Genomic DNA, 55155 nt, shown 5'->3' with positions numbered 1-55155 from the left:
GCCAAAGAACACATTACGTCGGATAATAGAAGCAGATATGAAAAGGATGAATTACAACTGGAAGGAGCTGGAAAGGATTGCCCAGGACAGGGTTGGATGGAGAATGCTGGTGAGCGACCTATGCTCCTTCACGAGGAGTAACAGGTGTAAGTAAGTAAGTAAGTAAGTTGATTTCCAAAAAATCAATGTTCGAAGATCCTTAACCCACTATTTATTTAATTATTCAAGCTAATAAAATTCGGAACCGAAATATAGAATTAGTTACACCAAGTATGACCATAGAATTCTGAGGAAAAGCGTGTACATTTGAACAGGAAGATAAAAGGATAAACAAAAAAAATAAACGAAATCTTCAAAGACTAATGATATACACTAAGAGATACAATCGATAATACAAATAAGAAAGATTTTCAATTAAGTGATTCCCTTTGAATTTTATTAAAATTCGGTAAGTGGTTTTCAGTGTGTCTGTAGTCAACTTCGTGCCTAGAAGTCTTTGCTTATCAGATCTTATGAACAAATTACACTTATTATTTCTACGACAGTTTACCAACTACTAACTCAAAAATCTTTACAATCCAAAGTTTCAGAAAGAGACCTGCTGACCATGTGATCACAACTGTTACTTATATTCATATCTTCATCATTTTATAGTAGTACGTTAGAATAATGCAATATTAAAAGTGCTTAGTTTTAACTGTTGCAATAAATAAGAAGTAATATAAATACATATAAAACAACGGAGAATGGACTAGATTGCCGTAGATTCTAATCTTAGTTTACTATATTTTCAAAATTAGCCTATAATAAAACAGGTTAAGCTGTAGTTAAATCATTGTCAAATCGATACAAAATTGTATTTAATTTTTTGTTCTCGCATTGAAAATCCTGATTGTCTCTTTGTAATTAAATATATCAAACAAAAATTTACCGAAATATGCATTCAAATAAACTACTAAGAATATCATAACAGAATAAATGAAATTTGATTCAATTTTCGAATAATAAAGTGTGTAAACATCTATCACTTCATTGACAAACCAAAAACTAAGCAAACTATACTACCTTATTGATTCAGACAATTTAAACAAACATTTTTAGTTGTCTGTTTCACATTTCATTTCTAAAGAGGTAAAGTCGATGATTTTCAAATTCATAAATGTTCAATTGTCAACATAATACGCCACGAATTACAAACAAAAATGTATAATCAGTAAGCTACAATAATCAAAGTTGTTACATAAAGTAGAATTTACTTGGTTGTTGTAGTTATATGTAGTTTTAGAAAGAATATAATCATCCAGCTCAGAGAACAAAACTCCATCAAGAACATATTATTATTTAAAATAGTATTCACTTTATTAATTGTTTTTACAGTCAATTTCTATATATACCCATTAGAAGTGTCTGCTGAAGATTTTCCCTCAACATACTTTAATACCATATTACTTTTTTTTCATTTCTAAGATTGGACAATAATCTATGAATATGATTCCCTGATATCTGAGGGATCAATTCTGGAGCTACATGTTAATGGTTTAAACTATTTCAGTTTATTAATATTAATTGTGAATGATATGTTATAAGATCTTATGCGAATAATAGTGATTCATTAAGTATTTGAATGATTTCTGTCCGAACAGAAAGGTTGTAAGTGTTGTAGGTTTACTAGGTATTTTTAATGTTTGTTTATTAAGTTAGTTTTATGTTATTCCTTCACATGCTATCTGTTTCAAATCAAATAATTTTATGACATTACTGTTACTAAGACATCAGAAGAAATAATAATTGAAGGTAAATTACATACACTGAGTACACGTTTATGTACTTGACTCTGAGGAAAACGTTTAGTTATGCAAATATTACTAATACGAATCGGATGCTCAAGCAGAAGAAGGATGAACGATATAAAAAAAGTATGAAATTTAAGAAGTATAATTTTCAGCAATCATAAAGGTATTGATAACTAAATCAAACCCCACTTTGCATTAAGTTGAACAGTTCGAAAACTGACCAAAATTATAAAACAAAAAGAACTGTGTATATCGTTTTCAAGAAATCGTTCCATGTGTTCGATAGCTTGAGGAACCATCGGAGCCAATTTAAGAACTTTAAACAAGCGAGAAACCTTAATTTGCTGATCCCTAATTTTCAGTTGTTTTACAATCGACTCCATCCCAAACTGTTTGTTATTACTAATCATAAAATCATTTTTTAAATATTTGTAGATCATATATGTTCGGTCCACAAGTAGTTTCTTTCTAAACATCTTGGATATACATTATATTTCGTGATGAAAATTACTTTAGAACATTATGTAACTGTTACTTTTAGAGTTTATAAAAGCCTATTAAAAATTATGTACTAAATATAATAGCATTAACAACCTATATATCTTGTTACTAACAGCTGGACGTTTTAAGCTTCATATTTAAAACTATGGTAACAATTCGAAATAGCCAAACTTATTATCTTATATTTAGCTGAAAGAAAAGCTACACAATATGATGATTTTATCGTATCTTGCAATCAATTTCGTTCATATTTTGTTTAAATTTGTAAAGAGAACCAACTGCGTGAAATGCTATTTGTCCATTTTGTCAATTAAAAACCATCCGCAGACACTTCATTACAAATTTTTTTAGTTAATTTTCATTGTAAAAGTAGTCATGTACGGATTCAATTAAATGCAAGAAAATGACTTCAATTTTTCAATTCCCGAATCTATACTACACAAGACCTTTCAATATAAATCTGAGAGTACTTAGGAAAAAAAAGCACTAGATTTCAAATGTTAAAATACACACTCAAATTAATCATATTATATGTTAGATAATAATCAACCATAAATATTTAACATGATCAATGCAGATAACCATAAATTTTTTTTCTTTTTATAAAGGAGCGGTATATTGAAAGGTCGGTTGAAACAAAAAAAGAGAGGAAAAGTTCAAACAAATACCGACTGAAGTAACAAATTATTTACTGCTCAAAAGATTAAATAAGTATTATTATCTATATAAGTGTTTTATTTATTAATATATTAAAAGCGTATTCCCGGTAACATACATCTAGTAATCTGTATATAGTCTTGTTGTTTATTCTTTCTAAATTTTAAGTCATAAAGTTCAATGTAGATGTGAAATAGTTATGATTGAAATAAATGAATCTTAGCCATGAAACAATAATTATAATAGTTGTTGTTGTAATCAGTATGAACATATATTTATTTGTTGATAGATCTATTTTATTCTACAGTCTATTTTTATTTGTATACAAAATTTAAGTGAAAAAAACCCCCATTAATATACAAAAAAAACAGCTCAATTATGAAGAGGGGAGAGGGTTATGATGAATTTTATTGTAGTTTTCGATATTTTATAAGTTCAATTTGATTAAATTGGTAATTGTAGTATTGAAAACGTTTGTCAGAATAAATCCTTATTGTCTTTTAACATCACTATGCGGTTTAAAAGAACGTTGACCAAAATAATAAATATTGAAAAAAAAAATTCATTTAAAGACATACTGTTTTACGGAGGCTTCTTCCCCTTTATTCTATTTATATGAATTTTTCGAATCATGGAATACATATACAATTTAATTTTTATTATTACGAATACATCAAGATCATTTTATTCCAAGACTACTATGAATAGGGGAATCATTGAAAATAATAAAGGACTGAATAGATAGTTCATTCAAGTATGAACGATTGTAGTAATGTACCAATTCAATGTTATGTGAAATTAAATTAATGAACATTTTTCTCTTTCACAGTAAAAGAAAACAATACAATGAAATCATAGAGTCAATTTTCAAACCATTTAGTTTTTTCATACACATAGTTCCCTTTATTATCTTAAAGAGAGCAAGAACAAAAATTGGTGCAGAATAATATGAATCCATTTTATTTCGTTAGGTTCTCATCAGCTGCTTACAACCTAAAGTGTTTAAAATTCAACATTATTACAGATATTGACATACTTATACATAAGAGGGTGATTAAGGATGAATAAATGTATCATGATGTAGCGAAGATTCCGATAGAGTTAATGAGGTCATAAAATGTTTGTCTCGAATAAATAAATTTTGAGAGGGAAATTCCCGGAATATTGAAATAGTGATTAGAACTCATGAAAATAGACTAATGGTAATAAAGAAAAATATGAATCAAAATCAGTCAGTCATGTATGATGTAATTTAAACTTAAGAAGGAGTTGAAATAATGACGCAATAAATAAATAGAAATGAATGAATAAAAAAAGGGTTTTTATAATGTAAATTTTGGATTTCAACTGTATCATTTTTGTATTGAAAAAGATAAGCTTACCCTTTGTTTTTTTGAAAACAAAAAATATATTTCCCATAGTTTTCATGTCTCATTCGTTGCATTCACTTTCCTTAAGACAATAGTCAATTTTTTTTTCATTGAATTATATCTAAGAATGTGAGTTGTTTTTCACTATCCTTTATAAGTTTGACAACTGTATTCTGATTATCTACTTCTCTTTATTCTATAATACAATTTAGTTGACTTTTTATTAATGAATTCAATTGTTTATTGCTTAATTTGTATTAAGAGATTTTTAATAACAAATTTTTAAATTACATCAAATTACAAAACAACATTTGATAAAATTGTCATTGAATTATGTTTCTATTCTGTGTATTCATCATATTGGATTATTGAAATGTTCTGACGGTTGATGATGATTTTTGTTGATACTTTAAACTGTTTAATTATGAGACAATTTTTGTTTTAGAGGATCAATGTATATAAACTAGTTGTTATTGTGTTTACTTTTCAAAGAAAACAAAAAAAGTAATTTGTAGTGAAGAAAAAGGAAATTAACATACTGATAATTAATTTGTTTACTTTCTGTTTTCTGCATGGAGTAAATCATCGTTGTATTGTTATAGATATATGTTAATAAGAATGATTATGCATAAACAATGTATGTTGTCAAAATTTATAGAATAATAATTCAACAATCTGCGTGTGTATAGATGATTGAAGTAATCAAATCATAATAAGTTTTGGCAAATTCTGTTTAAATTAAGATTTAATGGTCGTGATGATAATAAAGTCCGGTAACCAGATCAATGTTTTCTCAGAAACTAAATATTCTAGCGATGAATCTTTTTCATCAGTTGCGCTAAGCTAATATTCAGGATATATTTTCATCCACATCTTGTTTGATGAATTGTAAACAATTGCTTTGAAAAGTTATTCAAACCCTAATTTATCACATTGACAGTGCATGGAATTAAAATATGCTACAAATATTTTCAGAGAAAAAGTAAAACCGAAAAGTAATACCGAGTAAATTGTAATTTTTAAACTGTGATAGTGATTCTTTAACCAAATTGACAGTGTGTGTCGATCTAATTTTTTTTATGAAATTATATTGTTACTAGTGGACTTCATATTTACCAAGATGCTGAATGATTTCCATAATATACGTTAACTGAGAGAACTATACGCAACATTGTTTGACGTTCAGAGCCTTATATATGAAAATGGAATCATTAAATTGTTAATAATAAATATATTTGTTGTTATATCCCAATGAGTAGAAAAATTGTATTTCTCACGTTCCCTGCCTTAATGTGAGCCACTTCTTCAGAGTAAATAAATAACCGAAATAAATAGCTAAATTATAATTGAGAACGGATGGCTCATGTAGAACCAGGTATATAGGTAGTTCAATGCGTATTTTAGGATGATGATGGCTCATGATGAATATTTAAAGCCTTAACAATAAAACTATTATAAGTTACCATGTCTTAAATATTTTTTATTGCCTTTGTTTATTCTCCTTCATATTTTATTTCATGTTTAACCTAAGCCTATTATCTCAGTTATTTCATTTATTTTAATTATTAACATCCTGAAAAATAAGTTTATATATTTGCAATTGAACAGCTTTGAAAATAAATTCGCTAAAAAGAGAGCACTTTATTGAATCATTCTTTCTCATGGACTCACCTTGATCAGGGATAACTTGATATTGCCATATTCAGACCATATATAATTTTGATTGTACTAAAATATTTAGCATTGTACGGTTTTAACTTATGTGAATTGATTCCGATTATGTTATAGTAAAAATATGTGCGAATAATTTTAAGCTATGAAAATGCAAAGAGAAAGATTGTATAAACATTAATCAATTCATGTCACCATATCAACAAAATGATTGATAACTAATTAGATTACAAGTTTTTCAAGTTAAAAGAAGCAATTTAACATATTTTTTGTGGATGCAAAGTCCCGGTCTTTTGATCGCAAAAGCAAATGCTTCAGCTGCTTCTTAGTTTGACGGTTTCAGACAGATTTGCTAACACGATATATTATTATAAAAGATTGCTCCATATCTACTGTATGGTCCGTTTGCATTCAATTATCTAGAATGGAGCTGTTAACAGTTTCAACTATGCTTCTACTTTATAAGACCGGAAGGTATTCGCAAACACGAACATAAAATATTCTCGAACATTTGACGATATAACGTGCTCCACAAGAGCAACTGAATCGATATATAGGCAGAAAAGGTGGCTAGTCTAGCTAATTAATCCTTCGATCTCGAAGTGTTCATTGGTCATGTTGAATAGTTTTTGCTTTCCTTTAATAATGGTTCTTTGAATAACTCTGTGCAACTTAAACATTAATACTTTGCTGGATACGCCACTTCTAAATTATAGACGTATAAATAGAGATATTTTGGTCATAGTTAGTACTTTCTTTTGCGCTATTTTCGGATAAACGTTTATTTATAAATTTATCAGGATACCTATTTTCTTTTAGAGTATTACACATACTATTTCTTTACCCTTAAATGTATCTGAGCGGCATATGACATTGATTCTGTATTGAAGTGTCTGAATCTAGAGGAATAAAACTAATAAAATTTGAATATTGACTAGTTTAAGTGATTTTCTGTTTAAGGTTTCTTCTTATCTACCACACCTCCTGTTACTTATGTTTATTCTAACAAATAATCTTAGAATTTTACTAAGTAAAAACATATTCATATGTCATCTCAACCTTACCAAATTTATGTTATTTCACAAACAATACGCAATTTACATGGTATAATTCTGAGGAATGTGTTTACCGTAGACCTGACCAATTTTAGATTGTTAATTTATATATACATATACGTAGAACCTTCAGAGAATGTATTGAAAAGAATATTTTTGGTTCATACATCTGTGTTTTGAATAATATCTACTTATAAAAAGATTCGATCTTTCACTATTAATGTATTACCTGATGGATCTAGCTGAAACACATTTATTTTCTGAACGGGATGTTCATAAACATGTGATATCTCGTTTCAATAACGCGTATTTTCGTATTAATAATGACACCAATAATAATAATAAACTTATAACCTGTCACTTTTGTATATTCATTACTAAATACATCTCTATGTTGGATTTGTGGACATTTTTTGTCTGGAGATTTTGTTAACAATACAGTAAGCATTTGATTGGTCAATAGGATTTCTTTTTTTAGTTTATATTCAAAATTCATTCATTTTATCAATTTTCATTTATACTCGTTTTCTATCCGATTTCATGTCATTATCTTTCACTATACATAAAAGAAAAACTTGAGGATATGTTCTCCGTAAAATTCGAAATCGAACCGAATAGCTGTATATTGATTTAAACAAATAACATGTTAGTTAGAACTAATGTATATCAATCTTTCTGTTCAGTTACACGCATTGAACATAGGTTTCCACTCTTTACTTAGTATATAACTAAAATACTCAACTAATGAGTGATTTCTTTTATTATTACTCTCTGTTTATCATCATGTCATATGTTTCGAATTTGAAATCTCAAGCATGTAATTGAAAGACTAGCAACAACAAAAAACATTAACCATAACAATGTACAAGCATGAAGTCGTTTTATTCATTTGGATTATGCTTATTTATTCATTGGATATTGTACACCATACTTTTAGTGAAAGTATTACTGATCAAAGTTATAATCATAAATATAACCGAAAGCATGAATCAATTAATTTGATTAACGGGCTATGGATTAGCAAAAATAATGACAATATTTTGAGTAATAATACTAAACAAATGTTGGGTAGTAAGAAAATTTATTTTGGTAAGTTACTTTTACTATTTCCATTCTTTTTTAAACATGTTATATTCTTGTGTTGATTAATTTTAATGGTTCTACTTGAAACAAAACTTGTTTTTTTCATATCATCGTTGGCATATCAATCTAACAACAGGAGTGGCAATATTTTGAAGATTATACGGTTAACTACTTACAAGTATATTGATTACCTCTGTAAAATTATTCTCTAACACAACATATAAATAATATTCCCCTAGAAGTTAGATTAATTGTAGATATCTCTTTTGATTAATCCTCAACAAAACCACGTACGGCTTTCATTGTTGTTTACTTATAAAGTTATTTTAAAATATCATCAGAAGTGTCGTTCATTATCAAAGACATTAGTTCGATTAGTTCTCAGTAGCTTCTTTGACACAATTTAACTCAAGTATGAAGTAATAGTAATGAACATGTATATCAAATAAGTTTGGGATTGAAGGCCTTTAGTTATAAAATTATATTACTAATGTCACTCATGAATGTATTTTATTAGAGTGTAAAACAAATTCACGGATATTAAAATTGTACTGCATGCTGTCAAACTTATTAATTTGTATTCATGTGATGAGAAGTCACAAATAAGTCCAATCATAAGAAAGCCATGTTAATTATGTGAAAGGTGATGGTACAAGTAACATTTCTTGATTTCATGTGTTTATAATTCGAAATGGATAAATGCGTTAATTGTCATGCGATTAAATAATTTGGTTTCTATCTTCAAACTCTGAACCTGAATAGGTTAAGTATGTATGATTAGATAGATTGCTTGATTTTGTTGGTAAGTTGGTCTCTGATTCTTTCCAATTGAATGATGTGAGATTTTGTAATGTACAACGTGTCTGAACCACATGCTTTTCTGGAACTCATCCCTAGATTATCTAAACATTTTTACGATCAAGTTGAAGAAGTCGAGTAAGGCATGCGCTTTCACTGATGATTTGATTCGTTGATTAACATATCCTACAAAAGTATCATGATCGATCGATTATGACCAAGATATCTTTCAAGCAAATGTTAAGTCATTTAAAGTACCATGACAGTAATAACCAGTGGACATTTGGTTGATCGATTATGAACATTTGCTGACGAACCATAAGCAAAGTACTGATATCTTCAAAAAGGAATGACAGCCTATGATTATAGAATATCATACATTACCATTGTTTTGCTTTCTGAGATGAATAATTTTATATGTTCCTTTAAAGATGATGTCACGCATCAGATAACTTGGAAGACATCTATTAGACTCGACTTAGTTACAAAGGGCAGTTACCTGACAGTGACATTAGATTATTAATGAAGCTTCAAATGGTTAGCAGCGGATCCAGAGGATATATTTAAAGTTCTTAAAACTAAAACAAGACTAAGGGTTATCAGAGGAAACCAAGAGAAGTAAAAGCTTAAAGCGATGTACTTCTGCTCCGGTTGAATAGTGAAAAGTCAGAAATCATTCTCGTCTTTATAGAGGAGCAGGAAAAAATAGCATGATCCAATCGATCATATTTTACGAGTTACAGTTAGTTACTGTATGCCAATGTGTGCCAAGTAAGAAACATATACCTTACTTCAAGTTTCAGTATAATTTGTGGAATAATTTCAAGTAACATTTGTTGAAAAAATCATGAAAAAAATAAACACTATTAGAAGCTCGTCCATTTGTTGCGCCACGCTCTGTGACAACTTTGTAAACTATAACTGTCCATTATATTACGTGACTGCTTAAAAGATGACTCAATCACTGAATATTACAAACACTAAATAATAAGATTATTATTTAGAAGATAAATAATCAGTTTGTTCTGTGCTTTAAAAAAGGTAATACTAATTATAACTACTAGGTTAGTATCTCTTAATCTAACAATAAATACCTTATTCGGGGATAAAGGTTGTTGAAATACGTCAGTAATTTCGTACATCTTTTTCGAAACCGGTTAATCATTTTTACCGAAAATCATTAATGACAATGGTAAATCATAATGAAAAATACTGTCAACTACTTATTGTGAATACATTTTCCGGCTAATGGTATCATATGAACAGGGAAAACGTGTGACAGGTAAACTTTACTTGGTATACATAATCTAGTTAGTGAGTTCTGAAAAATTCTACAGTTTGTTAGATTTATTTTGATAATAATTATTTACCATTTTTTTAATAAACGTATAATACAATGCGTTTGGCGACTGTTATATAGTAGACAGAAACATTGTAACACATTGATCCTTACAAAACGTGACTTATTGATAACCATTGCAAAAAAAACTGTCAAATTTACAGATATTGATGGCAGAAACAGTTGAAAACAAAATATTCGTGTAAGTATAGTAGTCATGGTTATAAAAATTTGTAAATTATGAAATTGTTCACCGATTCCATCACTGTCGCTCAAACCAGTTTAGTTAAATGTTACTATTCATTGTTTGATTTTAAAGTTTTGTTTGTAGATTAGACTTTGTCATTACAGTAATAAAAATGAAAATAATCGTTACGACTATAAATACTCAAATGAATACACCGAAATATATATATATATATATATATATATATTGTTATATCTGACAATCACTTTACTAATTAATTCATTTTTGTATTGGTTGTATGAGTCTTCCCATTGATGTTTAGGACTGCAATTGATTCACTCAAAGTGCCCATTCACGTACACAGGCTGACTAAACTCATTGAGATAATACAATACTTTACGAATGAGTTCATTGTTTAAAGAGTTATCTTATCAATTCTATGATTTTCTTTATTTTTTCTTTTAAAAAAACTCAATAAATTGCATCATGTATGAGTTCAGATGCTAATTAATCATTCAAAACGACAGAAGTAGCGATTTAGATCCTTTCTGAAGTTATATGGAGATCATCAGTATGAGGTTGTTGAGATTGTTGAATTTTTTTTGAGATCATGAATATCTTTATTTATCTCATTGACTACTGTTATATTTCCTCATGAAGTATTTTTCACTAACTTTTCGTCAAATTGTTTGGAAGATTTTTAGCATATTTTCAGCTGTCAAGAATTGATATTTATTGCTTATTTCTAATATAACTATCCAAAACTTTAATGCAACGTCATTTGATACATATATACAGACATTTACTAGGTGCTATATTCTTCAATAGAATTCACGAGTATATAAGATGCTTATTAACATTATTTATTTGTGTATTGTAGAAAGATTTAAAATATACATTACTCCTTGTTCAGCATTTATCCATATGATAAACCTGACCATATTTTCGTAACCATTTAGTTTAGATTGCAGTATCCCAAACTTCGAGCGGTTCAACAGTATTTAAGGTATCATTTAATGGTTAAATTACTAAATTATAAAACTAGTTATTATTGACTTTATTTGAACTGCCAATGATAGCATGAATGAGAACGGTTACTGATCCATAAGCAAAGACGGATGGTGTCTATCAGTGGTATACAGGACGCGCGTTTTGTCCTATTCGGAAATCGTCATTTGGATGTACCTGTGTTCCAGAGTTGATACTCAAGCAATTTTGAGTCAATTCGCACATGATGCACATATGCCAATAACAGACTGATCAGTTACAGTCCTAAACATCATGAGGAAGATTCAAACAAACAATGCAAAATGAATCCAAACTTGACCCCATTTCACAAGCTAGAGCCTATTAGGACTTAGTAGCTAAATGGATGAGGCGATGGCGTTTGAAGCGAACGTTATTGGGTTCAAGTCCCGGAGTGCTCACCAACTCTGGGATTCAGATACATCCAGCTGACGTGTCCCAAAAGGGACGAAACACTCGTCCTTGATTCCACTGCTAGCTAGCGTTTATTACTAAGAGTAATGAAATGGAAATCACTAGTAGATAAAGAATTCATATGGAAGTATTACAGCATTCATAGGTTGATGATCAGACAGCAAGCCCAATGTAATTGATAAATGAATGATTACAAAACATTAACTTCAAATTACGAATTATTGAAAACTTGTTTATTTAACTTTAAAAAGTCATGTAAGTATAAGGGTGACATTCAAGATGAAGTGAGAATAATGTAAAAACGATTATGGTTCCAAAATTCCCCTTTAAGAAAATTTTTAAAACAGTCCTCATTGTAACTTATTCTGCTATAAAGGTAAAAAAGTCCGATTATTTTCTGAAATGAATTATTTTAATCATTATATGTGATTTGAAGGACTGGTAGAAGAAAACAGGATTTTTTTCAATGTCCCACGATTTATTATCTGATAATTCAATCAAATATTCTATGCGATTTAATACACTAGTAACAACTTCAGTCACTTAATCTATATTCATGTATTGAGTTATTTGGTTAGTGGTTTGACTTTTGAAGTATAACTAGCTTTGATTGTTGAAATGAAGTTATTCACTATACTCAATGAAATGACCAGCTTCATCGTGACTATATAGAACTGTTGTTACTACTGTTTTCTAAGAACTCACATCTAATGTTTTTACTTAAAACATCCTAATTACATAAGTAACTTCAGCATTTTAACCTACTTATCCTTCGATTAAAAAGGTTTTAATGTTGTATCAGTGATCGTGTACTTATTTCATTATTAGTTGTATTCATTACATAAAATATCTATCACCAGTATTGGGAAAAACAAATCACTTTACATTTTTACACTTACTTTTTGAGAGTGAACATCAAAATTCTATGGGAATAGATGTGTTATACTTAAAAGTTTCAACTTATCGTTTTTATGAAACAGCAAGATTTCTTTCAAGACAATCGTTCCAGAGTTAATCGGAATTAGTTTTTATTAAAACATAGTCTAGACTGTGAATATATGACATAAGAATGTGAATTTGTTGTACAATAAAGAAGAATATCATTTTAAATGATTAATACTCAGTTTATAATAAATAAACCATAGTTACTGTAACCACCCAAAAAGTAAACAAGTATAAATTGGCTAGTTATTAAACAATCAAATCTTTAATAAGTTATTTATGGCCAATTGGAAAGCTATTATTATTATTATTATTGTCATTATTATTATGAATAAGAAAGTAAATGGAAATGGTTAACTGAGGTCTAGGAATGAATTAAACGTGGTTTTACGTCAGTAAATTAAAATTAAAATACAACTTCATTTTCAAATTAAAAAAAACACCAAGAGCTTGATGCTTGAAAACTAAATTTTGAGTAGATCTGTGATGTTTTGGGTCTGGTTGCTTCTTGATCTATTTGTTGAATTTTAAGAAATTTTCCTAATGTATTTTATTGGTGAGATATCTATAAAATGCATATCGATACATGTTCAGATGTTATATTGATCGGTGAAATGAATACTAATCTCAATAGTGAATATTACTGAAAAAGTTTATATTTCAGTAGTGAAATATAATAAAATGCTAAACAGTAAAATGTGATTGGTTTTGTTTAAATGATGTTGTTTCTCCAAAGCTTATAAAACTGAGTAAAGATACGTTTGAAGACGTGAAGACTATTTATTAAATCAAAGTAATATTTATCATATTTACTATCAGTATTCAATAAGACTAATGATTGTTGTGTATCTCACAGTCATGGTAATGGCTGATCATAACCTGAGGAATAATTCACCGTCTGAATTGATGCATCATTAGTTCACATGTACAAAAGAAAAGCATTTACTTTAATTACAGATAGAAATCTGTTTAATTTTAAAAGCAATGATTAAATGAACATTATTAATGAAAATCTGAGTTTCTAGTTATGCAAACGTATCCTGGAGTGATACTATAATTATCCTTTCTTCAATAACAAATAAAGAATAACCAACGAAATAAAGTTTCTCTTTGACGATGTAGTGTACTAAAGCTGTACAATCGTATCTATAGTGATTTAAAAAATATGAGTCTGTTGAAAAATAAAGGGAAATTAAGTCTTAAATTGTTTGGAGATACCAAAGTGGGGTTGCATAATGACTAAGAGTTTGAAGAAGAATAGGTGGATGATAACAATTTACGGCTCATGAGTATGAGATATATTTGTCCACATAACAGATATGACGGAGAAGTAAACGAACTTGGAGACGATCTGAATTGGATAGTGAATCTAAAAAAATAGATGTAATAACCGGTTAATGATTAAAAACGTAAAACATTATGATGATTATAATAATAATGAAAATGGAAATCACACCGAAAACGGTATTAAAGTAACAGAAGTATAAAAGATTGCACTTATTACTTTAACAAGTAGAGTTCAGGCTTTAAGTGATGAACTGATATAGCTTCCGAAGTGTACGAGTGGTCAACTTGACCTCCCTTCAATCCTGCTTATTTGACTGCATAAAAAATCCTGAAGGATGATTCTCTTAGAATAACGTGCCTAGAGGTGATGAGATGTTCGTGTTTAAGCCACTGATTATAATGATTTCTCCCTAGATAAACCAGGTCAGATATTGCTGAGAGATGTGTATGGAAGGTATTAGCTTTATGCAAATTTGGCGCTACATTTTCACCATAGCTTTTTGATATATGGTTAACTTAGAACAAAACATTCACAAAGAAATATTTTCTGTTTTTCAAAAGAAATAATTGATTCAAACTTTTATCTTTGATAAAAAATATTTTTATTCATGATCTGACACTTAGTCTGTTATTTTAATGATTTATCTAAAAATGTTCAATTCATTGACTAAAACCAGTTAGTTCTTGATCAGATTGTTAGCTGTTGAGAAATGATTTTATAAACATTACTTACCTGTTCAATTGACTCAAAAACATCATTGATCCGAAACTTCTTTTTGGATGATATATTTCAACAATTTGATAATACATCTAATTACGAAATCATTTCTACATTGAACTCCAATATTAAATAAAGATTAGTAACCTTTAAGCTGACTCCATGCAAGATTCTACTCATAGATATTCCTCTATAAAAGAGAATGTTTAATGAAAGAATAAAACGGGAGATCATTTATTGGTTCAATGTGACATTTGTTCATGATAACATTTGATTGTAGTTACTCAGTGTAAAATCTTTTTTTTTACTGTCTTAGTTATATATGATACGTGTTAACTAATCACCAAATACCAGTAAAATCTCTATATAAATGAGTGAACTTAGCTAAAATTGTTAGGTTTTTTTGAAGAGGGAAAACAATTCATTCGGTACTTTATTTCCTTGCTCAAGTCATGCTTGATTTTTTACATGTTTTGAGTTTAGTTTTGAGGTAAGAATAATGATCCAAATTAATAAATGTGGCAATCAATAATGTAAAATGAACTCTGTAAGTAAAAAATCATGTAATAGTTTAGCGTTACATTTTTGGTTTTCTGAAATAGCAGATTGTGAAATATCTTTTTGGTAATAATTGCAATATGTTGAAGTGTTTACTTAGTAGATGGATTCTATTTGATTATATAAGAGTATGATATTCAAAGAAACATTCCTGATAAAATAAACAAATGTGTCTAATTGTTAATCTGATAAGAAGTAAATGCACGAGTCTCCAGTATTACGGTATGTCATCTTAAAGGAAAGTGTTTAATATTACAATTTATTTATGATCTCAAGATTTTTAGCGGACATTAAAAGTTATAAATGTATTTGCGATTGATTGAAGGATAGACACATTGTAGATTATTTCATAATTTGTTATTATCCTGTAAAATATATACGAAAAACAACTTTGCATACTTGGCTTTTAGCCACAAATATTGTCTGAAGGATTGTTAAACCACATGTCTACTGAAATTAATCTTAACAAAGTGAGATTTGAACTTATAATTCAGTGGCTTAAAGTTGATCACTTAAACCATTAAGCTAATACTTTACAATATCTCTAAGCAAGTAAAGTTGTATACTTACATTAATTCTGGGGAAGGGTAATGTGTATTTCAAAATCACTTCACAAATCAGGCAGTAACTTCTGTTACTACAATTAAAAATCAATGTTTCATGTATCTGATGTTTGAATATAAGTATTATTTGTTCTTTTGATTGTTTTATTCTTAAAACTAAAAAAACTTTGGTAATTGTAATGTATGAATGTATTTAATCATATTCGACGCCTTATTTTCAATTTAACAACGTCAATTAGAATCTAAAACAATATCTTTAACAAGGTTTTTTTTCAGGGCAGATAATTGTTTAAATGAAATCCATAATTATGTTGTTCTCACTTACATTTTCAACTGCAAATGTTAAGCATGGCAGATCAATTTCACATAAATTTCACTGTAGTATGTCAGTAAATACAGAGTATGTATTATAGGTATCATTACCAAGGTTTGCCTTGATAATTTCGAATAAATTGAGCATTGAGTAGATTGTTATCAAGACATTAATATATTTGTAATATCTCAATGAGTAGAAAATCAGATTTTTTGACATTTCGTGACTTGATATGAGCCACCTCTTCAGAGAATAAATAACCAAACATTTCTTGTTGTTCCGTTGTATTATTTAAACTTGGATTAATTTTGATTTGGCTATTTTTTCTCTGAAAAGGTGGCTAACACTGAGTCACGAAACGTCGAAAAATTTGATTTTTCTACTCATTGGGATATTACAAATATTTTTATTTATTTAGAGTATAAATTATATTACTCTTATTTCATTTCTTTTGTCACGCAGAAAATCTGGTTTCTAAACCAGATAAAGACTATTTTTACGTAACTTTTCATTTTAAAGTAAGGTTATATTCTAGTGAACAGGAACTCGAGCATGGACAACCGAATGTATTTGAACACAAAATTACGAAACATCGCACTAAAATCTGAGGACCATACAATCAATAGTTAGTTTGCAAAATATCAATCAATTGTCTCAAACATGACTGTTCCTTTTGCAAATATGAGTTCATCGTCTCAGATTTTATTGTTCATGCATTTTCATACCAATGGCTCTTCGTTCACGTTCTTTCCCTCTCGATCTTCCACTAAAATACATTCTTCGTTTGACCATCGTTATATACTACTTATTGGGATATAAGTAACTCACACCACAAAATCACATAAATTCAAACGTTTTAATACTATGAAATAAATTTACATTCAGGCATATTGTATAGTTAATCCAGGTACAATAAAGATTAAAATAATTAGACTAGGTAATCTAAACCGTTTAACATTGATTATAAAAATGTTCACTTTGGGCTCACAATACGAATTGTGAATAGTTTACTTTTAAAAATTTCTCTTAGATAATTTCCGGGCAAATTTAAATTTTATAGTTTAGCAATAAATTATATGGTAAATTATTATTAATATTTATGAAAGACATTTCAATTTATATTAGTGGGATATTATGGGATAAAAATGTTTTCGTCAATTGGTAAAACTGCTTATTGTAATCTATTCGTTTATTTAGCACAAATTTAAAAGACCAAGGAATTCACATCAAGATTTAACTGATACTTCATAACTTAGTTTTCATTGACTTCACAGGTGGTATTACTTTGGTGATAAAGATTTCATTATTGTTATTACTATCATTATTATTATTAGATTTATTCAGTATTATATCTTTGATACAATATAGAATTCTCAGCACAAAATATTTCAGAGTTTCCATCCCTTATTTCTTGATCGATATTGTCGATAAATATTGAGTGATTGCCGGTTAGAAATTAGGATTACAAAAGTCAACATCCGAATAATATTCAATGCATATTGCCAGACAGCTTCAATTGTACATTTATGTAACTCGTACAGTGAAAGGTCGTAAATTTTTCACAAACACACTTGAATAGGTTATTCAATTAATTGACATAATGATTTGTTAAAACAAACAAAGAAACAGATAACTTATTAAAATATCAGGAACAGGTAGGCCAGATATTTTAGCAGGTCGACAAAACACCTAATTTGATCAATATTATACATGTATTTTCACTGAATGTCTAAGAACCATCACATAACCATTACACAACATCCTATAAAGAGATAAATATTAACAGTGAATATGGAAAATGTTCGCACAATATCATGAATAAGTTAAAATTAGAAATGTATGGTTAACCCTGTTTTCATTGGTTGTCTAACCAAAGTCAGTTAAAAATGTGAAAATTGAAACGTTTATATTCTAATACATATAGAACTCATCAATTACCAACTCATAAGATGAGATTTCATTAACTTTACTTGATCTACTCTATTGTCTACAGAACATTACATTTTTTAGTTATGAAAGGTACCTGGCTAAATAAATATATTTTGTTTTGTTTTTTCCTAGTTAAAACACCAACAAATATCACAGTACAAGAACATGCGAAACATATTCGTTTTGACTGTCAAATAAATGAAAGGGTTAATATTTTATCATACAAATGGTAAGTATTAAATCATATTTTATTTCTGTAAAAATTGTGAACGCGATGACAGCATCCGTTTTGGTATATCTTCTAACTGTAAAAATTGTTATAATAATCGTAATCATTATCACTAGCCACTCTAAAACACTGTCAATCCTTCAACGTGCTACAGTTTTATTATGACAGAACAAATAAAGCTAATATCAGTCAATAATTGTAATTATGTGGTACCAGAAATTGAATATAAAGTTGTTTTATTTAGAAACTGGTTCAATATTATTTTCAATATTATGTTTCTTTAAATTCACGTCAATTTTTCAGACAATAGTTGGTTGTACGTTCTTATTACCATTTATATAAACATTATATCGATGGCTGTTATATGTTAGAAGTGAGATAAACATCATAAATGGAATTACGTAATCCTGGCTCTATATTGTAAATTGACGGACGTTGAAAATGAGGATCACCAAATAATAAAAATTTTGTCAAGGAGGGTTTTTTGGAGATCGTAGTAACTTAATAGTTGAGTTAAAGCTGGACCAGCATGGAAAACCTGAAAGTACTGGAAAATCATTTCGTCCTAGTATGGGACTCGTCAGCAGTGCGCATCCATGATCCCGCCTCCGGGATCATTTTTTTCAACATTTCGTTATAATGAATCTGTTAGCTAGAACATACGAATTTCATATAGCTGTTTGTTATGTCGATTTTTTAAAAATGTATATGAATACATTTCAACGAGGTTTCAGATTATCTCATTAATGAATAACTCAACCAATTTAAAAGTCATTACCTTTAGTTATTACAGTTTATAAAAGAAATATGTATTGTGAATTTCTGACTTTCTTTATAGGTTAAAAAATAAAGTAGATATAAATCTACAACCAGATATTCAACATCGTTATCAAATTTTACAAAATGGTAGTTTATATCTTACGCAAATTAATCGTAATGATACTGGGATCTATACATGTCAAGTAGCTTTCAAATATTCAAACAGTCAACATAATTACATGAAACCTTTGGCAACTGAACAGAATGACAATAATCAAAGACAAATTGATTTCATATCTGAATATTTACGCAATCGTGAACATGGATATAATGAAGAACATGAAAAAGTGAAACAGAATTTAGAAGCATCTGCCTGGTTAAATGTTCAATGTATGTTAGTATGGTAATCATTGAAATTTTGAAGTATTATTTGTTGTTTGACTGAAGAAAAATGGAATGGAAAATTGTATCCTTAGATAAATTTTATGAAGTGCAGACAGATAAATATCAGTGACCATTAGATTTAGCAGTATCAATCAAATTATCTTTCAAATAGACAGCAACTAGACAGGTTTAATTCGCTATTCAGTATAAAGCAGCACAAGATTACATCTAAGATCTATTATTATAATTAGATATCTAATTTGTTTGGAATTTAATGCTTGCACGTATATTATTTATTTATTTGAGCACATAAATATTGATACAAAGGGCATCGAAAACATATGCGCCACACAAGTCACTTGATTTGTGTGTGGGCTGTGATACTACTCAGGTGCTCAGACCGAAGTACGTGGTTTTCTTAGGGGGCCACGTCCGGAGCTTTCGACATGAAGGTCTGATCCACAAGGCAGTGCAGCAACGTCATGAGATGCAGTCCCATGGTAGCCGGTGACCAATAATTGGTTCATACATCATTTGTTCTCTCGGAATTCTGGAGCCTATATGCACCATCGTTTCAGAATCAGGGTTTTCCAACTTCCCTAGGTGGATCCTCCATATCCACCAATCCAGATAAAGCACCAGACATTCGCTTTTTGTCTTCTCAATTCCATAAACAACACCCCCACCACGAGAAGGCAGTAAATAGGACTTCTCTAGTAGTAGCTGTATCTGCTTGGCCTAGTGAGAGCATTTCCAGAGGGAGAGTTAACTCTCCTCACCCTCGGTCGTATCATGGCGTTTGAGAGCAAGTATCAGTGAAATGTGTATTATAAGTACAAATAACGTTGTATGAACAACTTTTTGAAGTTTATTATTCAGTTTAAATTTCAAAACGATAATCATTCATTGGCTAATATATGCTAGAAAGTTCTACTTTCATAGTTGTCTGATAAATTGTAGTAATTCATAGTATAAATAATAAATAGAATAGAAGGAATATAATTTTCTTAATCTAATTATTTACCTAATTAAGTTTAATTAGTAAACTATATACATCGACCAGCATAGACAAATTGCTTTGTATTATGAGTTACTAAGAAAAAATATATTTGCAAATTATGATTGCTTTTATTAAAACTAATTACTAATATAATGATTTTGATGTATAAGGTCATTAGTTAGATGGTTAGTAACATATATCAAATTATATCAGTTCCACTGTTGAGAAAAAAATAATAAACTAAAGAAATAATCATCTTCTTTAGAGTCTAGACAGTCTCAACTTCTAAATCTACCATGGAAATCTTAGTAAGAAATTATCACGAATTTATTTAATAATTTGGCTAAAGGTTTAACAAAATGGTTTTCAAGACAGAATGTATACTCAAAGATCTTGATGGAAAAAAGTGATCGAATTGGATAACTAAACTAGAAAATTGACTACACCTGGTTACATACATATGCAGAAAACTATAATAGTTGGGTTTTTTTTCTCATACTCCAAAGGAGTTACGAGTCTAGACTAAATGGTCATTCGTGATTGTAATAGTTTTCCAATCTATAATCACGTAATGAAAATAACCTTGGTGTGTTTATTTTTTCAGCATTAATAGATTAAACAATTCACATAAATGATTCACTTCTAACAACATCCACTAAATGAACTACCGAAAATTTCTTCTAACTTCGTTTGATGTGATTCAATAGAACTTGTAACATCTCTGAATTGGTTCCATGACTTTAAAAATCTTGAAAAAAATAAGATAACTACGCAAAATAGTTAGTTTTTGGGTTTGTATATTATGAATTACTCTCTATTATTTTTATAAATTATGTTAATACAATAATAATAAACCTACATATATTTTTTATACAAATAATATAGTAGTTCAACTATGAAAAGGCAAATATATTATATTTTTAAGAAACAATACAGATTTCTGAAAGATAACAATGTAAATGAATAAATGCCCTCCAGTAAAGCTTTCTATTAAGAACTAAGATTATGAAGGATTATTTCTTTGATATTATTCAAGGTATCCTTTATCATAAACACGTAAAAGTTGGAAAGAATTTGATTTAAAAGAAGCTTAATATTGATTATAATTATTATTAATTATTTATTCTCAATAGTTTAAATCATGAGTCAATTGAGGCTAGACAACCATGAAAAACCTGGAAGCACTGGACGGCTGTCTCGTCCTAGTATGGGACTCCTCAGCAGTGCACATCCATGATCCCGCTCCCCGAGAGATTCAAACCCAGGACCTATCAGCTTCGCGCGCGAGCGCTTAGCCACTAGACCATTGAGCCGGCAGGCATCCAACGGTATTAATGTTTGACTGCAGCCAGTCCATGATATTGTGCCACCTTACACCATTGTCTTCAGCGAGCTGATATCTCACAAAAGACCTGGTTGAACTCCATGGTCACGGCTTCTCACTAGGACTCCAGGAAATGCCTCTTGAAGTCTGTCACTAGGGAGCAGATGATTATTATCAGAAGGGTTTTCCATGGTGTTCTAGCTTCAATTGACTCATGATTTCATCTATTGAAATGACTAAAATCTTCACAAAAACCCCTCTGATAATTACCTAATCATTTATTCAGTATCTTACATAATGTTTGATATCAGTTTATGAGGAAGTCAATGGAAAGCATGATAAAATATTGTGTATTATGTAATGATTATGAATTCGTTGGTGTGTGTTACCTAACAATTGATATTAACCTGTTAATATCGATACCCTAAAAAAATTCAGCTCCTTTTTCTAGTTTATTATTAAATCGGTTTCATCAATTTGTATTTTATATCCGAGTCATGAACGCTAAAAAACGATACTCTAATCAGCGTCAAAATACTGATGTTTCACTGTACTGATATCATTTGGCGCTTACTTGATTCAACATTATACCTATATAAAATGATCAATTTCATTTTCTTATGATATTTCTATAATTAGTTATCTTGGGGCTTACTTACTTACAAACTTACACCTGTTACCACCGAATGGAGCAAAGACCGCTCACCAGCATTCTCAAAACCACTCTGTCCTGGACCTTCCTTTCTAGTTCTATTCAATTATTGTTCATTCTTCTCATGTCTGTCACCGTTTCTCGGTGTAATGTGTTCTTTGGTCCTCCTCTTCTCCTTTGGCTTTGAGGATTCCAAGTCAGGGTTTGCCTAGTAACTCAGTTGATTGCTTTCTTCAATGTGTGTCCTATCTACTTCTGGCGCTTCTTCCTGATTTCTTCCTCTTCTTGAATCTATTATCTTGCGGCAATCTCAGTATTCTCCCAGAGTACACTTCAACGCATGTTGACTATTGTTTGAACAAGTATAGTGGTGGACACTCGCTTAACTATCAGATGCATTATCTTCAGCCTATAAATTATTTTGCTATTCATCACTAACTATTTCCTGTACATTTTTAATACAAGCGTGATTATATCTTTATCTGCCTATCTGTTTATCGTAATAAATGCATAGATATATTAACTAAATCGACCACTTATTCGGCGTTTCATTCCCGAATCAATTCACATGTCATGTATAATGCATACTTTCTACAGTCTTTGTATTTCATACATGTGGTCTAGTGAATCAATTCATGGAAATATATCTATCCCCAAAATTATTTGGTAATCGAATTATTAATATTACTTTATCTTTGGATATACGTAAAATTAACTGGGATTTAAATCTAATGGGATTCAGAGACAAGTACCTGAAGTTCCTGCTGATGATGTCATTCATAAGAACGATGGAAGATCATGATCAAACCATCCAGCTCACAGAACAAAACTCTATCAAAATCATCCACCTGAGCCACAAATTTTTCCCACCATTACAAAGTTCAATTCAAAGACGTTATCACTTAGATAAAATTTAATTATAATTGAGAATAGAATAACTAAAGCATCTTTCTCTAAATGTTTAAATGAGATTTGTTACTTTATTAATTGTGCTTTATTATATTAGTGGCATAAAATTAATGTTTGTCTAATCAAAATTATTGTAATTCTTTCAAAATAAGTTATGAATCAAAATAGTATTTTGATAAATCTGCTTCATTCTGTATCATTTGAGAACTTTCTTGACATAGATGACGAAAATATAAAAAAATTGACTTGGAGTAATTCACTGTATTTGGCCAATTTCCCTAGTATTATGGCTTAAATAAATTTATATTGGCTGCAGTACAAGAAACAATTTACCTACTGTATTCAACGTGCAAATGATACGAATTACTCATATTTGTATGACAATTAAGGAACTATAGTTTGATGTTTTAATTTATGTTGGGCCCCACTCTAATGAAAACATTTTCACTCCTTTCCTCTTGCGATTCTCAAATCTAGCGTCTAATAATATTGATAATTCCGAAAATAATTTTGGTGGTTATTATTGGTTATATAAATGGTTATATATATGGTTGATATAAATCCAATAATTTGTGAGATGACTAACATTTTGATAACAACAAGCTATTGTAGTCATACTATCACTGCTTGGGATTGAAGTTCATGTGTGGTCGTAGCCATAGAAAATTTGTTTCTCCGAAGGCTAGTTCATGTTGTATTTTTGCCCCTGAAATCACTGAAGAATTCATTCAGAAGATTTGAGGGGGAAACGTTTTGCCATTCATGTTAACTAGTTTTATCGTAACCAGAATTTAACTGGTGTATTAACAATCAATTTTAAATTCTGTGATTGTTAAAAATCGAAGAAATTCACAACATACAGGCTTGATTGAGAGATTTAAGATAAGTCTAGGCTGAATCTGATCATTTAACAGACTGATTTTAACTGCAGGTAAACTAAAAAGCAGAAAGAACAAAATTTCTGTTTTGCTTTATTTCAGCACTTTTTAGCTTCAAACCGCCAAAGTACCATCATGAACTGAACTCAAGAGATTTAATTTGGTAATAAACATGCTGTGTTTAAGCCACCGAGATGATATCCAGCAATATATATTTTGAAATTCATTCAGTTCATTATATAGTGAAATATCCTTCACTCTAGTTAGTGAGTAACACACTCACCAAGGACACACTCAAATTAGGATCCCTTTAGAATATCTTTACAAATTGTAATGTTTTAGTGTCAGATTATTTGACACGCATATAGATTTTGGAAACATCATACAACAAATAAACTATTTGAATAAACTCATGACCGTTTCGAATTGTGAACAATATAACTATTCGGCAAATGTAGTGTATTTAGTGACATTAAAACCATTTCAACAGACAGTGTATTCGTTCTCATGCATTTATGATGTACATTGTCGTGATTCATCAACAGAAAGTAATTAGATGTTTACTTGGGATCAATATAACTCTTTTTCAGTTTCGTTTCTTTGAGATAATCAATGAAGTATTTCATTTTATTTATAAAAATGTAAATTGTGTAGAAAGTTACTCAGTTTTACCTTTAAAGTTCTTGAAAAAGTCACTTATTTTCTGAAACATTCAGCATTGAACCAGATTCTTTTTGTGTAATTTGTATACGGTTTTAAGCATTTGGTCCATATTAGTTTTACAATATAATGGGAAACAAATCAATGAATATAACAAAGATCTCTCTCTCATAATCTCAAACAATAAAAACTCTATCATTAAATGTTGGTGAAAATTTGTTATTGTACTTTTCGCACTAATTAAGTTACTGTACTCACTATAACACTTCAATTTAATTCGTTTATCAACATTAATGCTATTAAGCGTAAAATTGTAAATGCTGTGAATATCATAAATATATATATTAAACTTTGTTTATTCATGTTAACGCCTATTTAAGCTGAATATATTGTGTTGATAACAGGGAATTAAATCAAATTTGTAACAATAATTATGAAAGTAAATGTAAAAAAAATGGTAAATTTCATGTAGCCTACTATATCAACATTCAAAAGTCGAAATTCTTTCTCATGATACATAATTAGAGTAAACAATAAACCAAATAAGACATTTTCATCCACATACAGTTTAGTGATTTTAGTCATTATTGTTCCTTTCTATTCTACATGGATATTGGTTAATGTTCTGTTGACTTAGTTCCGATCGAAATTCTCACACTTCTTTAGAAAAAAAATATTGATAATTTATTTTTAGAACAAATTCAGTTTAATCAATTAGAATGTGAAACTTTTTAAACTGACTGAAGATGGTTTATCCAAAAATTACATACTAATATTGTAGTGAAGGAGAACACCGGTGAAGACGACCGAATAATATTTAGCATGACATTACAGAGTTACTTGGTAACATAGAAAAACTATACTATAATACCTAGTTTGCGAAATTTTCAATAATTGTCTCGGACTTCATTGTTCTTGCATTTCTATACTAGTTGCTTTCTATTCCTGTTCTTCCTTTCTTGATTTTTTCAATCTTCTACTGCCAGACATTACATTCCTGACACCCGTTATATGCAACTTGTGTCAACGTAAGTAGCACGCACCACAGTATGTACTATTGAAATATAAGAATCGTGGATATGTATATTACAGTGTTTTAGTCACAAAAAAGTAATAATAAACCGTATGATTGATTTACCAAAAAGAAATTATTGATTTACTGGTTTCATCTTAGTACAAGGCAATGTATGATCAGTTTGACTGATCAAATTGTTTGTATCTACCTTTTGAACTATTACTAGAACCATAAATAAATGGAAATATGAAATCTTAGTGTTCATTCTATTTGACAAATATACTTTTACAGTTGTTTTTTAAAGTTTGTCATTTTGATATTATTATTTAGATAAATAACATTTCATTTTTAAATTACAGACATTCCAAATATTCAACTTAACAACTCTATAAATCCAATATATTTGGGTAGAAATGGTCCAGGACGTATTCCATGTATTGTTGATGCAACACCTTCTATTGATTTAATTGAATGGCGTAAATTAGTAAATTCATCAATAAAAGCATATTCTAATGTAATAATTAATAATTTTCAACAAAATTCTAAAACTATGGGTACAATTTTACCAGTTGAACAACTTTTAAGAGATGAGAATACCAGTTCAGTAAGTATAAATTGAGTTTTTATGACAAACATAATGATAAAAATGTTAATTCCTTTATCTCATTGATCTTAATAATTATCTAATATTTAAAGATCAAACTTCTCCGCAATATGCTATAGTTAAGGAATGATAAAAATGTTTCCCAAATGTATATTTAGGCAATAGCCATATGTGAAGATGTGAAGTAAAAGGTAAAGTACGTACTGAAGGATCCTATAATTGATTTGCCAAATAGTGTGATATGCTTCAGATTACTGAGTTTATGTTAAAATAATATGTGTGTTCTCTTTTGTTTAGCAAAACTTAAACTCATATACGGCGGCTTTCTTAAGCGTATTTGAGACCTTCATTTGTAATAGAGCTTCTTTTTTTATATTTGTTTGGAGGAATAATGGTGTAAACGAACTGTATTTACTCATGAGATATTATGAAAGATTGACAATCTATGTCTATACCAAATTTTGGAAGTCTCAGACCGAAATACTATTCTTGTTGATCAACTCTTCTCTTTGTATATTCTTTTAAAAAATAAAGGATTAACAAAATTCATAGGTTAAAAGTATTTGATGAGTAAAATAATAGATGTTCCGCCTAAGCTGTTAGTCAACTTACACTATTAAAAAGAATCTAGAAATACTGACTATTGAGTAAAATTTTATAGAATATAGTTTTCCGATGATTACAATCTAAATGTATTTTAAAATGAAATTTACTGAAATATCGTATAATTGATAGGGAGAACTATCTACTGTAACAAAACTTATAGCAATCAGTTTAGCTATTATTATTATTATTTATTACTACAGTCTTACATCAATATTTAATTTTTCCAATGACAAGGGATTATGCCAACAAAAATGAAATATTCGTCATTTCGAGGGTTGACAAAAGTTCCTTACTCAGTCACCATTTTAACATTAACTTTCAGATGTTACTGATCAAACTCCATCCTGTACTTCATTAAAGTACATTTATTGTTTATTCAATTGAATAATTTTGAGACAACAATATTTGCTTATTACACAATAGACAAGCTTTATGATTAAATCATCCTAGTGAAAAAACGAAAAATTATTATAATATATGTGGTTAGTCAATCATATTTATCATTTTAGCTTAAACAGTTATGCTTTTTATCAGGCGAAGTTTTGAAATAGCTGTGAACGTACTTTTTATATTACCGTAGTGATTATTCGAAAGGGTTTGTAGCTTGAACTGATTTTATTATATAGCAATTGTCGAATTTATTGGAAAGGAGTACATATTACAATATTATTAAACATATGTTCATTCATGTTTGTTGAATAATGAGCACGTTTTGTTACATAAGTATAAAGTATCTTATTGTCCTATATTACATCACTTGATTGCATAGATCTTTTAAAAAGAAACATTCTTTCTCACAGTTCATTGATATTTATCACGCACCAACGCTTATATTCAGTATTTATTATATTTGTGACACGTATTATCTGAAATTATTCTTAACCTATATGAAATTTTTTCAATAGTTGGGATCATGAGTCAAGTGAAGCTAGCCCACCATGGAAAACCTGGAACTAATCAACCTCATACTAATCAATATATGCTCACTAGTGACTGGCTTCAAGAGGTATATCCTGGAGTTCTAGTAAGAAGCAGTGACCAATGGAGTTCAACCGGGTCTGTTGTGAGCCAGTAACTCACTGAACAAAGTGGTGGATGTGTCGCCCAATTTTGTGGACTAGTTGAAGTTAGACATTAACACCGTTGGATGCTGGCCGGCTCATTGGTCTGGTGGTTAAGCGCTCGCGCGCGAGACTGATAGGTCCTGGGTTTAAATCTCGCGGGGAGCAGGGTCGCGGATAAACACTACTGAGGAGTCCCATACTAGGATGAAACAGCCATCCAGTGCTTCCAGGTTTTTCATGGTTGTCTAGCTTTAATTGATTGATGATCTCAACTATAGAAATAACCCATATAAGTTTCAATGCACAGAAAAAGATTCAATGTTGAATAATGTATAGTTTCTGAATAACTCTTAGTTGAGCATTACATTTAATTTTTTAAAGTAATTAATTTAGTTCACATGTCACGTTTCAATTAATTACGCTGTTAAATATAATGATTTGGTTATGTACATTTTACGGCAAGCATCTATATATAATATCAAACTAAACTAATTCATAGCCTCAGTGTATCATACAATGCTAATAATATTGAACAATTTGAAAAAAACCGTCATTTCATTATTGAAGTGTGTTTATTTATGTAAAAAATATATGTAGCATAACTTTATTACATTTCATTTAGCGGTTTCATTTAAGTGTCAATAAAAGTACAAGTTATTCAAAACAGTATACATGTGATGTCTTATAAATTAGGTACAGAAAAATCATCCGGTGTTGAATGTGAATGCTCAAAGCTATACTTATTGAAAATTTCATTGAAATCAATTTACTTTGTGGATTGGTTGAAGCTAAACATTAACACCGTTGGAGGTTAAGCGCTTGCGCGCGAGACCGATAGGTCCTGGGTTCAAATTCTACGGTCGCAGGACTGTAGATATGCACTGTTGAGGAGTCCTACACTAAGACGAAATGACTCACGAATCTAACTATTAATTATTAGCAGTTCAAAATACTAATTAACTAAAATAGCATATTGACTACAAATAATTTACACAGTACAATTAAGTTTAATTTAAGTAGATAATTACGATTTTCAGTTCTGTTGTAAGTGGAATTAGGTTTATGTAATTCATACAACGAAATTTCGAGATCACATTCATCACTTTCTTATATCAATTCATGAATATTTAAAAAGCAGAAAACAATGGATACTTGTTTCACTGTGATTTGAAACTAGCACATTAACAATTTACATTAATGACTTTAGTCAGTAATAAAATGTCATATTTAAATCAAAATAAAGTCAGAAAAATAAAACTTAATCAAATGAACAAAACCTTTAGAGAATTTAAAAGGTAAACGAATGAATTTTTTCAGTTCGATATTCTTCATAATTTATACTTTTGTAGTCTTTCACTATTTATTGGTATGAATGGGATAATGTAAAAGAAAATGATGGTGGATTTTATCAATGTCGAGCTCGTAATACAATTGGATGGAGTTCATGGTCTCCAAAACTACAAGTAATTGTAAACGGTAAGTATATTTTGTACAACAGACGTTTATCTTAATTGTTGCTAACTCAAATGATAAATAAAAAAACTGATTTCATTTATGATGTTCAAATACATTTTAAAAAATAATAATAACTGTGTGTTTTTATGAAACATATTAAAGTGTTAAGAAGTCAACACATGTGAAGTGAATTATTGACGTTGAGGTTCCACCTTTGAACCTTAGACATGAAGAAATATCTATTTTTCTAGTAATCTGAGCCGCCATCAAATAGTCGTGATGTCTAACCTCAACCAATTCACGAAATTGCGCGATCATATTCCATTGTACTGAGGTAGATATCTGTCTCTACTCGACACGGATTAGTCTTTAATGTCAATCCTTATAAACGTCTATGCTTTTCGACAATTCATAACGTGTGTTCTCTGATATGAAAATAAATCAGTGTCAAAACGTTATTAAATAATAAATTTGAATTTAGATTTTCATAAAAAACGATCTATATTTGCAAAATTCTCATTGAATAAACTTGGTTATTACTCCGATGTTCCTCTTGTTAAGTTATATTGAGCGTCTTCAAGGAAATAATTAAAAATCGAATTTATCGATTATAAAAAGGGTTCACAGAAATTTTTTTTATTAAACGACTGTCTATTGCCATTTGTACACTTGATGATCAACTTTCGGGAAGCCACTTCTTCAAATTCTGAGCAATGCTTCTATAACATATCAGCCTCTGTGACAACTTCTAGCAAGAAGAGTCTCATAGACATCTTTTGCAGCTTTACAATGACAGACCTTCGACAGCCAACATTGAAAAGCTAAATATTATTTGACAGATATAATTAAGACAGGTAAGTAAGCATGACTTAAATAAATAACAAAGAAGGACGGATATTTCAAGTATATTATACTCGTACTGACTCAAGATCAAATTTAGTATATACACGTAGAAGTTAGCCGTTACTCGTAAAAGCAGTTAAATTCCAATAAATCACAAATATGTAAACTGGGTTTTTTAAATTTTGAATTTTTATTGTTTTACAGAACTACCTCGATTTATAAGGAAGCCAAAATCAGTTGAGTTCGTAAAGAGTAATATGCCGTTAATATTACCATGTGAAGCCTACGGACAACCTAAACCAATAATTCAATGGTTTTATGTACGTTAACAATGTTTTAATTTTTTGCTGATATCCAGAAAAGATGTAATCTTGAACATTTAACCCAGGGAATATTATTTTTATATCACATGAGCATCACATTAATTTATTAGTAATATTTGTCATGATTATATAAAAACAATCAATGAATAACTTTATGTATCATAACTGATCGAAAATATAAATTAGTATAATGTTATTTTTGTTCAAGTCTATGTTAAAATTTCTGTTTTACAAAATGATAGAAAATAATCAGTATTATCCGATAAAAACAGCAGTAACTGATGAATGATAAAGCTAATCATACTTACTTACACCTGTTACCCTTCGTGGAGGAGCATAGGCCTCCTACCAGCATTCTCAATCCAACCCTGTCCTGGGCAATTCTTTCTAGTTGTTATTCATCCTTTTCATATCTGCTTCCATTTCTTGATGTAGTGTTTTCTTCGCCCCCTCTCTTTTCCGCTTCCCTTCAGGATTCTAAGTTAGCGCTTGCCTCGTGATGCAGTTTGGTGATTTTCTCATTGTATGTTTTATCCACTTCCAATGTCTTTTCCTAATTTCCTCTTCAGCATCAAGCTTGTTTGTCCTCACCCACAGTAAGCTGTTGCTGATGGTATCCGGCCAATGGATATTGAGTATCTTGCGTAGACAACTATTTATAAATACTGAATATCTGTTCAAGATACTCAAAGTTAATCATAGTTAAAAGAAATAATTTATGTAAATACAGTCTAATAACTGAAAGTATTTGTGAAAAAAATGTTAGCGTATCTTCCTGAAACAAGATGAATTGTTAACGTTTTATCGTTTGTTCATATTTGCTGTGAGCATGATGAAAAATTCATTATTAAACATATTCATAAACTATTCGAAACACAAAAAAATAAAATTGATGTATTATGTGTGTAATTGTTTATGTATTCTCATGTACAGTATATTCTTCTTCATTGCTCTTCTAATCTTTGTGATTCCAGAGTAAATTAAACCAACTATGGAGTAATTCATCAAAATCTGTTATGATCACGAGTCTAAACAAGCAGACACAGAAGATGGGAACGGAGAATATTGTAGTAGACCAAGAATATGGTGATTGTGATAGAGAAGATATTACTGAACAAGTTGAAAACTGTATATTCAATACTACTGATCATGGTATCCAGTATCCATTTCAAAAAGACCGGACAATTAATAAAAGATCAATCTTAAGTGTCGATTTGCCAGGTGGTGTGAACAAAATGCCAGATGGAAGTCTTCTTATATACACTTGTAATGCGTCAAAAGTAACTGGACATTATTTTTGTATTGCTAAAAATTCTATTGGTCATATTATAACATCAGTGGAATTAAAGCAAGATCTAAAAATGCAGCTATATGATAGATTTTTTAATAACATTATGTTGCATGTCAAACCTTTAATATACTCTGCAATATTATCTTGGAATAAAATGAAACAACCCGCTACGTTGCATTCGGGTACTACTTTTGACACCATCGGCAAACAATGTTATTACGTAACATATCATTCACCGGTTCGGTCAGGTGATGAATGGATCACAAGTGAGTATTCTAGGCTATCTGTGTACTTTCCTCTAAGAATGAAACGAATCATAATAATAAAATTTTAGCATTCATTTAATAATAATCATGCACCAATCTTAGGTTAAACATAGTATATTACGCTTCCTTTTTAATACTCTACTCTGAAACTGGTACATATTATTGTTGAAACATATATAAATATAGTTCATTGTATCTGTTAACTGACATTATGGTACATGAATAACTATAAGCGAAATATACTTCGATCAGTGTTTCTAATTGTTTGATGATTGGGCTATAAATATCAATCTGATACTTTATGCTGTTTAGAAACGATTATTTAACACTTCTTTTGATGATAAAATACTATTTAGTAGTCTCTTCATTGTGTAAAAGTTACAAGTTAGTGTTAACCCATGTAATAATGATTCATCTACATGTAGAGACGATTAGTTCACTCGTAGTCATCTCTGTGTTACAAAACATACTTTTCTTTATGGGCAAAGAAACGTGAGACCTGAAATTCATCTATCATTTGATTAATTTTATGTACTGAAGTTGATGGAAATGATACAATTTACATTCCATCACCCTGTGATAGTTAAAATTTCATACAAATTTCAACCGAACAATACTCTAAATTATTGAATTTTTCAAATTTTCGTCATCAAAATTAAAGACTTCTTCATTATATAATAAAGGAATTTAATTAAAAGATTTAAAAAATTTCTGAAAAGTAGCAAGGTGATTATTCATGCTTTCTTATCTAGTTTGATATTTTAAACTGTTCTACACAAGATAGAAACATTGATTTATTCCATTTCTGCATTCATTGTCAATATATTGTACAAAACATAAACATTAATTTGTTTGTACATGAGAATTGAGCTAAAAAACTGAATAGCAACAAGGTTCCAATCATTAGAATCTAAACTAAAACTTACGTTAATACTGTAATGCATAATTTCTTATTTTAAATGTTTCAAAATGTTAATACTTTGTTCTATTCTGTTCCATTTTCTCACTTTTAGCTGTTGTACAACCAGAATACACTAGTCGAATAAGGTTAAATGGACTTATTCCAGATGAACTATATGCATTCCGAATAAGTCATTGGTGTACACCATCGAACTATAATCACTCGAGTAGTTCTACAGTACTAATTAGAACTGGATTACCATTAGATCAAAATACTGGATTAATTTTAACGAATAACAATACCCATTATTTAGAGTTTGAACACGGTAATAAAATACATTATCTCTATTTGAAATGTTTCTAAGAGATAATTTTTGTTATCATCTTCTTGTATTTTGTATTTATTTTTACAATGAAATTCATGATATCTTAGTAATGGTTGTTAAATTTGGCAATTAATTTCATCATTAATGATACAGTACACATTAATTTTGAATGATCGATAGAAATTCTTTTAAATCCCCAATACTTTCAAGTTAACATTTATAATTATATTTCTGTTGGTGAATTCCTTCAAACCTAAACTTTCTTTTCCTCAAAATTCATTCACAAAAACTACCACAGTTGTACTAAAAAGTAATTTCAACAAAAAGAAAAAGAAACTACTAATATCTTCCAACTTATTTACCTTACTCGTTTAATAATAAAATATGCTGAAATAAGTGAATTATTATTAAGTGAATACTCTAAACAGAAATCATGATTTAATCCTGTAGTTGATAAATAGATTGATGAGGTGGTTAGGATATGTGTTACTTATGAGTGCTAACCGCCTACGTCTATATATGATTTTATTTGGTGTAAAATTAAACTGGAAGGAGGCTAGGGGTGAACAAAATAAAACATGATAACTGTCCATAGAGTCACTGAAAATTGGATTGAGTGTTGACAGGTGTAGACTATTTGGTTGAAGTACGCGTGATTATCGTAACTAGTGGCTAAAGACTTTGAATGACATGACAGAAAGTCGTTTGGATTGGTTCGGGTGCATTCATTCGTTGTCTACCTTGAAAGCTAAGATTCCGAATTCTTTCTAATTTATTTATGTGACTAATTAACATTTTTATGAGTCGTATTTTTAACGACTTATCTTTTCTGTTATCATTAGTACTGTCACTACGTCTACTGCTCAATGATTCAGCCTAACAATTTCATCTTGCTGTGTTATCAAGGTTTGAAAACCTGAACTGGTGTACATATATACCAGGTTCTACTTTGTAACTGACCAGCTGTAATTTAAACAGAACTGCTAAAAATCTTAGTAAAACGCAAATCTTTCTACGAAACAGTTAATACAGAAGGAGGGGGTTTGCCTTGAACAAAAGATAAAACTCTATTAGTGTCTTTATAGAACTATATATTCTAAATGGGCTCTGTTGGTTAAGAGGCATATTTTTATTGAAGAGTTTTCTTTGGAAAACCTGATTCGTGCCGCAAAACATTTAAGTTCAAAATGTCATGAGAGCTTAAAAATATATACATTAATTTGCGATTGTTAGTGCATAACTTGTTCAACAGCCATGAAATAAAACTTTAAGATGCTCAAATAAACCAAAAAGACTTAAAACTTGCTTGCATGCACCGACAGTTTGATCTATCCTATTCGTCGTACTATGTAAAACTATGTCAAATTGAAAATGCTATTTATTCATGGTTTATACTGTGTTGTGAATTGTCAGAAAATCAATTATCCCGCTCATTTAGAAGAATTTGAAATCTATCACTAATCTGTTATGGTGGATATTTTAAAGAATACCTGATTAACCCAAATTACTTCAGTCAAATATTTGTAGTGAGTCATAAGAGTCGTTAAACTGCCTAATAAGTAGGCTGTAATATTCGATCTACACTGTGGTCTCCAGAGATTGAAATCAATTAGGCTTTTCAATATAGTTTTTAGTGGATTGGATTATCTCATTATTGAGATTATTACTGAAATTCGGTCAGTCTGCGTTGGCATATAAGCATTCCATGAGGCTATTGAATGACAAGTGTATATAGAAGAGTTGGAATGTAGCAATCAGATGAATCCAGAACACCACACAAAAGTCAGCCTATTAATTAACAGTTTCTTAATCCAGACTATTACAATTAAAATTAAAATTCATGCACTTTTCACAAATGAACACATATTTGGACATAGTAAGTAATTCAATAACGATTTAAGGACTTTAATCTTAATGTGAAATGTTTGAATCTGGGTTGCAGGTACGTCCAGTAGATGAGTCCAAAAATAAAACAAAACATGTTTACTGTATCTCACTGCTAAGTAAATTCCGTCTATTGTATTTAAATTTAGGTTTCTTATGTAGATATATAGACTATTCAGACTGATAGACAGTTGTCGAGATAAAGGGTTGAGTGAAAAATGTTTACAATTGTGAACTCACGAAACTATAGTCTCATAGTGTGTTGGCAAAGTTCTTTTAATTTCAAGTTTACCGATCAAATCAAGGTTAGTAGGATAGATTTTGTTAGCCGTCTTATCATCTACACCAATAAAAATTGACTGAAGCGAGTAATAATTTTTAATGCTGATTGATATCATGAATGGTTTTAAGACAAGGGAAAGAACTTGTATGTATTAATGGCAAGATTAGACTTGATAATTTCAAATAAACTAAGCATTTGATAAAAGGTCAATAGTAAATATATTTTTCCTTATATCTTAATGAGTAGAAAATTGTATTTCTGAAGTTTTCAGACTCAATTTGGTTAATTATTTACTCTGAAGAAGTTGTTTACATTAAGTTATGAAACGTCAGAAATACAATTTTTCTACTCATTTGGTTATAACAAAAATATACTTATTATTAAAGGAAAGAACTATATTTTCTTTAGTTTTATGGTATGATAGGAATTCGTGATCGATATGGTATGTTTGGATGATATTACAGTTCAGTTTATGAAACATGTCAACTAGGTTATGTTCAACAAATTCTTAAAGTTTCTGAAACTCGTAAATTATTATCTTATCCATTCAGGATTATTATCTGTTACGTTGAAACTATAGCAGAAAGTGATGAATAATAATTATTCTGGAAACAACAGTTATTTCCAAACAACAAGTGATAAGGAGTAGCTAAGTGCTGTTTTAAAGATCTTGTGCAATCATCTTCCTAAATGTTTCCCAATTTTATCAATTTTATAGGAGGTTCAGGATTACTTTCACACAACACATTTCAATTGTTGTGTGTTTGAAAGTTTTTTAATTCACTGTTTTGAAATGAATGACGTCTCAGCCAACATTTAATTTAATTTTGAATGCTTTTACAATTGAAATGTCAGTGTTTCTGTGATATAGAAAGGACTTAAACACAATGAAGGGGTTGTATAACGTTTGCATTATTGAAAATTATGTAAAAGAACAGTATTCGATCTCACTTATTGTAGATCGTGTTTCGTTAATAACAGAGTAACTTTCTTTGACTAATAGTGCATTAATGTTAGGTGTTTTTAGCACTACACGATGTATACTTTTACGACTAATAAACTTTGTATATTTCCCATTGTTTTACATTAAACATAACCCTTCTATTCTACCATTTTTTAAAAAGACTTAAGGCTATTGGCAGCAAATCACTTTAACGTTATTATGAAGATGGTTGTGGATAGACATTTCAAAATGTGAAAAAACTAACAGATGTCATTACACTAAATGAATGCCACTCACTGTATTTACATCTGCCTTTTTGTTAGTCATTTGGCAGAGTAAAATGAAGGTAAATATGAAAATGTTCGACTAAAACATGTTTTATCCATAATATATGTAAAATAACAGTTATGCTTAGTGATCAATTATAGGTATAGCTCGTTCTTGTGAAACTTGTACACTTCATTTTTGAAATACTTATTTTCACTTAACGTTTCTACGGGCAGTACCAGTAATGGTAAGACTTGGAAACATTTAATTTGAAAATATTACGTACATCCGTTTTATGTCAATTCTAAGGTGTCCATTCTTTCATTTGATAACATGGTCACTATAAAATTGTACGGTCATTTGTTTTAGAGTAAAGAAAATATTGACTGTTTCGATTTATAGAAGTAATTGAAAGAAACTTATTCCTAAGTGCAGAACAAATAAAACGTGTGCATCTTATGACTGTAATGAACATATGCATAAATCTTAACAAAGAAAAAATTTCCGATGATGTTAACCAACTGTTAAAACTCATATTTTTGGTAACATTTTTTTCGTATCTCAGATACAGACTCATCTAAACCACCGTCGCCACAATCATTAAAACTACAAATAACTCAAACTGAACGGTATAACAGCATTCTAACATGGAAATTTCAAGGGAATCCACAAACTTCATCACTTCATCTAAATGTTCAACAGAAAAGCAATGAATTGTCGGAGCAAATTTCATATTTCCAGGTAGAATTCATTGTATGCACAAGTTCCCAAACGCATCTATTTGGAATTAGTAATTGTACAGATGGTAAAAATTATATATATCGGTGGAAGTCCTTAGCACCAGTACGCTATCCCAAATTAACTCTTGAATTAAATCATGATAATGAAATGTTTTTGTTGGAAAGTAACAACAGAAATGAAGATCTAACAGTTGACAGTGATGCATTCAGAACAATTGTTGAATACAATGAATTAAACTCATTTTTAACTAATTTATACTACAATTCATTGGTGTATGAATTGAGGTTTCGTGTAAAATCTTTCGGCTTAATGTCAGTTAGTGAACCGTCCAATGAGTTAATCATTAAACACCCTTTATTACGTAAGTCTTGTTTTTTTAGTTACACCTTTTACACTATAATTAACCAACATGAAGGATGAAACTGATAAATGAGTTTTAATGTCAGTAAGTTATTCATTATCAACGCTGAAGGTCATACAAATTTCGGTTAGCCCGAATTCCCACTTTAATTTAATTTAACATCAATAAAGATGTTTCCTGAAAAAAAGTATTTAACAAATTTCAAGCAATTAGTTGCTTTGATAAATTTCGATAGTGTAATAAAAAAAACAAAGATTATCAGAACTATGTGATATATTAGCGCAATACATTTCGAACAATCCGATCACACATATACTTGTTGAGAACATTTATATATAAAAATTCAAATGACTCAATATGAGTAGAGGATAAACATCTATCATCCTCTATGGTCTAGCACATAGTTGAAACAGGTCATACGATTGATCTTAACTCGGCTTTTGTGGGATTGTATAAAAGTGTAAAAAGGCCTATACTAAGGTTTATTAAAGCTTTAGCTATACAAAAATTCAAACCCCCATTGTGTATTCGAAAACAGTTTGTTCTCACTTTAAACCTACCCTGGTAATATTAGTTTATTATCCAGAGTGATGAGGTTCAAAATTGTTTTCACATTATTTCCTTATTATCCTTGTCTCTTCATACCCTCTTTTTCTTGTCTAGCTGACCTTCCAGTTTTATATATAAATGTTCTCAACAAGTATATGTGTGATCAGATTGTTCAAAATGTATAGCGCTAATATATCACATAGTTCTGATAATCCTCGCCTTTTCACTACTCTATTTTATAAACGTTAATCGAGAGCATTATTTGCATGTATTGTGTATTCAATAACTGTTTAAGAATCAAAAAGATTCTAAATTCTGTGACTAAATGAGTATTTCAGAAAAGTTAGTTAGATAATTCCAATTTATAATAAGTTACAATTTGAATAGTTAAGTGTTTCTAACTGCCATCTTCAGGTATAATGATAATGAATTCAACTTAGTGTCCATATTAAAGAACGAATCAGACATCAAGTATTTCTATATTTAATTTGACTTATGTCTACTTGTAATGATATTTTTCTCGGAAAAATGTCAAAAACTTGTTAACTAATTATGAAAAGGTTCAATTCCTTTGGTTAAACATTAACACCGTTAGATGCCGGCTCAGTGGTCTAGAAGTTAAGTGTTCAAGCGTAAGACTGATAGGTCCTGGTTGCACACTTCTAAAGGGTCCCATACTAGAACGAAACGGCTGTCCAGTGCTTCCAGGTTTTTCGTGATGGTCTAGCTTTAAATCTTCAGAAAACTTCTTTCTGATAATACTTATGAAAAGCTTTAAATATAATTATATTAGGAAAAGACGATGGAAATGTATAGGACATACATTACGCAAATCGTCAAACTGCATCACGAGGCAAGCCCTAACTTGGAATCCTGAAGGGAAGCGGAAAAGAGGAAGGCCAAAGAACACATTGCGTCGGATAAGAGAAGCAGATATGAAAACGATGAATTACAACTGGACGGTGCTAGAAAGGATTGCCCAGGACAGGGTTGGATGGAGAATGCTGGTGAGCGGCCTATGCTCCTTCACGAGGAGTAACAGGCGTAAGTAAGTAAGTAAGTCTCTTACATATCAAAAAAAGGAATATACCCACTGAGACAATCTTGTGATCAGTCTTACTCATCTTATACATAACACACATACATGTGTTTTGTTTCTAAATGTTTAATCATGTAACAAACATGTGATTTATATCATGAAAATTATTTTTCTTCATTATAGCATCCATCTTAAATGCATTAAATCAAACTCTTTATTATGAACGTTATCTTATTTATAAAACAATTCAACAAGTACATTATGAAACGTTAAATAATTATCAACAAAATATTACTAATATAAAATTACCTAATATTAAAATGAAAACATTAAAGAACTTGAACACTTTCAATAATCATGACATAATAAATAAACATAATAAAACATATTGGTTTATTTATTGTATTAGTTTTACTTTTATATTAATCATATTCATTCTAATATTTATATTGTTAAAAAAATCAATAAAAAAGATCAAAATCAAAATTAAAAAAATAAAAATTAAAAATAAAAAACAATCAATAAAACAATATCATGATAAACAAATCATTGTAACATTACCTAATATTGATTTTTTAAATAATCAATATCAATTGAATAAAACTTGTTTAAATGATTCATTTAATTTATATGATACAAATTTTGTAATGAATGAATTTAAACAAAATTTAATATCAAATTCTAATCATAAATTAGATAACTATAGTATTCATGATTGTTATGATTGTAATAATGAACAATTAAATCAATATATAACTTCACAATATATAAAAAAACATGTATTGAATACAACAGATTTAAATTCAAATCATACAATTCAATGTTCAAAACAAACCGAACATACAACTTGTGATCAAGTATATTTAATATTATCTAGTTATGAAAATTCAGCTTATTATCCTTCTTCTTCTTCAGATACATCAAAAACTCATCAAGTAATGGATAAACAAAATACAAATTTAGTAAATATGTGGAATACTGATGATGTAACAAAAGAGATAGATCATAATTTACCAGGTATGATGTTAATATTTGACAAAATCATTAATCCTACTAAATATATCATTAATATAAGACAACAGCCTGAGTTAATATTTTGCCTTGAAAAAGATTATTTACGTAATTGATAATGTTACTTATTATCAATATTTTCAAGGGAGATTAAAAAATGGTTTTGTTCTAGGTAATAAACCTCATAGAATGTTCATAGTGAGTTGATTTTCGAAGATTTTGCAATATGAATTCAACTTATATTTCTCACTGACAATTAGTACTTAATAAATATCTAATAAATGTTCAAGGTTAATAAGATACATCTACAAGCTCATTTCAGTGTCGTAGTATTCTACATATAAGTACATCTGATGACCGTGACATTGCTCAAGGAATTACAGGGATAGGCTAAGATAAATAAAGCCATTATGATTAATCGCGAGTATTTGAGGAATTATTTTATTAATTTGTATCTTTTAATGAAGAAATTGATTACCGCTGTGTGCATTCGGTATAACCATCGTTTACATTGCATCGAATTAGCAATGCCGTACAATTATTAAACAATTTAAATAATTATGAATGACACTGTATTCTGTCATGCAAGACACTAAATTCTACTTGGGGAAATACAAAAAATGTTGACGGAAACTATGGCATTTTATGAAGACTGTTATTCACAATACCGTTATTGTTTTACTGTTAGTTAAATAAGTTTAGATATTTCAGAGACTGTGTCACAGGCTCAGTTGATTTCTTCTTCATGTTTTCATATGCTTTATTATTTTCTGTCTGGTTGATTTGTTTGTAATCATAAATTCAAATTGAAAATGGCTTTCATCATTTAAATGATTGTTGACAAAATGTTCTCAGTCTATATTAAATATACTTATCCTATTCAAAACACACTTCCTACCATATCAGTCATATTCCGAATCAATTTAAGTGAAAACTACACTGAGGTATTGAAATACTTTCTGACTAATATTCACTATTCGTCTGCCAAATCACCATGTACAATGTTTTGAAACAACTTTATTAAACAATTAAGATAACTAAACAAATGATATATTGTGATGGATGTTGAAAACTGTAATATTTTGTATAGTACCTCCAAATCGGTCACAAGATTTTAAAAAAGCTTCTAAGATCTTAATAATAAGCACTTTGAAAACATATTCCATTTGTTGAATTTATTTACAGGTTTGTGTATACCAAGAAATCTTAAATAACAACATTTCTAAATGTAATCTATTGGTTTATTCACAAAGCCGATTTTTATCATTATTCAATTGGAGCTTATTATAATCAGTTGTTTTCTCTTTGTTTCAGACAAACATTATGCACTGATGACGCCTGAAATTTCGAGGTAAATTTTGTCATATTTATCATATATTTTGGAATTACTCTTTATTAATTGACCAATCAAATGCGATATGGAATCTATTTAAGTTTGTGGCAAAGTTCATTCATCTGTATGTCAACAAAACATCTTTACACTTTTGCTGATGCCGTTTCCTAATAAAAACCCTGACTTCGACTCCCTACCTTTACTTCTGAAGTTAATTCGTAACACTAATTTTAATCGTATTTTGAACTTTATAAGCGGCTGATTTTCCTCAAGGTCGTCAACAAAGCCTATTCCCCCCAACAACATTATTATCTTCAAAAAGTATATTTAAAAAATACAGTGAAACCCAATATGATTTATTACGACATTTTGTTTATATCTTAAGCCACTACAGAACTAATCAAACGACTACATACGTACCAATGAATCCCGATTCAACGTGTTTTTAAAGTATTACGAATTGCATGTAAATTCTGTTGTTAAATGTCTATAATTTACTAAGCTTCACAAAATACTAGACATAATTGATCTGTGTCTTTCTATGATGTCTTCTTAGATGACGTGTTCGATTAATTAGTAAAAGACTGTTTCATGCACATTCCGGTATTTAGAGTTAGAAATATTTACTATGTACAGAGATTTTCGCATTATATGTCTCTCGACCTAACGTCTAGGATTGCGTTTTAAGCATAATCAGCATCAATGTCCTCCTTAAATTTATGGTGGATGATGGGTGACAATCGGTAAAACACCTTGCAGTTACCTGAATACCAGTCCTCATGATATGTGAGGAATTCGGTATCCATGTATTGTTTATAAAAGTTCATTTGGTAAGTCTTTTGTGTTACCCTGTTGTTTTTGTTAGTTTTTATAAGCGTAATCGTTCGTAAGAAACACAGAGATAATTCTATTATTATTGTATGCACTTCATAATATAATCCACAAAATATATCGAGCTGCATCTTTGAAATGCATCTAATTAAAATGAACACAAGATGCTTTTTTCAACATAAAATTGAACGGACAGTTTATAAACGATTTTTTAAAGCATTAAGTAAAGTATAATTTTAATTAATTGTAACCTTTAACACTACGAATTTAATTTAGATCTGAAGTTCCGGACCCCTTACATCAAACAATGATAAAATATACATTGAATGAACCGGAAACCATGGTACCATGTAAATGTTCACAACTTTCTAGCTTAACACTATACTCACCATGTCCAAATCATATGTCATCAACAATATCTTACACCCCAACCAAGTGCTATTGTACTGATCAAGTTCAAACAATTCATTGTACAGAACAACAGCATCAATGTAACTCTAATTTAATGAATTATTCATTACCACCAAGATCAATTCCAGAAACAATATTTGTAGTTAAAAAGTAAATAAATATCTTCAAGGACGAGGCGAAAGCCATATATATATTTTCAATGCTCAAAAAAGATGACTTCAGATTCAATTATTTTTTATGTTTTTTCCAATATTTCCTTTCAGTATAATTTTGGTTTCTATCTTCCTCATCCGAACGTATCTTTGTTGATTATGGGACGATATTTAGAATTGTAAAAAAATATCAAATACTGTTTTTGTAATAGAAAAAGTCTAAGTTTTTGAATATGTTTTTTTCAATTGCTATTATTACAACGTCCGTACCTAAAACTTACTGCTTGAGACTTCTACACTTGATACACATACATAAAATTTTTGACTGAATGTGAATAGCATAGATATAAGTCCAACTTCATTGATCTTCTGTGTAAATCAAGTTTTATACTGTAGTATTTACAGTATTATGTTAGTCATCTGGAGGAAATTTATTTGATTAATGTCTCGTTAAAAATTTTGAGATGAAAATCTATTTCAGGGAAAATTTCAGTCAAGTTTTCCTTGATTTACCAGACAAATTCGTTCCACTAATTTACTCAAAAAAAATGAATTGATAAGCTACCACTATGCAGAGAATGCTAGAAACCGCGGTCGGGGTGATAAATGTATGCATAAATTTATCGACTAAATATGTTTTATGGACAAAGATAAAGAAGAATACCATACAATCTAATTACGTCTTAGTGGAAATGCAGTGATTTATAGAGTGCAAATCTGTGAATAATATTTACTAACAAGTCAGATAAGCTAGTGAATCTTTTATAGGAAGTAAACTTTAAACTGGTCAGCAACAAATGTATTATTTAAACATTTATTTTAAATTGAATAAAAGTAATCATATCAATGAATGTGAAGTTAAGCAATCAGTATGAAGTAAATAATTTAATTTAACACAGTATAGTAAAATCGTCATGCACAGACCAAATTGCGACACTACCGATCATCGTCGAACAATCAGTTGAGTGGAACTCGTCACTATGCATCAACTTCATTGATTATGAAAAGGCATTTGACAGTGTAGATAGGGGGAAGTTATAAAAACTTCTTCGACACTACGGTGTTCTCGAGAAGATTCTCAACATTATCCGGAACTTATACGACGAACTACAATGCAGAGTAGTACATGGAGGACAGCTGACAAATGCATTCCAAGTAAGGACCGAAGTCAGATAAGGCTGTCTACTCTCTCCCTTCCTCTTCCTTCTGGTGATCGACTGGATTATGAAGACCTCGACATCTGAGGGAAAACACGGCATACAATAGACAGCTCAGAACCAATTAGACAATTTGGACTTTGCACATGACCTAGCCATCCTATCCCATACACTCGAACAAATGCAGATGAAGACAACCAGTGTAGCAGAAGTCTCTGCATCAGTAGACCTCAACATAAACAAGGGGAAAACCAAGGTCCTCAAATTCAAAATGGAGAATAGCAATCCAATCACATCTGATGGCGAAACTCTGGAATATGTAGAATCCTTCACATATCTGGGAAACATAATCGATGAACAAGGAAGATCAGAGGCAGACATAAAGGCGAGGATTGGCAAAGCAAGGGCCGCATTCCCACAATTGAACAAATATGGAACTCAAAACAACTTTCAACCAATATCAAAGTGAGAATCTTCAATACGAACATCAAAGCAGTTCTACTGTACGGAGCTGAAACTTGGAGAACTACAACAACCATCATCAAGAAGGTACAAGTATTTACAGACAATTGTCTGTGCAAGATACTAAATGTCCGTTGACTGGAGGCCAGTCCAAACTTGAAATCCTGAAGGGAGGCGGAAAAGAGGAGGGTCAAACGACACATTAGTAAAATAGAAAACCGTTGTTGTTAACCTTGATTAAACTGGTAAAATCTAACTATAAACAACTATTCAATCGAAATGATGAAATTATCTATAGTGTCTTCTTTAGGTAGATAAATAGATAGATAAATAAATTAGAAAGAAACGAGAGTAAACACTGAGCAATTTCGTCATGTATTGTCTAAAAATAATTGTGTGTATTTATTCAGTTTATATCCAAATTATTTTAGATGTTCTTAATCATGGTAACTAGAAGGCTTTTCTTTCAATAGATAATGAATTTACATAAATTTGAGAGAGAAAACATTGGTGAAAAAGTGACTACATACCATTAATTTATAATGGATATCAGACAGTTTATAAACTTGACTGGAAATTTACGTATAGAAATTAGATTGTAAGAAATCTTGAAAATAAAATCTATCATTGCATTAAGATGTCTATATAAAATACTGATTTAAAAGATAAAAGTTCCTGTTGAAAAGAGAAATATATTAGATGATAGATGGCAACCTATAGGATAAGATTCAACTTTGAGACGGGATAACTAGGTTTAATAATCAGTCATCATTTAGCACTATTGTTCCAATGTATTAAAAACTAACCTTGTCTTAAAAGAACATAGTGATTACGTTTTTTTTCCGTGACACTAAGTGAAGCGTACTTCGATCCATGTCCAATGTTAGATTTTTCAATCCCGCATGTATACACATATACATATATGTATTTGACCGGTCTATCTGAGTAGACAAGTGCTTGAAATAAATCCATCTATCTTAATTAGTGTTTGGGTTTTCGTTAATGCCTTCGCCTAAACAGAGTTAGCTCAAGTAGAATACACGAAATCAAACGGAAAACTCGTATTTATGGCCTATTCATCGTTCGCTCATAATGGAGTAATATCTTGGATTTACGCTTTCTATGAGAATATGGATTAATGGTATCTATAACAAAACACTCTCAACTTCTTAATGTTGAACAATTAATATACACTTATTTATTATACTTTTTGAATGATTGAAAGAATATCTGTAAACAGAATGGAGTATCGTAATGTAGACTTCATGGGTAAATCCAATTTCATGATCAGTTTCAAGACTATAAGCAAACGGGAAATCTAGTATTTGTTAATTACAGAATTATCTTACAAAATTTTGATAATAAAGTGTGAATTATTTCGCTTGAGATTATTTTCACAATGCTTAATCATGAATATTATGTCTTATCATTGAACGTATATGACTTACTAGTACATACCACGACTCGTTTAACAATCCTCAATTCTTTCACATATTTCAATTCGTAGTTAAGGTTCCTTTAAATATAATCAATAAACGATCTTGAATTATTGTCAATGAAGTAGAAATTTAATCTGATAATTTCGAATACATTGAGCATTGGGTAGATTGTTGTAAATAAATATATTCGTAATATCCCATTCAGTAGAAAAATTAGATTTTCTGACGTTTCGAGACTTAGTGTGAGCCACTTCTTCAGAGACTATTACAAATATATCTATTTATAGAAATTTAGTCTGTTTTTTTCAGTTACAGCTCATATTTTACGTTGGATAGTATTTCCTTGAAAGATTTATATGCATCAATACTTCAACACTGTTTTTACATGTTCATATGAATTTTACTGAGAGTAGTTATGAAACAAAATACATGTATAACACTATTGAAAATAACTATAAATGTCTTTCTTCGTAAGTTGAAAAATCGAATTTGTCGTATTTTAAGAAATCTCAAGTTACTACTGACGGTGTAATTGATGGGATGATATTGAGGATTACTATTTTAAAACCTCTAGTGTATCTAACCAACCGTATTCTCATGTTCGTTGTTTGTAAAATATTAATACTATTCTTAATAATGGTTATAAATAATACATCGAATAAAAATTTTGTCGACTTGCGTAAATTACAGATAGTTTAGTAATTAATGGTACTGAAAATTATTTATGAATTGTTCAGCCTGAAGAGTCAAGCCAATAGATTTATGCTGTTGTTTACAAGAGGGGAATATGACGTAAATGATTGATCGTTATGACTAATAAAACAATCGATTTAAATTTCACTTAGGTTATAGACAGATATCATTTAGAAAACTGTTCAATTCAGGGGCTGAATTTTAGATATTTTGTCGTAGTCGTCATCAACTAAGAACGCTCACAACACCACTATCACAAAATGTATGAATGTGGATATTCGAATTATTGGATTTTAAATAAACGGTTCGAAGATGATGTGCTCAGAGTAAAACTCTAAATTACTTGATTTAGTTTGATATGGTAACAGCTGACCGTTACTTTCAACTACATAGTGTTTATCTATTAGATTCTAGTGTGTGATGAATCCTAATCCCAAAAAGCATCTTGATATCAGCTATGCTTGATCAATACAGTTTTTATTAGTTATCAATCCATGATTCAATAAATATTATCTGATTGTCGAAAGCTGGTTATTCAACTGACTGGACTTTGTAACTTTTAGTCTTTTTCTTAGATTGTTATCTTTATTCATACAGAACTTAATAAAAAAAGGAACTCTTAAAACTTCTCAAACTGGTCATAGTAAACTGTCTATGAATTTATGTCCATTTTGATTTATTTTCCTCTAGAATACAAATATGCTTGAGTACTTTGATTCTTCATTTTAATTCATTATCATGTAAATATCATTTGTTTTTGTCTTGTAACAAGCAATTGTAGATCCTGTGTTTTCAGTATTAAAATTTAGCCAATTCCATAAGGTTCGCTCACAAGAATGAATTAAATTATTATTTTTTTTATTCTGTTTAGTGAGCAAAATGTGATAAAATTATGTATCCTGTTAATAGAACAACTTTTTACATAGTTTCTTCAAGAACACTTCAGTAGTTCTCCTTGTCAATATATATAAGGATTACATTTCAACTGTTCATGTGGTCTTTTGTTTTTACAATAACCAATCATTAGTGAAATATTACTCATTGTTTTGTTCGCTTTGTCCTTAGTTCTGATAGAATTTAACCGACTACATTGCAGCGCATAAATAGTGCTTTGATGTTAAATAGTTGGGAATGATCGATAAGAATTTCAGAGCCTAGGATTTATGCCTGCTGACACTCATCATTAAGGGGCATCTTTAAGCTTGATGGAATCACCTATCAGATTCTTGATTCCATAATATTTACATTTAAATAAAAATTTAAACGGTATATATCATTTTATTCAATAGGCTGAATATAACATATGTTTTTGACAATTTCTATGTTATCTATAATTAATAACAAAACTTGATTAACTACTACGAAAGTCAAATTGTGTTGTGTGCTACTTATATCGACATAAGTAGTAAATGACGCGAGTCAAGAATAGAATGTCTGGCAGCAGAAGATTGAGAAGATCAAGAAGGAAAGAATGGGAACAGAAAGCAGTTGGTATGGAACTGCAAGAACAATGAAGTCTGAGACAATTAATGAACATTTCGCTAATTAAGTATAAGAGTATGGCTTTTCTATTTTATCAAGTAACTCTGTATTTACACCTATACCATCTACTGACTGGCATGTGTTCCCAATTGAGTGTTCAAAGATGTCGTTTCAACTGGTAAGCAAATGTCAGTTTTTAATAGAAAACAAATTTTGATTAAAGCTTTATAGTTGTCTCGTTGTTCACCTATGTAATTTTATTTTATAAGTTTCACAACAATTTTGCTGAATTCATATAACCAAGAAATTGATGATTTGTATCATTATACCGATAAACATAATATCAATTCAGTATTCACTTCAATGAAAATGCTTAAATGTAGTAAAATAGACATTTTTAAAGTTTTGAATACTGAAGAACTGAGTGATAATTGAATCTACATAACTGTATTTTATAATAAAATAGCTAAACATCCGAATTCCTAAATAATAATGGATTTAAACAGTATAAATTGAAAAATGAAGAGCATTTGAGCCAACAATTGTTTTTAATAACTTCATCATCAGGCTCTACAGTTATAAGTCCATAATTATGATATTTTCCAAACGCCAAAATAAGACATGTATTAATGAATTTGACAATGTTGTATGTTAAAAATGGTGCACGTTTGCATCTGCTACGATATAAATGCTTCAAAACTGTATTATCTGCAAATTGGAAAAGTCATTTTATAAAGGTCAGGATGATTTGGAGTCCAGTCACAATCAGTAGAATAGTAATTATAACAAAAATGAAAATAGTTGAAATCATGAGTCAATCGAAGCTAGACCACCATGAAAAACCTGGAGGCACTGGATAGCCGTTTTGTCATAGTATGGGACTCCTCAGCAGCGCGCATCCACGATCCCACCCCCCGCGAGATTCGAACTCAAGACCTATCTGTCACAAAACCCCTTCTGATAAAAATGAAAATGCAGGAAAATTGTGTGAATAAAATGTGTATTAGGAGAACTCGATTGTATCATTTGAGGTAATAATGACAATAATAATAACCAATCGAATTATTATTTTGTAGCGTTGAACTAAACGGTATGTTGATAGTTAATAAAATATTTTGATTGCTTGATCGGTGATCTATTTTGACTACTAAAAAAGAAGCATCAAACACTCAACAGTTTATCACTTAAATCATTATTTTCTCTTATTAAATTTCTTTCCTCCTCAAACGTTTACAGTTACTATCATACTCAATGCCTTTAAAATTGTAGATTTTTGTTAGTTCACTATTGTTTTAGATAAATGCAACTATATAAATCATTAATTCTTAACTTATCTAACATATAAAGGTTGAAACGTGTACATATATATGTAGTGACTTTGCTTCGTTAATCGATCACCTTGATAACCGTTATTATATAAATCCCATGTTGTTTGCAATCAGAAGGTAATAAGAAGCGGAAACTACAGTTTATTAGAGTATGGCACGGATAGCAAATCTAAAAGCATACCAAGCGAATTTGAAGCAGAGATGGGAACATGTGTATGCGAGAGAATACAGAGGCAAATTTATAGTCAAATCAAATAAGGCGCAGCTAGGCAAGGCAAAGGTTAATAATAGGATTCGAGTACATATATACATGGGAAAGTGAATGATTCGTTGAGTGATATTTAAGCTATCAACATTTAAGCTAGAGTCTATCATGTGATCAAGCGTACACGTTTATACGGATATGGTAGTGATCATATTAGTGCTAAGATATATTCGAAATGTTACTGTTCAAATAACAATGTTTGTCAAATAAGTTAATAAAAGGGCTTAACCAAAATTTAACCATAATCAAACTTGATTGTAGGTGAGTTGCTATATATATATGAATTGTAGGGATGATGATATCAAAACATGACTTATTAAAATCTACCCACTATTTCTTTTAAAACATCGAAATAGAAATATCATTGATAACCACATGTCCTTATATATTCACAAATAAGAAATGTAATGACCATAGATGAAGCAATTATGAATAATTATTGTATTATAAATAATTACACATTGTATCTCACTTGAACAAAATGATCAACTTAAATCATATGAGAATTCTTTGATGAATAAGTGTTGTTAATTCATTAAATTACCATAATAATCGAAACTATTGAACTCAATCGAATCTTTTATTTTTATTAACTAACATGAATAACTATAGGATCATCTAATGTTTATTGTTGTTTTAAAGTCAAATCTAAACAAATCGGTCTTGTAGAAATTATAAATAGTTCAGAATATTTATCCGATGAAATTTTACATTCAATTAAGTAATAAATAAACACTAATCATCTAGATTTGATTAAGAGCTATAATGAATATAGAGTTGTAAAGATCATGAACCAAGAAATATTATACAACCATTGAAAATCTGAAATTACAGGACGGGCATTTCGTCCTAGTATAGGACTCCTCAGTACTGTGGTAAATAAAATGTTTGTTACGAATTTTTTTCTCTTGTGACACTAATTATCATCTCTTACTTTTTATATGATCTATACTTAATTAGTCAGCTTTATTTGATTTGTAAGTTATATTATCAAGTCAAGTAATATTATAAAACCACGAGTAAGATTTTATATGCCTGAGATTTACTTTATTTATTTCAATTCTGTCTATAGATAATCCATTTAAAATACTGATGAGAGGTCATGAACTATTTCGTGAAAAAAATGAATGTAACTCTTCTTGGATTTCAAGCGAAATGGAGTCCCATACTAGGACGAAACGGCCGTCCAGTGCTTCCAGGTTTTCCATGGTGGTCTAGCTTCGATTGACCCATGATTTCAACCAGTAAAATGGAACTGTAAATTATAAACAACGAAATTTTATCGCTTACTGTAGATCGTTAAAAATAATTTCCGAGACGCCATGTTTCTACTCGAACCTCCTATTGAGTGAAGTTCACAATAAAGATGAGATTAAAAGTGAAATACCTTACTAATAAATATTTAAACAAATATAATTATATAATTACTGTTTTATAGGCAAGTAACATTTATTCACCCCTAGATTATTGCCCAACTATATGCAAATCAAACCAGCCATTAAAAACATTTAGAAAAAAACGAATAAAATGTGACTCGTTTATTTTCCTTCAAAAATACTGAAACTATTCAACCACATTCTCTAGTAAACTATTGACGTCATAAAGGACATACAACTATGCTTCCAATAGCGTAATTTCCTAGTGTATTCTTAGCGTAGAGCAAAACATATGTAATTTTTTCTGACTGCTACTAAAAACGCGAAAGTATAGGGCTTTTGTTTCATTGTAATGTGAGACTCGTTAAAGGTTTGTGTGGATGCCCACATCGGAGATCAAACTCAAAAACCTTCAAACCAGAAAACAAGCCTTTAATCATTTGATCTACAGGTTTACTTCCAGTATTTAACATTGTTAACTTTAGTTGATTCATGACTTTTAACTTACAGATTTTTCACGTTAATTTACGATGTTAATAGTATTTTTATTTTTTCTTACTGGGTTAAAAACGTAATTTCATACTCTACCCCCGTTATGTTAAAGATAGACAATAAAGACTGAATAGAGAGTACTGGAGATTTGACATTCTGAATCAATAACAAAATGAGCAGCAAAACAAATCTTCAGTTTTCTCAGCTATCCTCTTATTAATTTTAAAAGTATAAATGCTTGTTTGTTCAACCGATGATTACCACAATGAAAGACGTATGGGTGTTTATTTAGTCAATTTGGGATATTCTTGAGAAACTACAAGTAAGCGATATGAATTTTAGGTTTGCGTGAACATCAACTTAAAAAGTCGATGTCAGTTTATTGAATAAAATAATAACAACTTCATATTCAAAAATTCTTCATGGGAAAGAGTAGCTGAAATCTACTTCGCAACTGTAATGATCATTCTGTGTAGTATGTATTCATTAACGCGAAAGCCTCCAGACATGTGTTTTTGATAGCAAAATCTGTGCGTCAGTTTGTACTTTTCTACTGAAAGATCCTCAATGTTCAAATACAGAACAAGTATACTTTAGTTTTTCTGAACACAATTCAGGGTAATGAAGATATTCAGTAGCGTAACTGTCCAATGTCTAAGTGACATCGGATGCCACGTAGATACTTCTTAACCCATCTTTATAGCTAACAAAAAAATAGACGTCAGCCCATTTAAACCTGTTCAGGCATATTAAAATGTTAACATAGGGCGAGGAAAAGCAATTCCATGCCGATTTTTCTTCGAGTAAATTCGTCCTCAAAGCTGTACACACACAATGATGATCTATGATGCTTTTGTAAATAATAAAGAATGTACCTAGATGAACAAAAGCAGGTAAACAGATGACTGTGAAAAAAGTCAGATGAAACAGGACTTCATTTGGGCTACTGATATGCACAAACTGTATTACACAAACCTAAATGTTTGCCTGAAGAACGTCTTCCCAATAAGATCTGAAAAACGTCTCCATTTATTGTCTGAGTTTGTGTCACCTCTGTGTCAATAAAAATGCCTTGAGCGAATCTTAGTTTGAAAAGTGAACCTAGTAAAATTAAGTAAATTCATTTTTTCCAAATTCACCCATTATTCTTATTTATTTCCAGTTAGTAAGAACTAGAACTTTAATCTTGTCTATTCGTTAGTGTATTTTACAGTAAAATATTTCAATACAAAAGTGTTTATCACTTGAAGGTTTAACAATTTGTGTACCTGGGTAGCAAGTGTAATAACAGTTAGGTTGTTGATAAGACGCTAAAATTAATCGACAGTTCAAGCCTAATAACAGGAATCAATTTAGTTTAAATGACTTTTCGGAAAATACTTACAAATTAATTTGATTTCTGTTGGTTCGGACTATCCTATTGTTGATATTTTGACTGATATTTCAGCAGTTTCAGTTAGCATATGTGCATCCTGTGCGGATTACCTTGTTATTGTCATTATAGCACAAGTTTATATGGAATAGATGTAATGTGACTAGCAGGAGGATCCAGGATGTGCACTTCACTCTTCTGGGACTCATCAGTTTGGTGTATTTATATCTCAGAGTTTATGTTAACTCTTGGATACGAATCCAGTACTGTTCGCTATAGGATGAAGCGTATTTCCTCGATTTCATTATCAGTCACTATTCAATCTCACACAAAGCCTTTAGCTAAATGGCAGCATCGATGCTATTCTTCCAAGATGGATATGAGTGACTGGTAAACCGCAGCGTTCAGAGTCAGAAACTGGAAGCTTTTAATCCTTATACATATATAAACAAATTCACGTCATTTAAGTGCTAAAGTAACGAATGAAATTTGACGCACTTTTATAAAGATTAAGACCTTTTCGTGGGTATACTTCAAAAAAGCATACAAATCGCATTTGTTAAACTATACAATTATCTATAGAGAATTCAAGGTAATACATAAAAGTAAGTTTTATAAGTACCATATCAGAGTATATATAGGCACTGGTATAGAAACTGATAACCTAAATGTGTATTATATATGTTAGTAAGGAAAAACTAACGATCGTAGCCTCAGTCTCTGATTATGTAATGAGTCTTAACTACCAAGGACAAATTGGTAGTCTAATGTTCTCTGATTTTCCCCTGTACTCCAATTAAGTAACAAGTATCCCACTGAAAAAATCGACTAGAACAAACTTTAATACAGAATTACATTCTACACATTCTTTTTTATTCCATTCTGTTTATTTTTATCGATCGGTGTTCTATTGAAATCCCTCATTCCAATAAATTAGTAGATGGAATGTGGAAATTCACTCATCTAATATATCGTAATGTGTGAACTTATCGTAAATAAAATAAGTATATATTTGTTAAATGACAAATTACAGTTCATATTGAGATTTATTTTTCTACTGAATTTGATTCTAAAGAAAATAAAGATGATAAATATATGTGACTTCATTTAATGTGAAAGATAGATACATGATAAAGTGAAAATTTACACTGATGTAATAAGTATACTTTACTGTTGATATATTCCTTGTTTCATTGTAAAAAGAGAAACCGAGGTTAACTCGAATTTGTCCATCCTTTTCATTTTTGCCAATTATAATGATTAATGTGACATAATTAATTATATTCACCGTGTACGTCATAATGACCATGTCATTTATATTTATGATAATTAACCTAGTTTCATTTAAATAACTATTGTCATTGTTTATTTGTGATTTTTTAGAATTTAGATATATCGCATGTGACTTTTTCATCACAGTATATATCATGTTCAGAAATTTATGTAATACGGTTAATACTTCCTAATTGTTGAATAATTGTAAACATATAAGGATTTTATGTACGACTGAGTAGGATTAATGAATCATGGTAAATCAGTTGATGATGTTATAAATCTCCATCGACTGAGATTGTTGGGCCGCGTGTTACGTA

General features: G+C 29.8%; 1 protein-coding gene across 1 annotated transcript; it reads left to right on the top strand.

The window, feature by feature from the left end:
* Positions 1–7907: 7907 nt before the first annotated feature.
* On the top strand, positions 7908–43499 carry CNTN5_10 (Contactin-5; the record flags this gene model as incomplete). The annotated part of the gene is made up of 13 exons (XM_051219180.1): positions 7908–8136; positions 18337–18433; positions 19272–19582; positions 26374–26618; positions 29638–29764; positions 30791–30906; positions 31884–32466; positions 33480–33692; positions 37635–38171; positions 39943–40027; positions 40637–40776; positions 42085–42121; positions 43211–43499. The coding sequence occupies 13 exons, from the start codon at positions 7908–7910 to the stop codon at positions 43497–43499; spliced, it is 3009 nt and encodes a 1002-aa protein (XP_051067738.1).
* Positions 43500–55155: the final 11656 nt, after the last annotated feature.

This window comes from Schistosoma haematobium, chromosome 2, assembly GCF_000699445.3.
Source record: "Schistosoma haematobium chromosome 2, whole genome shotgun sequence".
Taxonomy (NCBI): Eukaryota; Metazoa; Platyhelminthes; class Trematoda; order Strigeidida; family Schistosomatidae; genus Schistosoma; species Schistosoma haematobium.
This window is presented reverse-complemented; position numbering and strand designations above follow the sequence as displayed.